At 45.3% G+C, this 70,400-nt stretch overlaps 3 protein-coding genes across 5 annotated transcripts; 1 reads left to right on the top strand and 2 right to left on the bottom strand.

Moving 5' to 3' along the window:
• Positions 1-3,346: 3,346 nt before the first annotated feature.
• Positions 3,347-22,814, bottom strand: KRCC1 (lysine rich coiled-coil 1). The gene is made up of 7 exons (XM_059817864.1): positions 22,751-22,814; positions 8,956-9,062; positions 7,179-7,286; positions 6,915-7,089; positions 5,930-6,133; positions 4,281-4,391; positions 3,347-4,164 (listed from the first exon to the last, which is right to left on the bottom strand). The coding sequence occupies exons 1-7, from the start codon at positions 22,812-22,814 to the stop codon at positions 3,347-3,349; spliced, it is 1,587 nt and encodes a 528-aa protein (XP_059673847.1).
• Positions 22,815-26,092: 3,278 nt separating this feature from the next.
• SMYD1 (SET and MYND domain containing 1) lies at positions 26,093-54,013 on the top strand. Of its 2 annotated transcripts, XM_059818026.1 has the most exons (10): positions 26,093-26,483; positions 37,653-37,829; positions 38,518-38,731; positions 40,448-40,578; positions 42,531-42,569; positions 45,498-45,690; positions 49,082-49,174; positions 50,206-50,369; positions 51,927-52,095; positions 53,601-54,013. In XM_059818026.1, the coding sequence occupies exons 1-10, from the start codon at positions 26,347-26,349 to the stop codon at positions 53,757-53,759; spliced, it is 1,476 nt and encodes a 491-aa protein (XP_059674009.1). In that variant the 5' UTR covers positions 26,093-26,346; the 3' UTR covers positions 53,760-54,013. The 2 variants fall into 2 exon arrangements, with proteins under 2 accessions (XP_059674009.1, XP_059674010.1); XM_059818027.1 differs by lacking the exon at positions 42,531-42,569.
• A 1,180-nt stretch (positions 54,014-55,193) lies between these two features.
• FABP1 (fatty acid binding protein 1) lies at positions 55,194-59,860 on the bottom strand. Of its 2 annotated transcripts, XM_009818623.2 has the most exons (4): positions 59,787-59,860; positions 58,557-58,729; positions 56,806-56,898; positions 55,194-56,283 (listed from the first exon to the last, which is right to left on the bottom strand). In XM_009818623.2, the coding sequence occupies exons 1-4, from the start codon at positions 59,851-59,853 to the stop codon at positions 56,233-56,235; spliced, it is 384 nt and encodes a 127-aa protein (XP_009816925.1). In that variant the 5' UTR covers positions 59,854-59,860; the 3' UTR covers positions 55,194-56,232. The 2 variants fall into 2 exon arrangements, with proteins under 2 accessions (XP_009816925.1, XP_059674011.1); XM_059818028.1 differs by having other exon boundaries at positions 56,256-56,898.
• Positions 59,861-70,400: the final 10,540 nt, after the last annotated feature.

Below are 70,400 nucleotides of genomic sequence, written 5' to 3'. Positions count from 1 at the left end.
CGGTGTCTTCACTGAAGCCCAGCTTTGAACAGCAGTTTTAACATTGTTTTTGTGCTCAGCTACATGTACACAGTTTTAACTTGCCTTTTTCACATACAGCAGCTCTTTCATAAAGCCAAGCAGCACACAGGTTTACTGAAAGGAGACAGATCAAACTCAGTGCTGTTGGGCCTTCACAGAGGAACCCTCATACCTGCATAAAACACCACTGACTCCAAGGGGTCTCCAGTCAGATCTGCAATGCTATCTCCTCAGATGTGACAGAAAGATCTGTGACTTAATTTGCTCTCAAATCAGAATTGTAATGCTTTGGTAGTTTTAATGGGAGGAACAGATGAGCAGAACTAGCTTTCATTACAGACAGTGTGGATTCCTTTGCTACTAAGCGAAAAAAGATGTATTTACAGTAAAGGGTAAATAAAGTCATCAAGTAGTATTTTAAAATGTCTAGCATGTAGATAACGATCGGCACAAATGTGATAGGCTAGGAACACGGGAATCACAATGCACAATAATAATTCTTTATGACCTTAGAAAATTGGGTATCACTTATCTAAATTAGAGCTATAAGTCACTTCTGCTAGATGAGACAATCTGCTATGTCTCATTCACAGCATTTACATCACAGATAAATCATTGTTTAATCAAAATGTGGCAAGAATACTTATTTTGGGATCTTATCCTTCATGTTCGATACCAAGAAACTTTGTTTAGAGCTATTCTACATAGTTTGCGCAACCACTTCCCAGTGGGTGGGTGAGGAAGGTGTGGAGTTCAAGTACAGATTTGTGAATGATCACTGAAAAAACCCAAAACTTCTCCTTGTTCCGCCAACTCATGCTTTTACTGTATTTTCAGAGCTGTTAATCTCCTCCTGACTTCCAAAAACACAACTCTTATTTCAAAAGCAAGTAGATTGGCACTTATTTCCCTTCAATTAGTCTGCTCCTTGTGTACTAGCAGAGTACTACATCGTGGCCTTTCCATCTGCTGGAGGTCTAATTGTTTTCTTAGACTGACTTCCTAGGGAAAGGAGGCATACGTGACCATAGGGAGCAAGGGTTCCCTACTAATAATTGTGAAAGACACTGGCCGTATTTGTACAGCCTTATTTGACAGTGGCAGAAATATCAAAGAGATCTTACAATGCCCCAAGGTTTGCTAAACTACGTGTCCTTGGAGAAGAGAAAGTAATTATTTGCCTTACACAGGAGACAAGCTGCAGTGTTGCCCATGTTATTCTCACAGCAAAGAGTATATATAGGAGAGAGCGCTTAAAAACCTCCCCAGTTACACTGTAGGACAATACAAGCAGCCTGCAGTTGGCAGTTTACAACAGCTCACAACTGTCATCAACAGTTAGCGTAAGAAAAGTATGATTGAACCCACTCTCTTCCCAAGTAAAGAATGAGAAAAGCAGTTATTAATGTGTGACTTTAGACTCCCTCATCAGACAAGCAAGGGCTAAGGAAAGCCAGGGAAAGAGTCTTTGGAAAGATACAGAAAGGCATGTAACTCCTAGGTGAGGAAAAAGAGCCACTAAAGAAAGCAGAGGCATTACCAGCCTGAAACAAAGACCAGGAGAGATTAGGAAAGGAGACCAGAACAAGGACCCTAAGTACACTTTGAACTTAAAGCTGAATTCCCATGAGTTCAGGTTCCTGAGACTCCTGACCAATGAATTGTTATTGGCACCTACATGTTCCTGCTCAGTTTTGTTTAGTTGTACGTCTAGTTAAGCTTGTCTGTTGGAGGACGGACTAAGTTACTTGATGGCCCAGATACTAACTACTCAGATTTATTAACTTTATCAGCAGCAGGAAAAATCTAAATCCAAGATTGCAATCAACCGCAAAACACAAATCCTTGAAAAATAAAGACGACTACGTTATTTTCAGGGGTTTCTAACCTACTTCATATATCCGCAAAACTAAAACTAAGACAAATCAGACAGAACTCAAGGCTTGAGGGCCCTGGTCTCTACTCCATCCCACACCACAACAACCCACAACAGAAAGTTTCAGTTGGGCAGATTTACCGAGAGCAGCAGCTCAGCACAGGTGCTTCTACAAACAGACCAACCCAGTGGAAAGCGCAGTCCAAGTGGTGCAACTCAACAGCGTGATGGCTTTCAGATCCCACATCAAGGCTCAGAAAAAGCTTTCTTGCAACATGAAGGCAAAAAGAGAGATACTAAATGGTGTCTTAAAAAGCTGCTTTTAAATGATCACTTTTCAGAACTTAACTGTATTATTTACTCAATCCAGCAGCTTTCATTAAGACATCACACAGGCTTCAAATCCTCTACACAACCCCAGCTCTGCACAGTGCGGGCAGACACTGCAATTCCTCTCTTCCTCTTGGTCAACCTGCCTGCCCCAGGCCCTGTAGAAACTGATGTGTTTCCAGTGTCCATGGCTCATTGAAGGTCTCATCTAAGTCATGGGAGCAACACAAGAGCTTGAACCCCATCATCTAAGTTTCTCAATTAATTGCATGTATGTAGGACATCAGTGCTCATGCCATAATAATGTAAATCCATATTGTGAATGAAGGTCTGGTGACACAACATTTAAAATGGAAATCCAAAGCTGTTACTGATTTTTCAGGGTATTGTTTGGATCACAAATCTAGCTTCATTCTAACATTCCTTCTGTATATTACTTTGAGTGAATGAAGCAGAAAGTAGCCTCATGTGAGCAATTAATTTTGCATATTGCACCTTATCTGTGTTTCCTAAATTAAAGTAAAAATCAGGATTACAATGACAGAAATCTACTAGACAATGTATACTTGACAACCAGTTGCATGTTTAATAGACTAATTTTCCACTCAGAACTGGGTGACAAAAAAACCAAACCAGAACAAAACCAAAAAACCCCAATAGCAAACAAGATCTGGAATAAAAAGCCTTTCACATTCTCCTTTTAAATCTGTCAGAGAAATGGTTACAGACATGGCCACAAACACTGTAGTGCCCTTATTTATTTTACGAGTTTATGTACCTTCCTAGAAGAATAATAAAAACCTCAATAGTAGGCACCATTAATATTAGAAAGAAGCTATACATTTTGGTGACATTCTAACAGTATTCTGTAAGCTACTGATCCTTATTTGTGGTATATTCCAGAAGAGATTACAGACTTTCAAACTCCTATCACTGCAATAGCTGCTATATGCGTAAGATGATTAAAAATTGATGCCTATGTACTGCCCAAAAATTTCAGAAGACAGATTCCAGATTGGAACAAAAACTTTGCTTAAAAAAAAAAGTCATAGTATAGTACAAAACAGCTAAGTGGATCTTTGAACAGAATCAACTTCTTAAAGCTAAGCAAAATCTTTATCAATATCCCAAGACAGATTCATCCCAAAGTAGCTCCTCTTCTCTTTTGCCATCTGTCTGCGGCTTTTTTTTATCATTTTTGTGCTTTTTGCTCACTTTCTTAGCAGGGTTTTCTTTAAGACTTTTGGCTTTATAAGGTCTTGTTTTCTTCTCATTTACCAAGTCTACTTCAAATTTGATTCTCTTTTGCTTCTCATTTTCTTTTCCAAAATCTGTACCTTCGTTATTTTTCTTTCTTTTCTGCTTTGTGGCTTCTTTCTCATACTTCAGCTCTTCACTGATATATTTTTCCTCCTCAAAATGTTTTATCTGAAATTTCTGTTCTTTTCTGTAGGAGCTGGTAGAAGTTTCAGCTAGCATAAGCTTGTAGCAGTCTTTAGATTCTGCAACTGATAGGCTGAAGCTCTTATCTCTGATGGTGGCCACCTCAGATGCTTGCTCTTCTTGCTCTTCTTTACAGTATCCCTTGTTATAGCGACAATTAGGTTTCTTTTCTAGTGCATGCTCACAAGCTGATGGCCAGCTTGGTGATCTATTTTCCCCAGTATTTGTAGGTGACTGGGTTTCTGAGAAAAGGCTGGAATGCTGGCCTCGTTCACACTTAAAGTTTGAAGATATAACCTCACCAAGGTGACTTCCTCCTTCAATGTTTTTATCTTGAAACTCTTCCTCTTCTGCTTTTCCTAAATACCTTCCTGGCTCTAGACCTCTAGCTTCCTGAACTTTAACGTAATCTGTTAATTCATCTTGAAAGGAGTCATATGTTTTCTTTGATTTCTTCATGAGATTGACAAGCACTGTTTCTCTGCATAAATTGGATAGAAAGTCTTAGTTATTAATACTGACCAATTTGCTTAGACAACAGGGCTAATGAAAAAGTTTGAAAGTACAAACTACAGAGGAATAGTAACAAAAGACTTATTGACTTACTTAATCCGGTGCTTATTTCCTTGCATGTGGGACTGGTACGTTTCTATAGAAGTAAGCGTGACATTACATATGGGGCACATGTAATAACCAACCCCAACTGCTGAAAAGAAGGAACCTGTAGGTTAGAGAGACTGCACATGAAAAGGCAAAAGTCAAAGCACATCACGATCTCATCCCACGCAAGAGTCCTAACATAATGTTCCCATAAACAGTGTTTATAGACAGATATACAGTCTCTGCTGCAATTTAACACTAGAAGAATATTTATGAAGGGAGCTGGTGAGGCGTAGAGTTGCAGTGCAACCATGGTTTAAACATTAACAAAGAGTATTTCTGATGGCTGAAGTGATCCAAGATAATTCCATTAAACTGTTGTCATGTGCCGATGAGAATGAAATACTACTGTAAATACCTGACCCAAAGCAAGCACCAACAGATACCAATCCAGTCAGTCCAGATTTAATTAAAATAAGATCAGTTTAAACATTACCTGCTCAAATGTTCATGCAGCATTGGTTCAACCCTGTGAAGATGCTGAGGGAATTTTTGTTACAGTACATTATGAACATGGTACACAGAGCCTCAGGCAAATATAAGGTAAGGTCAAATGAGGAAAAACCTTGTGTTTTATAGGTTCTCACTTTCTCCTCTCCTACAAGCTGTGTCATCCATAGACCTAAGTATTCTGAAACCAGCAAGTAACCTTTTTCCCCAAGCAAACCCAAGAACTTCATCCATTAGCAAAATGCAGCAATGGGCTGTTGCTTCACATCAAAACGTATTATTTTGTTTAAATTATAGCATGTTTTATACTAACAGTGACTTTTGATTATCAGGTAGGATTTTGAATTCCTTACTAAAGAAAGGATTGACAGTCCAGTTGCACAGGACCAGATGATGTCCCCTCAAAATTAATGAAAGCTGCACAGCCACAAGGCCTTGGCTTTAGACACAGTGCTTGAGCTGGAGACAGTCCTGATGGGAGGCTAGAGAACAATGACTGTTTAGGAAACAAATTTCCTTATGTGGGAAGATTGAAATAATTACGACAAACAGCTTCATGAATAAAAGATTAAGGGAAGACATGACACCAGTTTTCAATTATTTAAAGAATGTGACAAAAAGGAAACAAATGATTCAGTTCTTATGTCTGCTTCTTGTTCTGTGCACAGTGAAATACACTGTGGTCAGAAAGAGCTGAGTTCAATGTCAGTAGAAAGTTTTAAGATCGAGAAGGTAAAGATCAAGAAGTCCTGGGAGATGTTCCTTATGGAGGTTGTGGAGTTTCCAGCAGAGATGGTTTTTAAGAACAAGGTGGATAACATTTTAAGAATTAGTCAGACACAACTGATCATAGGCTTGGACTTAGGGTACTGGGCTATTTTCTGTAATCCTTTGAATTTGACTGCAGAACTCGGTGAGGACTGGATTTGGGCCTCCAAATCAGTTAAGAAATATTTTCCAACTTACAGCTGTCAGAGACAGAACTTTAGCAGTCCATAGACCAAACAAAAAGGAAGAAATGAACTTGTTCTGTAACACAGGAGAAGACTATCATTTCCTTGCATACATCTGAGCAGTTCCTTGAATAAATCAGAATTGAGCACTCGAGCTACCCTCAGAGATTGTAACACTTGCTCATGTTCTGCTTACCATTTGTGCTGGATTCTGCAGGGACAGCTTTGTCTCCTAGCTCCTCCAATATCTTTCTCCGTGCTTCATTTCTTCTGTGTTTCTTACCAACATAATGCTGCTGGGCCGTGAGTGGATTATTGAAGGGAGCACAGCAGAGCTTGCAGTACTTGTCTGGATCATTTAACTTCAGCCTTGTGTTGGAGGATGACGAAGACTCTTCAGCTTTTGAAGGCAGCAAGGGCTTCTCAGCCGATGGCTTCTGTAAAGCTGGAGACATGGAAGTAGAGGATAAATCTGCTGACAGCACAGCAAAGGAAAGGGTAAAACAATTCCATGGAGCAAAACAGGTGACTGCAGAACTACAAAGCCGGAAAGGAGAACAGTCTGCTGGGTGCTGAACTACTTGCAAGAGACTGTAAAATATCTTAGTACAGACTGATAAGGAACACAACCCTGGAATATTCAGAAACCCCACCATTAGATACCTAAAAATCAGCTGCATTTGATGGCTGGTCACTCTAATGTCCTTATACAGTCCAAGAAGAGAGATGTACCCTGCAGAGGGTGATTCAGAGCACATACACTATGCTCCATCTTTAAATACAGTTCAGCAACTTGTACAGGACTAACACCAGTTAAGTGTTGCTCATGGACTAATTGTTTTTTAATTCCTTATCATACTGGTTTATCAGAGGAACATCTTGTTGGGACTGCAGTGAATTCTCAGAACAACAATAAACACCTTTTATTAATAAAAAATCAGAAATACTGCCTTTAGTTTCAGTCAATGAAAGACAGGGAATTTGAAAGCAAGGTTCCATGCCTTCAGAGTTGCACAGGGTAGTAATCTTTGTTTATTCACCTAAGGAGTTACCACAAGACAGCTCCACAACTTCAGCAGAATAGAAAGGCATAGAGACATGGCAAGTGTAGGAAGATACTTCTCTACATTTGTTTCAGAGTGACAGGAAAACACATGCAAAGCAAACTATTTAGTTCTCACCAGAAACAGGCTGCATGCTCTGTGCTGGCATGTGGGCTTGTTCTCTTGATAATTGCTTCAGATTTTTGGCGTGGATCTTTCCCAAGTAGTGAGACAAAGCAACAACTGGGGAACTAAAAATCACGTTGCAGAGATTGCAGTATTTGTTTTTGTCCAGTACTCCGCTCCTGTCCATCTGAAACCAGGCAAGGGCAAGCTCAGTTCCAAGCAGTCAGTGAAGTATACAAGGTAACATTTTATTTAGCGATGAGGAGGATTAGTCACCTGAAAATTGATACAATCCGTTTTCTTCTGTTTGCCATGCTCCCGCCTCTCATCTTTCTCACCATGCATTTGGATGTAAAGATGAACTTTCTGAGCATGCTTTTTGCCCTGGGAAGAGACTAGAATTATTCCTGTTTCAGTAACAAGGATCCAAGCAGTGATATATCCAGTCACTGGGATTTCATTCATCAAAAACTGCTTTCAACACTTGCCAAATTGTATTTGCATAAAGCACAGCCACAAGCGGACAAATGCCAGCTCATGTAACAATACTACACTTCAATCAATAATATAGGACTTAGCATTACTCATAACATTTTGCCTTAAGCAGCCCTCAGAGTCACCTACTCTCAACTCTTTGGGGAACCAAAAATCCTGACATGTGCCCTTAGAAACAGAGACACTAAAATAGGTAAGGAAAGGAATGCAGCCATGCCACAGAGCAAGTCTGCTCTGCTCCTTTACTAGTAAGCCTGGGGGCTTGACATCAAGGCTGTCCTGTGTCGTGGCACAGAAGAGTAACAGGCAGCAGGACCTAACTTACCTTCCTAAATAAAAAGTCTAGTCTCCCTGTGCAGTCAGTAGAGAGAAACAGGTTTCCCTGGAAGCTGAGTTTAAGTATCTCCAGCATGGAGTCAGTCTATGGAGATTTCTACACCTTTCTACTGAAGACATGATAATCCAGGTAGCTAAAGTAGGGTGTTAGCGTATAATTCCCCCAGCTGCAATTATTTTTTAATTCTTAGATGCTCTCTGAACACATAACCTTCAAACTCTTGCACTTGTAACATACTTACCCACATGCCACACTATACAGTGGTACCACTGGTACAAAGCAAAACAAGTAACTTGTCTTCTCTGACCTGATGCTTTTCGGATGTCTTTTAAGGAGCAGTGCAGGATATTATAACAGTATCATCAAAGAGAAAGAGGACCTATCACACCTGGCTAGACAATACAAGTACAATTGAGAAGAGTCAGTTATTTCCATCAATTCATTTTGTAATGGTGAAGTCAGGTAAGTTTAGAACTGCATCTATTATCCTCAACTGGATTTTGATCCGAGAAACAGAAAATCAAACTGAGGGTCTGAACTCTGCGAAGTTCTGACAGTACCACTGCTGCTTAAGTTAAATCAAAGTAAGGAAATATAACACGTTGCAAGACCTGAGTCTTCGTAATGTGAATAGCAAGAAAGACTCGTGACAGGAACTGACATTTTAAACTTTAACTTTTGCAAGAAGAAAGAAAAAGACAGAAACGTCTGTGCCTGCAAACCTGCATACCCTCAAGATCAAGTTTCAAAATAAAGCACACTTTCCTATGCCTACAGCAATATTCCAAGGCACACAGTCTTTCCAAGACATGCCTTCAGCATGATTCACAGAACCTGCCTCAAGTAGGCACTGGTGCACAGAGCAACAGGTGTGTATCGCTGGGTGAAGTGTCAGGAGGCATGACCTCGATCCTCTATAGCTAGCATTGCCCCATGCCATACGTATGTTCTGGCTCACGTGGTGCAGATCTGCTTCAATCCCATATACAGCATGGCCTGAACCTGCTCAGTGCCTTCTAAAATCATGCTGCAATATGCAAGTGATTGCCCTTCACTACACTGAACCCACAACTTTCACATTCAAGTCTTGTTAATGTCTAAGCCTAGCATAAGCCTTGAGAAGCACACTATAAAAAGCCTTTTATAGCACTACATAGAAACACCAAACAAACAAACCAAAGCCCCAGTACTTGCTAGAAGAAATTCTCCTTTCCAGCCTACCTTATAGTGTGACATCCTTTGAGACTCAAACTGCAGCACTGCCCTGCAGACCTTACAGAAAGTGTCAGTGAAAAGGTCTTTCCTTGTTGCCTCATCTAAAATGTCATCTAAACGGAAAGAGCAAAAGACAAAAATCAGCCAGTAGTTAGGACAAGATATATTTTTGCATGTCTTTGCTTACACAAAATATCAACCACTTTAATATTCCCATGCAGCACAGTATGAAGGAACCAATGTTCATCCACTGAATCAGACTGTACCTCGCAGTGGCTTCAAAGCAATGCTGTAAAGCCACTAAACCTTCCTACTTACAGAAGTATTGCTCTCATGGACTTATAAAGTATTACTATAAGAGTACCTAGACTTTAAAACAAAGACAGAGCCTCTTGATTGGGTTTTCAGTCCATTTCAAATAGGGTGCATTGTCAGAAATACTTGACTAACATCTAAAAAGAAGGATTTTAACTGGACTAGATCACACAGTTAGTTAAATATGGGAATATTCCTTAAAGAAGAGATTTTAAGAAAGTCTGGGAATAGCTCAGTACATTAGAAAAGCTTCTGAGACCTCCTGGCCTAGCAAGGTTGCACCTGTGTCCCATATACCAATTTAAGCGATTTAGTTATATGGGGAAAAACTGCTCCAATGGCTTGTTTTGATTTTCTTTGCCCTGTTCCCAGTTAACTCATGACCTGTATACACTTTAATTCATGCTAAAATTGACCCAGACTTGAAGGTATTGCTGAGTAATTGTATGTGCAGACACACATCTCTGGGGGACGATGACACCCTAATAAGCACTTAAAAGTAGTGCCAACATCATATCAATTAAGAGAATTAAACACATCCTTCAGAAGAGCATAGCTGTGCTAGCAAAACCCTCACAAAGGTAAAGCTACATCACCAACCCTGTTCTTTCCCCTCTTAATACACTCTAATTCATTAGAGAAACCAGTTTAACTCATACTGCTTGAAACACTTCTCTGGTACAGGCTATGTTTTCAGGGAGCAAGCATACCCATGCTGCTATACCACCAAAACGTTTTCTGCGCTGACAAATTCTAAGACTACCTGTTTCTTTTTCATCTCCAGTGGGTCACACTTCAATTCCAATTAAGCTAGAATTTCACTTTTTGGCATGCCCTGCTCTTAAAAATAAGCCAAAGTTAATCCAGTTTGAAGCAAAAATAAAGGAAGCCACGTAACTAGACAGTTCAACTAAACTGTGCTCTTCAAATGAAGCTGAGGTTAAAGGGAAAATACTGGGGATAGTATCATGATGCCTTAACTGAGCTTAAACCCTCTAAGTTTACCCAACGGCCCATCCTGGAAGCCACAGGTGGAGCAGTTGGCTTTCCATGCTTTGCACGCAGCCTGGAGAGACTGTGGGCAAGGAAAAGCATCGCTCCCTGTGGTCTCAAGGCTTGGTGCCAAAAGGCATCTAGAAACCCATAAAGGCAATCAGCCTTTACTCTCAATTCTAAAGAGTGCTCTCTTGGCCCCTTGCCAAAGCAAAGTCAAGTCCAAAGGAACATGAAAAAACAGAATCAAATACTGTGTATTGTGTCCTGTTATTCTAAATAATGGTGATAAGCTGTGGGATGATCAGTTCACAGATAATTAAAGAAGGACTAGAGTCTACCCAGTCCCCCAAGTTTGCCCTGGACAACACATGATTGCCATCTTTGCACAAGTAAAAAGCCACTTAAAAACACAGCATGAATTTCAGTACAAGCTGCATGACATACACTTTAACTGAGCCAGTATCACCCCAGGAACGTGGCTCCAGTGGAAGCCTGAAACAGGAATGCCGAACTGCTTTGACAAGCCAACATTAACATGTGCAAACAGCTGAAAATTTACCAGCAGCTCTATGGGCACGGACAACACCTGAGGAACGGCAGATGCAGAGATCTTTCTCAGACTGTGTGCATGGCTAACCCCACTTTGCCTTCCCAAAGCAGCACTCCTGAATTGTTTAACATACAGATCTTCATAAAGCTGGCTCTGATCAGGCTTTCAGCTGAGATTGTAACAATGACTGGGTATCAAAATGCTGCTGTTTGGCATGGTTTACCATCAGTCCCTGATATAAGAATTAATTTTCTAATAAAGGCTTTATTTTCATGAGGTACAATGGCCAGATGACTAGTCCTTCAGAGCTTTTGTATTCTGCAGTATGAGTCATCCAGACACGTTCAATATTCTACAGTTATTGATTCATGTAGCTTAACCCCACAATAATGAACTTGAATCCACACAAGAAAATCCAATGACTTGGTTCTGGGCATTAGCTGAAAGCCCATCTTGCACCTGAAACGCATGAACTACCAATGTTTGTAGCAGAAAAAGCCACTTACAGAGGAAAATTACACCAGTTTGCTCAAGTGTATTGAACTGTAAAAACACAGCTACCTAGAGAAAGATAAATTGAACAATATTCTCTTTTAAAAAAAACAACAAAAAGCAAACTGCAATGCAACTAGGCACAAATCTATGAAATACTACCACCATGGGCCATACTCACTATATTTCAACTTGCATAACCTCTCAGTGGAAAACAGATATTACTTAAGGACAGTATTCTATGCATATTTTCCTTGACTTAGCAGTGAACTGCACAGCCTTCTTGGCAGACAAAAACCAACCAAGTGCATGCTACAAAAAAACCCTAAAGAACATTGTAACATGAAATTAAAATTGGGTTTTTAATTTACCTTCTTCTCAGCTGACCACTGCAATGAAAAGATTGGATTACAGGGACCAGAAGTCTGGTTGTCCAAGTGACTCCTATTGTGCTTCTTGGAGCCATCCTGAACCCTGTCGTGTCCTTGTCCTCAATGGAATTTTGCAGTAACTGATGAATTGCACTAATACATTTTCTAGGGACAGTTTTAAATATTGCTTTTCATTGTTACAAGAGTTGTTTTCATTCTTCAATATTGTAAAAAGGCTGACAGGACTTGACTTACTCAGATTCTTTCTTCTTCGTAAATTTATCACATCATCTTAGTTCTCTTTCCTCTTCATAGTGTTGTGTTTTCTATTTCTCATTAAGTCTTTCCATTTTTCACTTGCTAACACTGTTGTCCCTCTGTTTTGGCTCTCTTTTCTCAAGATAAGGTTATGCTACTACAGCTGAGTCAGCAGTGATGAATGCAGAGCTACAATAACCTCACTGAAGTCTCCTGCTTCAGTCTAACACCTGTAGCAATGCTAAGCCTGAGAATTGGTTTCCCCGAGAGAGAGATCTACAAAAATAAAGACACAAAGTTCACAATATTTGCCTTGATTTTGGAACCTTAAAGAGCTGCTCTACTCAGTTTTTCTGTGTGGTCACAAGATGACTATTAACACATGTCACATGAAACAGGCAAGTTCCCAAACAATAACTTGGCTGGGGAATGCAAACCATGAGCATGGTAATGTAACCTGCTTTAATGCAGTCTCAGCATTTACCTGCTATTACACAAGCAACAGCATGGGAGTTCAGCTCCAGCTTTGTCAGTATGATATAGCCAAGCACAGCATAACCCTCCCTGCTTTCCTTAAGCCAAACAAGGCCTGAACATCCCGATCCACAAATAGGATACAGCTGCTACCCAAGTCGGTCAGAAGCACTGCTACCTAGCACTTCTGAAAATGCTGGGTAACCACTTTTAAAAACCCCGGTTTGATAATTTCAGCCTCAAACCACATGAAAACCCGTACATACAAACATAGCCTTTTTATTTTCTGTATAGTTAGAGGATTTTTAGGCAAATACATATGCCTTGGATAATGTATTTCTACATGGTCTTCTGGTGAGCTACCTGGAGACAAATTCAGGAATAAACTGTCTCTCACTTAAATCCCAACTGGGCAGTAAGTTGTAAATGGTCTTCAGTCCCCTGTGGGCAACTGCAGGCTCCTTCCCAATGGCAACCACACACATCAACAGCTCTCTTTGCTAAATGACACGTCTCTGCTCACTTCCAGAGAAAGGTCACAAACCAGTCTGCCCTTTCTCCTTTTAACGATGCCTCAAGACCATTTGCCACGCACAAAAATGACAGAGCACGAGGAGATCTATGCTACTGCTGCCTGTGTGCAACCAGTTCTATAAATACGAAACTGAGCTTGAGGTCTTCAGCTTTCACATTCACAAGACATCTTTCCTGGCAACTAAAAAAAACTTTTTTAAAAAATAGCTTACCTTACAGTTTGCAACCATGCCATCAGAAACTTTTCAGATCATCAATCAAAAGCAGTAGCCCTGCAGAACTGCCATACTGACCTTGTCATTTTTATGTCTCCAAAATGTTTAAATAAAGGTACTGGTATCATGAATTTGGAGTAACTGTTCAGATCCACTTTCTGTCCTTAAGAAACGGTTCACTGCAGAACAGACCAACTACTGTTTGTCACAAAGGGACTGCTCCTTAATAAAAGGATATGGATAAAAATGTTTTAGAAATAGAAGACATGAGATTAATTTTTTTTTTTTTTAATAAAAGCTACAAACATTCATGCCACATGATGAAGTCAACCAGTAATTTTCAGTATAGCTTTTCCTTTATTTTTAGGCTATTCCCCAAAAAACTGTTTATGTTTGTCAAAAGCCCATACTTCGGAGGAAAAAACAGGTCTCTGGACTGGAGACATTAATCCAGGCCAGACCTCCCATTTACTAATGACCCAATGGCAATATTTTCTCATGTGATTCTTAGTAGGTCTTATGGTCTGTCCTTGCCACAGTTTTCTCAGCTATATTATGAAACCTATGGCACCTGGTACTGTCACAGACATGCTGTGAGATCTCATGTTTTATCAAGTCCACTGACATCCTAAGAAAAGATACACCATAGCAACAGCAAATATTAACAGCAGTTTACGTATCTAAAAGGATGCACAAAGTGAAGCAGCACACATAAGGAGTTTCTGGCAATCAAAGGATGAATATGATCCTACTGAAATGCTAAGAGCAGCTTTGCAAGTGACTTTAACATAGCCAATTAACCTCAGATACTCCTAAGGTCCCATTAAAGGAAGTGCAAAGATCCCTCAGAGATTTAACTCAATGTTCATGGGAAGTGTGGGGCACTGTAACAATTCCCTCTGGCTTCTGGACTCAGAAATGCCACCAACCAGACTGGTACCTCTCTTCAGTAATGGCCCTGTTTTCAGTGTCACCTCACAACAACGAGATTGCAAGGACTGGTCCTGGGCAGCATAGCTTCTGAAAGCACAGGTGATCCACACTTTGTTGGTGCTTACAGATGTTAATACCAGGTAAGGCTGTCACTAAAAGACACAGGGCCTCGTATGGTAGATTAAAATGATTAGCTTTGGGGCTTCAGTAGTCTTGAGGGTGCCCTGTTTACATGAAGATATGTGACCACACAGGGCTGAAAACAAGAGCGCAGTTCTTGACTTGCAAGTGTCTAGAGGCACCAGGAAGAATTAGAGCCCATTACTGGTGGGTATAGTACAAACATTAAAAAAAAGGAGCTTCTGCTCTGATCTAAGGTGGCACTGACCACAGCAAAAGGATGCACACAAACAGAAAGGAGCCAGGATGACAACGGACAATTACAGAAACACAAGGCTGCATGTATTAACCATGTATATTTATAGATTGCATATTTCAAGCAAACATAATCATCAGCTCACCAACACACCATCTGCCTCACCTGTACCATTTGCTTTGCCCCATTATCCTTCCTAAGCTCCTAAGAACTACTTCTTTTCAGAGGGAACTGGGCTGAGAAACGTACCTGTCAAAGCTGACTGATTAGATAGAATAGGAAATGAGCATTCAAGTACCACCCAGGCATAAAGGGAAAAATCCATCCGATAAGCCAGGTAACATCTTCCCATTTCATCACGCTTCACTTGTGTGCCCAGAAAGAAAATGTGACAATCTAGACTTCCATGAATGTACTACTTATAAGCTGTCCTTAAAAAAAAGCAGATACTCACACACAGAGAAAATATTGTTACTGGACTGTCAAGGCCAAGGAAAGCTGGAGACAACTGCTACCCTTAGTGATGGCCTGTTAGAATTAGCATAGTCCCAAAGGGAAAACTAGAAATGAAGTTTTCCATTTTCTTTTCAAAGAAAGGAATAAAATATTTTTTAGTCTTTTGACTATCGATTCCCTGCAGTCACTACAGTATTTCTTGTGATTACTTCAGCTCTCATTACGATTCAAGAGCTTAAAGTCTCAAACACAGAATTGGTGCCAAAAAGATTTTTTTTTAATCAATCAAAATACCTATAAAATACAAAAAAGCAAAATACACACACACGGAAGTCAATCTGTATTCCTTCTTGGTTTTGTAACACTATTAATTTATAGTAGTCATCCGAGATACTGGGGCAGTTTAATAAAGGGCTGCTTTACAATCACATTGAAATTCCAGATACACCGCAGAGGCTATGGAGCCCCAACAGAGAAGGAAGACAGGGTGGCAGGAGGCACGAGAGGACGAAGCTGGAAAGATAGCTTATGCCTTTGCACAGAGAAATGGGATAAGGTGGGTTCACTTGAGATGCTAAAGACTGGTTATACTTCCACACTATGAAAAAGTTTGAGAAACCTACCTAAAACCAGACAGCAGCATCGCTGCCTGTCTTCAAGCACCGTATGCTAATGAAAAACATGTGCAACTTCTCATTCAGCAAAAATACTAGCCACCTTCTTGTGTCTTTTATTACTCGAGCTTATCAGGAATCCCAGTCTGATTCAGTACTAGATCCTTTTCCAGGCACCCTGGTAATTACTTTATTTAGACAGTTCTTCCACAGAATAACAGAACAGCCACCCCCTTCCTGGGCTTCCAAGTGCGTGCTGTACCAAGCGCTCCCGATGCCAGAGACAGACTGGAAAGCTGCCTTCCTATACAGTCCGCAGAATTAGTAAGTGATCGCTGATTGCAATACCATGCAACCTTGTCCTAAACAATGCTTTGGTTCTCCCTGCCCATTTAGTCCTTGTCCTCTTTACTGATACAGCCAAAGAGAGACTCTCTCTAGTGCTAAATTCAGAATGATCTGGATGTTAAATACCTCATCTCATGCAGGCCTCAAGAGAAAGGGATGCACCAGCTCTGGTCATGTTTCAAATGAAGGCTAAGATTGCTTGCTCTCCCACTACTAATTCCCCAGCCACCTAAATTGCTCTTTTAGTAGTGTGGATTTATAAACATATGTAATTATTGATACTTCTGGATGCCTGTGTTAGAATCACATTGCAGAACTGCAGTAAAAACAGTTCACTCGAGACCTAAGGGTGAGATCAAGAAAGTGAACGTCAAATATGCAGATATCTGTGGAAAGGAGGTCTTAACTGTTAACGTCATTCAGTTGCATCCAAAAGTGACTTAAAGCAAAACGAACCCCAAACTGTTCAGTGCGACAGTCTGATTGGGAGACCCTGGGTCTGCTCTCAGCTCTGCTGCCTTCTTGTTAAACTTGGTCAACACCCTCAAACCTACATTCTCAAGTGTAGGTATGTTTGCTTTTAGGCATTTAAGCTTGAAAACTCTTGTTTTCATCTCGTGCATCTCCGATTCCTGCAACAGTACCATGGGAGAAATTAGTTACCTACTGCACAGGGATGAGTTAAAACTTATTCTTATGAACGTAACTGTTCCTCGCTTTGATGGGTCCTTTCAATATTATCCTAAACAACAGAATTGGCATAAACAGAATAACTTCAAATTGCTGTTTTCAGTTAGGGTATGAACAATCTTGATTCAAATTCCTCGGTTTTCTTAGAAAACAAGTGTTTCAAATCAAGTGCTTTTGTGTCTCCAGATGCCAACACCTTGCTATTTAAGTATGAAATAAGTAGAAAGTATCAGAGAAGGACACAATTCCTCCTTCCCACCTAAGCTGCATTTTACAAGTTACCTTTTGAAAAGCACTCATTGAGCTACTTGCTGATAAAACACACCTCCGCTATAACTTTTCACTGTGGTGGCTGCTCCATGCTTGCATGAGAGAGGGAATTGTTCCCCTTTCTAATGGTGCTGTGGCCTCAAGGGGCTGCAAGTCCCATCACGTTCTGGTCAAAGTCAATAACACAGCTCAACTTTGCAGGGATCAGAGTACACTGGAACTTTGAGCCTGCTGAGCTACAGCTGTAGACAGATACATATGGCCAGCCCTGAGCACACATAGCAAAGATGTGTCAACCCAGCCTGGGAGGAGTTACAATCTTCACATTCCAGAGGGCAATTGTATACCTGATACAGAAGGGGCAAAAAGCTGTGTAATCTTAATTCATAGTCAGTAGTTAAAGAAAATAATACGGTTCCACTGGAAAAAAATGAGTACGTTTTCACATGTTGGCAAAGACTGGAGAAGCAAGCCGCAGGGCAAAATGATCACATCTTCTCCTCTTCTTTGAAGAAATACAGTCAGTGTGTGTGCTGCGTTACTGTTCCCTCTAAGTCAATGTTCTGTTTAAGTCGCACTTGGAGTTCTGCTTCATAATTTTATTTTTTATGATGCCACCTTTGAAGCTTAAGATTGAGATGTAACCTAATAATTTGGTTCAAATCTAATGTTTTAATGAGTTGGTTTCACTGTTACAGGTCCTCCATCATTAAAACAGGCCACGAATCACTGAAGATTTATTAATTACCAAAAAACACTCAAGCTTTACAAAGACTGGTGCAAGAAAAGTTTCCTAAACACATCCACTTTTACTCTCATAAAAATGACTTCTCATTCTTATCTCCAATATGACTTATAAAAAATGTCTGAGTAAACAGAAAAATCTGTTATTAAAAGCAGAAGTAGATTGTAACAATAAATGTATGCTTAAAACCCAGCATGCTTTTTATTGGTATAATTTTCTGACTGGCATCTTCTGAGAGCATTCAGAAGACACAGAAGCTAAATACTTCACATGAAGTGAAATTAAAAGCAGTCTGACATAATAGTGAACAACATAGGTGAAGACAGAGAACACCAAGTATCACCTGAATATATACTGGTGATATCCAATATACTTACATTCTTGCCCATTCATTTAGCATTTATAAAAATACTTCTCCAGAGGTGTGTTTTATACAATTATTTTTTTAATGTAGAGAATAAACCCAGCCTAAATCAATAGACAATGAGGAGCAATCAACAGGCAATGAGGAACACATTCTTAAAAAAAGATCAACTCAATTATTTTAATGTTTAAACACTGAAATACGGGCATTGAGAAGGCAATGGGACCTGCAGGTGCTCAGCATCTCTCAACAAAAAACCTGAAGCAATTTAAACAAATTAAAAAAATAATCAAAATAACAGAGGTGCATTTCAGAAATCTGGAGCCAAACAGGTTGCCTAATAATAATAAATCAGATTCTTAGTGTCTGAATTGAAAGATAGTGATTTGCTTACTGTTTCTGCATTCTAGTTACGATCTTAGAAACACACACAGCATTTTTTAAACTTTTTTTTTTAAAAATCATCTTCAATGGAACAGCAATTCAGTGTAAGGCATTAAAACACTGATGTGAGAATGCTCAGGAACATTGTACTTGTGTATTTTACTACTTGAGAGAAGTTCAAGGATGTCTTTTCAACTTTAAACCTTTGCTATCTGTTTTTTTACTTCTACTAGGTTAATTGTAGAGGAATCTTCTGGCATGCCATGTAGGAAAGGCAGGGGGGAAAAAAAAGTCTTCCCTCAGGGCAGTATAAACACGGTAGGAAAAATACTAACATTAATTAAAATATCAGAGACCAGCTAATTTAAAAGAGCCTGTTCAGCCCAGGATTTTCTACCGCTTGATTAAAAAGGAAATGCTCCCAGCTTTAGTCTATTATTAATTTTTCTTTCCCAACTCTTGAGGGTAGAGAAGACAGAAAGCAGAATAATGTAGTAAAGAAAAAGTCTAGGCTAGACAAATCCCTTAAGGCAGAGGTATAAAGTTTCAAGGTCAAGGTACTAAACCCACAAGATGACATAGCCAAATTCTGCCCCCAAACGCCAACAGCAAACATAGCATTTTAATGAAAAATAGATGGATATACACGAATCAAGTTCAACAACTGCAAGGCCTCAAGAGCAAATACTGACCCGCACATTTTCTCATTTTACAAGCCCTTTCGCAAGGCTGTCTCCAAGGCACATCTGGACCAGCGCAAGCAATGGGGTTAGTGCATCTTAGCAGGCTACCACCTGTCAGCCTCACAGTAACTGAGTGTGCATGCTGAAGCCTGTCCCAGATGCAAAGTAAAACAGGTTAATTTACATCACGTGCACTACATTAAGTTGCTTTACTCTGCAAGCAAGAAAGGCAGGAGCCTGCACACAGTCAGTTATCTCATCTCAGCTGACTGGCTGTAACTTTATGTGATGCACAAACTCTATTGCTTGTAATCAGGCAATCACATTCCTAGTCTGTAACGGGATGAAAGATGAACAAAAGCTTGAATGCTTAGAGTATCAGCTGTCCGAAACTGCAGGCATGCAGCATCACTGAAATCCAGTCACTTCTTGTGGTACAGCAGGAAAGCACGGTCACTGTACAGTACAAGTCAGAAAGCAATCTTAGAAATAAACTCAGATATCCACAGATATCCAACTTAGAAAGGGCAGGCAAAGATAACAAATCTTAAAACCCTTATCAAATACACTGAACTACAGTATTACAGCACTGTATTCCTACACGAGGAAGGGAGGCTGAACCAGACAGATTCCAATTTCTGCAGCAGTTAGGTGAAAGATGTTTCTCCAAGGAAACAATATTGTAGCAGCACTAAATTTTAATTTTCTCAGCAAGCTCAGTCACTGAATATCCTTTTGAATGATTTTTTGTCTTGTTTCCAAAGCTCAGATGATCGTAAAAAAATGAAATGCCAAACTGGACTCTGTTGTTTCAAAACTAATGCTGTTAATGCTGGCAATGCATGTTTCCATAAACTAGTTTCATCACTCCAACTATAAGATTTTTCCCCACAGAATACGGTAACAAGTTAACTTACAAGCATTTCTATGCATCTTTGAATACTACATGTTATCACAGATGTGACCAAGACACATGGCTAAGCCTGTACACACGCACAAGGCCTTTGAAGCGTACGACTACACTACCAAAACAGGGGTTAAACCTAGAGTTGCCCAAACCTTCTTAAATGCACAAACTAAACTAAAGCAGTGCTAAAAGCCTTGATAGCCGGCTGGATCTGTGCTCTGCCCTGACACACAACAGAAGCAGCTTGCAGTTGATGTGAGACACAATGCTCCCCCTTTTGTCCAGGGTGAGCAAGTAACAAGATGCTTTGCCTGCTCTCTTAGTGCTCTGAACTAGTCCTGCTTAGCCAGGACACAGAAAATATTTTAAAGCATTAAGACTGAAGTACAATATATCAATCACTACTAATAAAATTAAGGTGTCCGCTTCTTGCCACACAATTCCTTGATTCTCTTAATTTTTCTCCCTGTTGGTCCAAGTCCTCTTGTTTCCACTTCTCTGTCTCTGCTGAACATCACACTGATCTCTGCTCCCTGCATCCTATCATATCCACGAGGGCTGGACCAGCTTGTCACAGCTGAAGCAGACTGAAATCAGCTATTCTGCTTTTACCAGCAAAAAAGTTGCTGGTTTTTTTTAAGCGTCAAATCATTTTTACTGCAGTAAGTTGCTCAGGATTTCAGAAAGCTATTCTGTTTTCAATTTCTGTCAGCATAGTTTGATCCAGCTGTACTTTACTTCTTGAAACACACTGTCAAAATGTGAATAGGGTGCAACAGAAGGCTGATTAAGCCTATGCTGGGTGGTTGGTCCCTTCTGAAGACGACTCTAATGCATTAGACTTCTTAAACACTGAAGGATAAGCTGTTAGTTTCCTTGCCAGGCATTAAGTTATTTCCTTAGGATAACAGACCCTTTTCCCTTTCCACTCTGTCGTGGTTTAACCCTCCTTGGGTCTTAAGCACACGTAGGAAATACACTTCCCAATCCTCACTTTGTAAACTCTCTGAGGCAGGTTAAAGACAAATTGCTTACCCTTTTGCCTGGCTCTCTTCTGACCTATAAATGCTCCCATACGATTGTATGATAGTAGTTTGTGCAATGTTATTTCTCAGCCTACTCTCAGTGCTATTTAAGACGGGCTTGTGGAACACTGGGTGAGAAACATATAATCAGTGAATTGGTACCTGACTCTTTTTTTCCCCTCCAGTAAGTGAAGAAGATGTGTAGAACAAAAAAGGAGGGAGAGGGGAAAATGAGTCATTTATAACATGTGAGCGCTACATACAGAGTCTTGAAAAAGGATACAAGGTTGTAACTACAGATTAACTACACTCTTACAAGCACCAAGGGTTTTTGTCTTGTTGCTACTGAGTCAAAAGAAACCCCTGTAGGCTAAAACAAACAAACAAAAAACCCCAAGGGGTGTGTGCGCGTGTGTGTGTGAAGAGATTAGCAAAAACTGTTGCCACAGAAAGTTTCCAAAGCCAAAAGTTACTGCTAATTTTGTATTTAAGAAAAGGATACTCTCCCTCCTCAACAGGGTATCAAAACAGAAATTACCGATAACATCCAGTTCCACAGCTCTGTTTGGCACAGGTATGAACTGACAAGCATCATGAACAATCCTTGCTGTGTCTGGCTCGTGACAAAACTTGTACCAGCTGTGCACGAAAAATAAGGGTGTGAGCTACCTCTAGAATTTCAGAAACACAACCTTCCGACCCTTAAAATCCCTTGCAATTCCTAGGAGGTCAAAGTACTTCTAAAGTTAAAGGCTTTGTTGCTCACGCACCAAAGCACATTTTGGAGTTCAGGAACATGACAATTCAGTTCAAGAAATATGTGTGAAAAACGGAATTTAAACCTAAAGATAGCCAAGACCACATTCCTAACTTTCCCCAAGTACATTCCTTTGAAGAGCATACGCATTTGTGTTGCTTTTTTCCTCCAGAAAGCTGACTGCTTAAAATAGCTGTCAGCTTTTTAAACAAAGTGATTAATTCCACCAGAGTTATTGCTGTTCAAGAACACTACTAAATTTAACTGACAATGGGGAAATCTGCTGTTAATGGATGTTTCACATATTTAAAAAAAGCCCATGTTTATGCATTGCTAAGTCTGTGGCTTTTTTTTTTTTTTTTTAAACTTGATTTTCATTACACAACTGAACAGTCAATGCTTATAAACCACTGACCAAAGCCTTTCAACATGCAAGTATTTTACATCCATTTTGAATGGCTTGGTTCCTGGAATCTCAACACTTTTTTTGGGGTGCTATTTGCTAGATTTCAGCAGGATGATATCTCTCAGGAGGGATTACCTGGGAAAGAGAGGACATGGAAAGTTCTCATCACTTCTCAGCCACAACCTTAAGATTCAATTCCAGGGCTCTACATCACAGGTCTGGTGTATAAAAGTAACCTGTTTGTCATCTTACTGTCCCATAAGCATGAGATTAGTTTATGAAGCTAGAGCAAGGCCTTTTGCACTGAAGAATTAAATATAAGATGACCTTTAACAAGCTGCCTATCAAAGAGTTTGGACCTACTGCCGATACCCCACCTGCTCCTTCCACGTGCAAAACACAGACAAGACTCCTGCTGCTTTTTGCTCCTCATTCATTTCTGCCTTTGGCATCGAACGCCCATTACTTTTCAATATCGGCACCAAGAGAACACACTTTATTTCACAGAGAGAGCCGCACTACCACGCTTCTGCCGTGTTCTGACAGGCTCCTCTCACCACCTCCCCCCTCACGTCCCCGCCGGCCTCGAGGGGCCCCCGCCATGCCTGAGCCACGGGGCCGGGCTGGGACCCACTCACCTTCGCGGCGGAGGGCAGCGAGAGGGGACCGGGGGGCCACTTTCCCGCCCTGCTCCGCCGCCATGGCCCTGGCGCCGCCCGCAGGGAGCCGCCGCCGCCCTTGAAGCCCCTATAAGGGCACGGCACGGCGCCGCGCCGCTGGCAGGGCCTGTCAGGGCCGGGCCGCCTTGGCGGGGCCCAGCCGCCGCCCCTCCCGTAACGAGCTCCTCCTGCGGGCCGGCTTCACCCCTCCACCCTCACTGACCCCTCGGGCCCACTTTAACCGCCCCGGGGGGCCCTGTAGCCCCCAGGCAGCCCAGCTGGTCCCGCCGGTCCCCAGTCCACCCTCACTGGCTGCCCTCCCCGGCCGGCCCGCGGCCTTCCCCTCAGGGGCCCACAGCCCTCCGAACTGACCAGGGGCTGCTAGCAACTGCCTCACAACTAATAATAACTACTAGTAACTGCCTAATTACTAGTAAGAGCCTAGTAACATTGTAGTAACTGCCTGGTAACTACTAGTAGCAGCTCAGGGTCTGCCTAGTCACTTCCTTGTCTGCCTAGAAACTACTAGTAACCGCAGGCCTCTCCCCTCACCTTGGGTGGCTCCTCTCTGCCCCCAGCACCCAAAATACCCTGAAAAGCCCCCAAATAACTGCCAATCCACCAGCCAGCCCGTCCCTCCATCACCCCATTGATGCACCCCTCTTCAGGGCCCAATTCCCCTCAGCCCCTCTTACACCGACCCCCCGGAGAACAGGCAGCCTAATTTCCCCCCAAGCTTCCCTGCTGCTGCCCCAAAAAGGGGTTCCATCTGGATGCAGGGCCCACCCTCGCCCTGCAGGTGATGACATGTGAAGTTTAAAGCTGAATTATAATGACAGGACAAGCCCGAGGAGCACCCACTTAGGACAGTTGGGGTTTTTTCCCCTCTTCTTTTTTTTTCCTTTTATGTCTCTAATTCACGACTTGTCTGAGTACTGCTCACCACAGTCCAAAGCTGCAGCGATTAAATTTGATAAAATTGTGCTTTGGATAATTTTTTAGAGGGCAATAGAGGGTGCTGTTTGTTCTCCTGTCAGGAGGACGAGGCCACGCACCCCTCCAGCCCAGTATCAGACAGATAAGCGCAGAAAAACCTGCTATTGAAGGGTCAGCCTTGCTCGGCGCCCCAAAATCACTGTGCCTCTCCAGCTGGCTTTGAAATTCAGTTTGTTTCCAAGGGGTTGAAAGTAGAGTCACTGCTCCAAATAGGTATTTAAAAAGCAGGAATCCCCATTATCAGCCTCTTTTGGCCCTCTCCAACTTCTCTGGTGGTGTTTTTTTTTCCAGATTGACAGTTTTACCACCCTATTTTTGCACAGAGCTGGGTCTGAAACCACGGCCCGGTGGAACCAAGGGTGTGATGTGCAGCCGGATGGCTGATCTCCTGCCGTATGACCTGGCTGAGCACGCTGCTGTGGCATTCACTAGGCTGGAAGGGGAGAAATGAGACTTTTCTTACGCTCTGTCTCAGCCAAAATGTTGGGGATTTTTGTGATCTGAAGGGGTGAGGGGTGCATTGTACTGGGTACACTATGGATGTCTGACTGTGCAGAGACCTGCTCTGTTGTAACTGTGTCCTAGAAGGACTTTGACCTGTTGGTTTTAGTCACTACTTTGAAAAGATATAATTATAATATTTGTTATAGTTATATTCTTTGTTATTCTATTCTATTCTATTCTATTCTATTCTATTCTATTCTATATCCTTTGTTATCTGGGAATCAGAAACTGTATTTAGTGTGATTCATGGCTGGGTTCAATATAGCCACACTCCAAATCGTTTTTTTCTGAGAAAAAAAAATCAGCACCTAATTTTGAGGTGCTAAAGTACTGCTGGCAAATATATGTATTTAAAAGACGCTTACACTCAGGGGAATTAAACATGGGTAACAGATGAGATCAGAGCACCCTAACATCATGTATCACACAAGTAGAACGTTGTAGTTAAAATTGTGATTGCTTGTAAGGGCTAGTTGCCTGTAGTAACTTTTCTAAGCTGCGCAGCGTAAGTGCTGGGAGGTTTGTGCTGACGGCTCTGCGATGGCTCTGGCCCTCCTCCGTATGAGTGGAGGAGTCTGGTTGTTTGGGGAAGATTGCTCATAATCACATGAACTCCTGGATCACCCTAAATTTATGGAGTTGTGGATATCTTTTGTGCCTGGCACACACAGGCAAACTATAACACAGGATATTTGTGCTGAAGAGTGATACCATACTTCATTTGCAAGCAAGGAAAATTGCCAGAAGCTTTTAGCAGAGCATGCTGAGCAGTTCTGTGACTGTCTTGAAGAGCACAATGATACTTCCCACTGCCTTGGCAAAGTAAAGCATTTCTTTTACAGTCTAGGGATGCACAGGAATTACCCTCTTTATTTCTCTGCACCTCACTTTCCCTGTTAAAACAGACAGGTTTTTCTTTGCAGCATGGATGTGTGGGACAAGGCTTGCAAACGTTAATATCTGTGCAGTGCTTAGAGATCCAGGAGGAAATAGCATCAGGTTTCCTAGGGGTGGGAGGGTCAGATTAGCAGGAACCAGCCCCATGAAGTACTATTAAATGATAAAAAAATGCTGAATGACAATCTGGGCTGGGTTCAATTTCCACAGCGAGGTTCACTCTTATGCATGGAGGCCTTCCCTTCTGTCACTGTGAACTTGTACTGGCTGCTGGAGGCAGAGAGCAAAGCCATGGCGTGGCTTCTCACGGGTTTGGTCTCACTGGTGCACGCTCCTTTTCCACTCAGGTGGCTCAGATTCCCCCATCTCTTCCATGGCTGAGCATTGGAGGTGGGGAAAGCCCTCAAATGTGGTGCTGTTTCAAAGAGGTTTAGTGCATCCGAAATTGTGCGAATATCTAAGATGTCCAGCTTTGCTTCCATAGCCCATGCCAAACCGCTGCTGTCCTTCCAGCTCCTTCCATGCTGCTCCGTGCACCCACCGCCACGGGCATTTGGGAAGTGATGCCCCTTTTCCAGGCTCCGGTAGCAGTGGAGGATGCCGAGAATTTCAGGGCATGTGTTTTGCTGTTATCCCTGCCTCTAAACACGCCATCCATCTCCTAGAGGGTAAAAATAAAGCAGCATTGTTTAATTTCTGGAAAAAGCCAGATGACAGTGGAAAGGGTCAGGAATATGCATACCAGCCCTCCCCGTCCCACTGTCTCAGCTGTTGCTTCCTGAGAGACAGAAGCATGTGGTTGCTAAAAATACCCTGCAAAGAGAATACATTCTCTCTCCAATGGGAGAGTATAAATTAATCTGAGTCGTAACATATACAACTGCTTGTGGCTGGGAGAAACAATTCCAAACGTGGTTTTCGGAGGGGGGTTTCCTAATGAAGCCGAAGTCCCAGCCCTGTGCCTTCCCTGCATAGGTTGGGAATATTGCACGGATCTTTACCTCCTGCCTCTCCTGTTCCCACCCCCTCGCCCTCCTATGGGAAACGGTGCGGCCGGGGGTGGGGGGAGGCCAGCCCTTTTATAAGCGTGGTCTTGCGGCAAGTCGAAGTTGACAGGAGTGGTGGGAGATTTGGCTCGCTCCGAGATACCCACTTCCCAAGCCTTGGAGTCCCTTGGGATGACCAAAGGGGGAATGGAGTCAGTCGAAGTGTTCACGTCTGAAGGCAAAGGCAGGGGCTTGAAAGCGCAGAAGGAATTCTTGCCTGGGGATGTCATCTTTGCGGAGCCAGCCTACGCTGCCGTGGTTTTTGATAGGTAAGAGAAAAGCACTTCTAAAACACAGACTGAAAGTCATTTCGATGCAAAATTTCATCTGGCCGGACGGGTAAAACTTTGAAAGCGTCTGCACAGCATCAGAGAAGGGTGCGAGGGGAAGTCAGAAGCACTTCTGTAAAGATGCATTCACAGCTTACAGTCAGTGTCTTTCCCAGGGCTCAGATCAGCCTTTTTACTTTTAATATGGTGCAATCTGTTTCCAGGATGTGATCTTGCAAGGCACTCAGTGCTGTCAGCTTTTACCAAATGTGGTGGAAGTTGCATGTATTCAGTGCCTCACAAAACCAGACCCATGTTACGCTCTGGTGAACTGCCAGGAGTTAGTGTAATTCAGGTACAGCAATCTCAGACTGACTTTGCTGAAGCCTCTGATGTATAATGCCTGATAAAAGTGAGTTACATTGTACTCTGCTCACATGTACCACCTCCCAGCTGTACACGCCGCTTCATTGCCTGCTGCCTTCCAACTTGAAGCTAGCGGGGATCTGCGAATGGTATTGTTTCTGTTGAAGTGATTCTATATTTATAGCTAGCCGAGTTAACTGGAGACAAGTTTCTGCTTTCAGTCTTGCACGAGACTGGTTTTAAATTTTTGTTCACACTGATGTAGCCAGAAACTGAACTCTGCTGCAAATGCATTTTTCTTTTCTGCTGCTTGTTTCAAGGGTGAACAACATTCGATCAACCTGCGCTGCTGGTGTGGCTGGTAGGTGCCCACTTCTGCTCTTCAAATCAGTGGAAGATTCACTTAAATACCATGAAAGCTAAAAGACTCAAAGAACCAACTTCTATGTTAATCTCCCATGGGATAAATCTAGAATAAAGCCTCAGACATGAATGGAATTTGTTCAGCCTTACGATATGCTGAGAACAGAATTTGGCCCAAACTATTTAAACAAGGAGGTAGATGTCAGCTGAAGGTTTCGTTGTGGGCTTAGGAAATTTGTGAGCATTCTTCAAGGGTGTCATGGTGAGTCCCAAGACTGGTTTTTTTGTCCCAAACTGCCAGTGACTTCAGTGAATGTTCTGAACGCTAAATAGGGCAGTGAGGGATTCTGCCTAGCTGAGATTTCCCTGATTGAATCAGCTCCGCTAATGAAGTCTGGGATGCAAGCAGAGCTCATGCTGCTGTTTTAATCCTGGTCATCTTGTGGCTGAAGCTGATTCTTGCTACTGTGTGATCTGGCAATAGCAGAGAATTGGGGATTAAATGGACAGAGCAGGAAATAAGGGTTTTTTGTGTCTTTCATTCACTTTTTCCTTGGCCTTAAAGACCGCCAGTGGGTGAACATGTTTATGAATCTTTACAATAACAGCTATGACACTTTTTAGTTTGTATTTTAATGTCATTGCAAGAGCTCACATTAAAAATGTCACTTTTTATTTTAAAACATTAAGTTCTTGAATTCTTAACCCTGAGTTCAATTACAGTCGTTAGTGACAAAACCATCTCTCCTTGACGTGTCCTAGCTCTTGTACTTCAGTTTCACTGGTGTCACTAGCTGGAATCTTACTATGATACTGTTTGCTTCGGAAGTGCCTATTATGGACAATGATTTCTCCCATATGCTGTATTAAAAATACTAACTGTCCTTTAAATAATTGAAAACATTTTGCCTTTTGATTGCTGGTTGAGAATTTTTTTTCTTCTATGTGAAATGTTGCAAGCATCATGCATAGAGTAGAGCTGCTCATGCTGAAGAGTTACAACTCACTGCATTTTCAAATGTCACTTGTGTAATGTGAGATAAGGGGAGAAACTATCACCACATCAGCTCTTAGACTGCAGACTGTGTCTTAGGCTTAGGTTTCCAACAGAAAATCTCGGATGGGGAGAGGTGTGCTTCCCTCCCTCCCCAGGCTGTGTTTGTTTAGCTCCCAGAGGGCAGATCCAGACATGGAGAAGCAAGGGGGTAAGGTAAACACATCCCTTCTCTGCAACTGCAGAGGATGGGGACAACTTCAGTCATTCTTATCTCTCTGCTTCTTCTTCATGCTGCTGTGCAACAATAATGGACTCTTGCCCTCCAGTGGCACATTTGATCCCAAAGCACTTTATATATGTCAGTGGTGAAATGCATTCCCAAAATCTCTGAAGCAGGCGGTGCCAACTAAATGCTTGTTGGTTAGTGCTAGGCAGGGAATATCCTGCGCCTGAGATATAATGAAAACATGCATTTTTCTTGTGAAAACTGCTTTAATGTTTTTCACACACACACACAGGGCTTTGGTTTTGAGATATCTTCTATTGCTGTCCCAGGGTATTCAATGGCATAAACCCCCAGTGAATCGATTGCTGTAGAAGGATAGCCTGGATCCTTGTAGGACCTGCAAGAATAAATCCACACTGGGCCATGGTGGCTGGTTTTGCCCTGAAAGAACTGCTGTTGCCTCTGCATGGATGAAGAGCCCAATGAAGAGGCATGTGTTTTTCCAAGCCCAGAAACAAGCATTTATAGGTCCTAAAACTGGTGTTAAGTCTACGCTATTAAAAAGGGTCTCACCCACCCTGCATTGGGAAACCCAAAGTCCTGAGTCCCCCATTCTAATTCCATTCAGCATCTTTGTCTCTTGCTGAAAGCAGTGTGTATGTGTACTATGGAAAGGGGATTCAAATATGAGTGATTGGTGGGTTTAATTTTTCAGCTCAGGTCCTACCAAATATGTGACCAGATTTTCCACAGAGCTCAGCTTTTTTTCCCTATAAAAGCCACCATAGAAGCACTAGAGTGCAGAGTTGGTCTGTACTTTGCAGCCCTTTGAGAAGTCTGGTCCTAGTATGGATGCTGAGCCCCTGAAATCTTGCCCCCAATTTTGCTGTTCTGAATGTGATGTGTATGCGTGGCAATCACACTGCAGTAGCCACACTGCAATCTTCTGCATGTCTGCATGTGATGTGGCAACACAGCAGGCAAGTGAAGGTCTCTTTTTCAGATTAGTAGAAGCTGCTCTTCAGAGATACAACAGTGTTTTCTTGGTGTGGCCATACTACAGGATGGAAAGCAGCTTGTGTTTGTGCCTGGACACAAAGCTGTCAAGAGATGCGAGGTTACTGTTCAGAAATGGGGGGGGCCCCATAAAAGCCGATCGTCCTTTGACCTGGTGAAGAACATAATTATGAAATGAAAAATTTGCATTCATAGAATCACAGAATCACAGAATCACTAAGGTTGGAAAAGACCTGCAAGATCATCAAGTCCAACTATCAACTAACACCACCATGCCCATTAAACCATGTCCCACAATGCCTTGTCCGCACGTTCCTTGAACACTTCCAGTGATGGTGACTCCACCACTTCCCTGGGCAGCTTTTTCCAGTGTTTCAGCATTCTCTCAGTAAAGAAATTTTTCCTAATATCCAGCCTGAACCTCCCCTGGCACAACTTGAGGCCATTTCCTCTTGTCCTATCACTTGTCACTTGGGAGAAGAGACCAACACCCACCCCTCTGCAACCCCCTTTCAGGTAGTTGTAGAGAGCGATAAGGTCTCCCCTCAGCCTCCTCTTCTGCAGACTGAACAGCCCCATTACCTGCTGTAGGTGTTTAACTTCAGGTGTCTAAGTGAGAAACCCCTCCATAGGGCTGTAGCATAGCAGAAACCTACCTTTAATACTCTGAGAAACTATCGGCAGAACAAACCTCTTTGCCCTGACTGTACAGGGATCTTTGGAGCCTGAACAGCTAATTTTGGCACCCGGTGTTAGGTGCTCACAGCAGAAAGTGTGGGGACCCTTTGGGCTTAAATGATGCAAAGGCCCTACTCCATATATTGATGTGAGGAATTGCAGAAGCAATGTTGACCTTAGGCTGTCACCCACCTGCACTGTATGAATGCCTGTCTTTCAGTAGGAGACTGCGTTTGAGGAGGTGCTGAGAATTTTATTTTGCTAGGAAAAGGAGATGTTTTGTTTGACAAAACCCTATAACCAGCCATCATATGCTGAGCAAATAAGACCCATCAGTTTAACTGGACCAACCTACAGAGTGATGTGATGGCTTGTCCAGCAATATGCTTTTGGATTCAGCTTGCAAATTAAGACACCCAAAACTAAGGTCTGTTATAAGTGTGTGCATAGAGCTAGGCGCAGGATTCGGTTGCCATAGGTGTTTAGTGTCATTTGAGATGCCCCAGGGTGTCTGAGACATCCTCTTAGGGCTGACAGGTACAAAACAGGATTTATGAGAATCAGGCCGCCTCTCAGGTCAAATGGGTGTCCCTGAAGAGCCTAAAATAACACTAGGCTCCTATGTCCAGGCAAGTGAATCCAGCCCTAAGTGCCCATTACAGTCAATGGAGCACTATAATGTGCACCGAACACAGACACCTACCTTTGAGCTGAATGGCTTTCCAGACCCCGCTGAATATTTTGATGGGATTTCTACTTAGACACTTAGACACTACAGGTAAGCACATCTAGGTGTCTAAATCTGCAGACTGCATCCCACCCTGGAAGCCCCTGAAGGTCACAGGGACCCTGAAGGTCCCTGAAGGTCCCTGAATTCATTAAGGCTGGTGAGGGCTTGTACTCTTCAACCCAATGATGGTCGTCTGAGCAGCAGTTTCTTACCCGGTGCCAGAGACTTTTAGTCCAGAAGTACATAAAACTCAAAGTGAAGCTAAAGAAGGTTCCTACAGACATCAGCCAGCTCATGGTTTCTTAGATTTTAAGGCCAGGGTATGACTCACAAGGCTAACCCTGTTCATTGCAGGGGGGTTGGACTAGATGACCTTTAAATGTCCCTTCCAACACAAACCATTCTATGATTCTATAACATTTTGCATAACACAGTGGTTACGTGGCATTGACTCCTGCATCAAGCCCATTAATTCTATCTGAACTAGAGCAGGCTGTTTAGAGAGACAGTGAATACTGATTGAAAGGGGGTGCAGATCTCAGTGTGATCTCCGGTATTTTGCTGTTTGGATAAAGTGCATACACACTCTCTGGTCTGTGTTTGAATCAGCCTTGCTGTTATCAGCTGAAATAGCACTCAGAAAACACCAGTGACAGGCTCGCTTTTCCCTAAAATAGATGCAGAAAGTAGGAAATATATCTTCTCAAGGGATTCTTTGCCTTTGTTGGGGCCGTTTTTCAATTTGCAAAGCCCCTGTGCATTCCCCATTGACATTACCTCTCACTGAAGCTTTCTCTAGTGCTGTACTTATGTGCTGGGGTTTAATCCTTCCCTCCTCCCTCTTCACTTTCTCTTTGAAGATCCCAGGTCTCCTTTCCTGACTGCCACCTTCAGGATGATGGCATTCCCATTGCCTGGGATCAATGTACAGTATGTGACCTTCTCCTCTGGCATGTCATTTGGCTCTTGAGCCTGTAAGAGTTTACATTTCCTACAGGCATGGGGATGCCTTATATATCTCTGTCAACCTTCATCAGGAGAAAGTTTGCTCTTTAACCAGTGGAGTTTGAGAGACAGTAGTCAAGGCAAACAGTGTCATGTGGTAGAAAGCCAAGATCACCTGATGATCTGCTTGATGAGTGATCTGCAAATTGCTAAAAACCTGAGATCATGCAATTTTTTCACTCCTTTTTGATGTACGAAGCAGGCCCAAAACATTTTCCAAGGCAAATGTGGGGAGCTCCATTACTGTAGCTGGGATGACCTAGGGATATAAGAAATGCAAATTTTTCCATAACAGTATGACTCTGAAAAGATTATGGAAGCAAATTCTTTGAGTTGATACCAATAAAAACTGAGGGCTAATGTGATCATATTCACATTGTTTAAAATTTTCTGGGGGTTGATTTTTTATTATTATCTCATTTGTTCAAAAGCTTAAATAAAACCTGGGAGAAAACCTAGCTTTTTTAAAGGAAACCACACTCACACCTCTTTAAAAAGAGGCTGAGAAAGCTTGTAATGAAAGACTAAAAATAAAGAAGTCTAAAATTAGTCTCTTTTAGACTAATCCTCCACTCAAATCAGACAAACTAGGATGTGTCATCCCTGACATTTTAGAGATAAAAGTACTAAGTTCAAATCCCCCTTTTTAAAGAGGCAAAATTATTCTTGTGCTAATAATTCAGCATTACAGGTATCCTCAGTAGAAGCCAGTTATTGAATACCTCCCTTTTCCTTTCACTGCTGAAAGGGCAGGTGCATTTCCTTACGTTGTGTTGTTTAATGAAGTGTTTACAGCTTCTGCTTTGAAAGCCGAGTGGACTTTGCCTACATCTCAGACTATTCTTATGCCATCCTCTGTAGGATGTTGAGGAGAGAGATGCATAGCCAGCCAATAATAAATATGAAGCAGGCGGACTTAGGTGTAAGTTAGGTCATCTGTGTGTGTCATCTATGATGTACAGAATAGAATAAACTCACGTTAAATAGCTTGTGAGCTTCTCACCATGCCCATTAGCTGTTCAGTGAAATCCTCCTTTTATTCCTTTGCACTACAGCCATCTCACCTTGCTTTTCCAGATCAGTGAATGAGATGCTCTGGGTGCTGGATGGGAAATGATTGGCAGATGTTTGGGTTGTGCACAGCTCAGAGATGAGGTTAATATATTTCCTGTGGCAGTGCTCAGCCCTCTGTCCTGGCAGGTCCAACAGATCTTAATCCATCTGAATCCAATCCAAGCAGTCACAAGAGCTATTTGTTTCTTCTGCTTTCACTGAGAGCCGTGCTTGCGGGAGCCATGGTTTAGTTGACAGTGCTCTGTCACCTCTTGCATTTGTTGGCTGGCACTTATAATCATTGCTTTTGTGCCTGTAGCTACATCCAGGATTAGCAGTAGTTGTGTGTCTCATCTACATAATATCAGACCTCATGAGCCCCTGAGAGTTCAGCTCAGCTGATCCTTGGATGAGGGGCCAAGGAAACCTGAGGCTCCTCAGAAAGTCATTTAATGAGTCAGTCAGTGGCACCCGTCCTCCAAGTCAGTCCTAAATCCCTGACCTGGAAAGGCTTGGACAGGCTGGAGAAATCACTGTGCTAATGAAGATCCTGCTTTTGGGCAGGGTGAAAAAGAGAAGTTCTCACTATGTATGTGTGGAAGATGGCAGTGAATGAATGGCCACAGATCACCTCAGAGGTCATGGTGTACATAGACACAGCAGAAAGCAGATGTATTGTCCCTGTGTTAAAGCAAGGGAAGCTGAGCACTGAGTCTCTAAGTGTTCAAACCTCCAGGCTCCTGGGTAGGTCCCATACATCTCCCCAGAAACCAGCTGCCTGGCCATGCAGCATCCTGACCGTGTGGGCATGGGCTGCTCTCTATAGGGAGAGGAAGCTCCATCCAGGCCACCTAGAGCCATTTCAGGTTGTGATAAACACTTTCTAGGCCAGACAGAGAAGGCTTTATAGATCAGTGATTTCCACAGGCTGAGAGACTTGGATTTAACCTCAGGCTGCTCCCTCTGTCCTTGGGGGACCTTAACCATTGCAGAGGGCCTGACAGTGGAGACTGTGGATCACTGCAACCCTTTGGTGTCCTTGGTGTTGTCCTTGTCTTCCTCCAGGACAGATGGTATCAGAGCCTGCTGTAAGGTCCAGCCCTGGGGCCAAGGGAGAGCCCCACTTTGCCATCCCCATTTGGGGTTTCTGGCTCTGAGCACCTCCGGGATGGCAGGAGTGTGCACGACTGCCTGGGGGCACCTGGGGGATTTAGGTGCTTGCAGGGTCGGGCAGTGCTCGAGCAATGTTTGTTGAAGATTTAGGCAATAGATCTCAAATACCTGTGTCTCCTGATTTTTTTACCACACCAAGAGCTGAGCCCAAGCCTCTGGAGACCTGGTAATGCGCATTATCAATAAATCCAGTCTTCTTTTAAACCATTTCTGAGCATGGAGGATCCTGTGAGGGTTTTGTGAGAGATGTGGTATTTCTTATACCTGCCAGTCAGATTATCTATGAGTAATTGTGTCTGCAGTTTCAATACCACATGAACTGTTCCTTCACCTCCTTGGGAAGTCTTGTATAACTTTTTTTTGTGCATTTCTGCATCTCCTTAGAAACAAGGGCTTTCCAGGGCTGGCAGTAAGTTCCACCAGCTGGGTTTGCTTTGGAAACTCTGGACACCCTGTGTGATAAACAGCAAAATGCAAAGACAACATTTCAGTATTTTTCTGTTCTCAGAGAGCGAGCTGGTGGGAGACAAGCCTCTGTTTGAGGACTCGGGTTTTGCTGCACTGTATTCCCCTCCAACCTGTCATACCTCTCTACAAGGAAACTTCTTTAACTGCCTTTTAGGTTTCTAACTGCCCTCAAAACCCACAGAAGGCAGGAGGGAGCCCCATTCCCTGCACGAGATATCTCCCCGTGCTTCCCAGCACGACGTAACCACACGGGTTTTATCAGCTCTCTGGTTCTCCTTTGCCTTACAAGGAGTGTAATCTCCCTTGCACCTCTCTGCCCCTCTGACTTGACAGCTGACAGAGCACAGCCTCGCATTTCTCACCAGCTCCCAGCTCTTTCATTTGACTTAATGGAGTTGGCTGCATCCCCCTTCCCGGACATGTGCTCCCCCCTGCCCCATCCCGGGTGCTTACCTTGCGTCAGACTCCCTCCCGTGTGCCGGCACTCCTCACTGTCGTGTTCCAAACCTCATTTTTGTACGTGGTTTTGTCTGCTGCAGGCCGTCCTGCTTTAAATCAATGGCCCTCTGTTTTAAATCAATGACCCTCTTCATCCTGCAAGAGCCAGAGCGCAGGGTGGATTGTGTCAGCAGCTCATGCAATAGTGCCAGAGGAATTAAAGTGCATTTTAAGTGTACTCTGATAGATACAAATATGCATACCTGTGTTTATATATGTATGTATAGTGGAGAGGGAGGACAGTCTTGGGACTGGGGACGCCGGGGCTGTGGGTCTGATTCCTGCCTGTGACACAGCCTCCTCATGTGATCATGAATATATTTTTTTATTTCCTTGTGCCTCAGTTTCCCCACTATGGGCTGTGGGCAATGATAATGTTCCCTTAGTAATGAAGCCTCTGAGGTCAGTGAGCTTTTTGCAATGATGAGAACCTCCCTCCTGGGGCTGACTGAGTGTGTGGGAATGTGTCTAAGTGATGGGAATTTAAATTCTCCCTTAGTGTCGAGCCTGTCTGGAGGCAGAGATAAAGTGGGCAGTTGCCTGGAGAAGCAGACAGCTGGGGACAACAAGTCAGGCAGGGAAAAGCCTTCTCTAGCAGCAAGGGGAAAGTTTTTTGGGCAGGAGACCAAAGTGTCTCCCCCTCCTTCCCGATGAAAGAACAAGCAGCTGGACGTGTGAAAAGGGCACATGGGGGAGGTTTCCTCTGGGTCCGGTACCCTGGATACTCTCAGGGGGAGAATATCAGGTTAGACTTCTTCATCAGTATCCTGTGATACATTCCTCCCCTGGCCTTGGTTATAGTTACCTACATACAACTGTAGGATGTTTCTTGCAAATCCTATTTTGAACCCCCCAAAGAAGCAACCTGCTCCTTTTGAAAGGTGTTTCCCAGTTATCCCATGACTGTCTAACTCACAGTAACCTCTCAGCTACTTAAACCGCGGAGCCAGGAGCAGGAATAGCCAGTGAGCAGCACTTACTGCTGCTGGCATCAGAGAAAGACATGTCAGGCTTTTGGATTTGGAGGAGAAATCTGTATTGCTAGCTCATCTGCAGGAAAGTGTTAAATGGCCTAAAGAGCACAGCACTAAAGCTGACACCAGACTGAACAGGGAGGACTTCATGCCCTGGGAGCGGAGCACATCCTTACACCAGGCACTGCGCTCATTATCTTTAATGTTTAACGAGACCCCCATGGGTGGCATATTCTGGGCCATTGACCAGCACTAAATTGTTGATGTTCTTAGCTCAGCAACATACCAGCCTTGTGAAGATGAAAGATCCTCTGGGTTTATTAATAAAATCTTATGGCGGTCATAAATGCAAGTACTAATGCCTAAGTTTGGCGTTACAGCCAGCCCACCACATGTCCTACCCCAGCCAGTGCTCCTGCGAGCTCTTGAGAGTTCATCTTTCCTCTGTCTTCAGCTGTTTGGTGTTTCTTGTCCATCCCTGGGCAGCTGAAAATCCACTTGCCCCTCGGCAGTCATGCCTGGGGATCTGCTGAGTGGCTGGGAGCCTGCCCTGGTCCCTCAGACCTTCACTAATCCATGCTAAGCATCTGTCTGGAGTCAGTGGAACCAGGAGAGCCCCAAACCCAGCTGGACTGGGGCTCTGTGCTGCTCTCTCCTGATGGTGGACAGCCAGGAGACATGTGCTGCAACCGAAGGAAGGAGGAGAAGACATAAAACAGCCTGTGATGAGAAGATCTACCTTGAAGGAGGCTGTTCTCTTGGCTTCCTCATGTCATTTCCAACACAACGCCACAACTGCCAAGTGCAATGCCTCCAGTACAGCTACACCTTTGGCCCAGTGACAAAAAGAAGTGACAAGCAAAGTTGCTTTTTAATGCGTGGAAACGTATCTTGGTTTCAAGCAGCACAAACACGGGGTTTCCCTATGCAACCACTTCAATCTATCACTCTTCTTCATTGTGATACACCTCTGGTCTGCTCACTAGCAGAGCATTTCTGATGTATATTTTTATCCCCACAGCATGCCTGCGCCTAAGGAAAGCTTAGGAGAGCAGTTAGAACAGCTCAGAGCCATGCTCCTGTTTGGTCCCTCTCGCTCAATGTTTTCCTAAGTCTCAGGTACGGTGGTGGCCACTGCCCCATTTTGTGACCTGGTCCGTGTGAGGCCCAGGAAAGCCTTAGAGCTCAGCAGGGGTTCACTTTAGCCAAATTCAAAGGCTTTGTAGGCAGGTGAAGCTCTCAGGCTGGCTCTTTGCCTTCATGTTCTTCTTCGTGCTCGCCACCCACAGACTCATTAGGCATCTGCTTTCTGCTCAGCAGATGGATGGCTGGTGCTTCAGTACGGGCCAGACAGAAAACGAAAACAGACTGAAAATCCTATTAACAGTGTTGGGGCTGTGAGGAGGAGCAGATGAGCTGCAGACAAGAGGGCTGAGAGCTGGGGAATGCTTTATTGCTGTCCTCCTTTAAACAAAATATTTGTCTCTCCTCCCAAAAAATCTCGGGGGGTCCATCCTTAGTGGGTGTGGGGAAACCAGGGATGCGAAGCTGGCAGGACCCTCACTGCGTGGAGCTGGCCCTTCACTGAGGTACGAGCTAACAGGTCCTTCTGTCCCTCCAGCCTGACGCACGTCATCTGTCACACCTGCTTCAAACGACAGGAAAGGCTCCACCGCTGCGGCCAGTGCAAGTTTGCCTACTACTGCGACCGGACCTGCCAGAGAGCGGCTTGGCTGAACCACAAAAATGAGTGCTCTGCCATCAAGAAGCACGGCAAGGCACCCACCGAAAACATCAGGTGAGAGCTGGCCCCCAGGGGCTGAGCTGGCAGCCTGGGAATGGTGGGAGAGGACAGAGCATCCCTCCGGACGGTAGCAAGGAAGAGCTGGGTGACCTGATTTGGACAGGGTGGAGGTGGGAGACAGTTTGGGAAAGGCCAGGAGCATCGGGGAGCTGACGGGATCAGAACCTGGAGGAGCATCCGGGGTGCAAGGGGGTCATGTTCCTGCTTTTTTTTTTGGTGGTGGGCCCCAAAAACTCTACTGCAGCTGAACGTGGTGAGGCAAACCCACCCAGGGTGGTTTAGGAGGTGTGGGAAAGTGGGGAGTAGGTGGAAAAGTGGAAGAGGACATGGCTCTTCCCAATTTGTCTACAGGATACATTGATTTGGATTCACATCCCGGCTCCGTTATTAGAAAATGAGAGGAAGCCCCAGGGAAATGAGAGCCATTGTGGAAGGCTGGGGATCTGGGGGTCTGTAGCACTTCTTCAGATGAGAACATAGATGCTGGGGCAAAACCCTGTATCTGTCTCCCTTTCCTTCAAAAGCCCGTGGATGGTGACCAGCCATCAGCCATCCAGTGCTGAGCCTGTCTCAAGTCTGTCTGCACACAATTTCTCACCCAAAAAATGAATTTTCATGGCCCTTTAGTCCTTATCCTTGCACTGGGTGGTGGTGCTGAAGCCTGGGGCTCTCTCCTGGCCAGGCTGGCTGCCCGCATCATGTGGAAGATAGAGAGGGAAGGCAGTGGACTGGCAGAGGGCTGCCTGGTCTCCATCGATGACCTGCAGAACCACGTGGACAGCTTTGACGAGGAGGAGAAGAAGGAGCTCCGCGCTGATGTGGAGAGCTTCCTCGAGTTTTGGCCACCTCAGAGCCAGCAGTTCGGCATGCAATACATCTCCCACATATTCGGAGTGGTACGTCAGAGGGGTGGGAGAGCAAACGGGGGGCTGCTTTTAATGCCAGTTCCCCAGAGAAACTCTCCAACTGGCCTGAGTTGAGGATGCCAAAGTTCATCCCTCTCTTGCCCTTAAGAGGCCATAGCGGTTGGAATAGCCGAGACTGGCATTTGCTGCAGGCGGTTTGAATACTGCTGCATTCCCCATCTGCATTGCTTCTGCACTGGCACTGGGAAACTGAGTCACGCCAAGGTGAAGGTCTGAAACCTTTTATCTATCTAACCATGCAGGCAAGTGGCTTGCTCAACTGTAGGTGCTGCATTGTCATCACAAGTCCCACTGGGCATCTCTGCACCTGGGAGAGATGAGAAAATCTATTTAAATATATTTTTAATAAATATACTTAGAATATATTTGAATAGAGCAGATCTGTTTTAGTGTGTGCATTAATGTCTATTATATACTGTGTGCATCAGATTTTTACATGCATATTATAAAAATACATATTTTATATATATATATAAAATAAAATAGGTAATATATGCTAAAGATATTTAATAATATCCATTACTAACTTGTTAACTACAAATTTTTGTTCTCAGTGTAGCAGAGAGGGAAATTCCCAGAAGCCAGTTCAGGCTGAGCTGCTCTGCCCCCAGCCCTGGTACCAGTCAGTGTATCCCGGACTGCACTAACCCCTCAGCTAGCAACACTGCCTGAGGGGCCAGGGTGAGCTGAGCTGAGATGCACACTCTGCTTGCACCTCTGCTGATGGTTGCTGTGGCGGAGAAGTTGGCTTTGCCAGCGCTAGCACAGGGAGCACACACAGCATCCTTTGGTACCCACCCCACGAAGAAAATCCAGTCCACTGGGCGCGGGGAGACCTATGTACTAGTGACCGACATAACTTGCCCATGTGGAAGTAAGGAAGTACAAATAAAGTACAGAATCAGTTAAGAAAGGAAATAAAACAATTAACAGAGTAAAATAATTAGCAGCTGAGTTAATTATTTCCTTTGGCATATCCTATCACATTTTCTCTTTGCAAATATTTCCTTTGTTTATGTTTGCAACTAAAAACTGTCCCATTCATATGTGATAATAATGTACCATATAGAAAAGTATAATAATTTATTCCTGGCATGTGTGTCACCCAAAAGTAGTCATTCTGAAAATTGTCTGCGACTCATAACGAACAGTAGTAATTGGTTTTTATAAGCTCTGTAGGCCACCCAGCAAATGTGACCAACTTGAGTGCACCTCTCAAGGTTAATTTCTAACTGACACCTGCTTTAATAAGTGTGAACTTTGCTTTCTGTCTAGGCTCTGCTTAAATTGCCTCAAATTCATTTTCCTGTGACCTTTTTCTGAATTATTTGCAGGAAGCGAATATAAGGCAACCAATGCATGGTCAAACCAAATTTATCTTAGACATCCCAAGTGAATATTAACAGCAAATATTCTGCAGCATTTACTCAGCTTTGCTCTGAGTTGGTCCATCGGCATGAGTCCTGCACTGCTTCTCTTCTGATGTTTTATCCCAACTAAAGATGTTGTTTCTAGAACTACCTTCTGCAATGATCTCGTAGGCACTCCTTTCTCCTTAAAGTTTGGAGATGGGATGCTGGAGATATACCTCTTCTAAAGCATCAGCAGGAATTGAGAAATCCTGAGAGCAGCTGAGTTCAGCTTTTTCTCTCTTAATGCTTCTTCCTGCCTATGTTTTGGGACTAGATCAGCTGCAACGGCTTTACGCTCAGTGACCAAAGAGGACTGCAGGCTGTTGGTGTGGGAATCTTCCCCAACCTCTGCCAGGCCAACCATGACTGCTGGCCCAACTGTACTGTCATCTTCAACAATGGCAAGTGAGTGGATATTTCTTTCCTCGGGTGCAGTGGGGATGCTTCCTAACGGGCAACTCATCAGACTGCTAACCCCACAGTGTCAGATCCCTGCCCCAGAAAATCTGTTCATTCTCATTTCCTTCTCTAGCTCAGAAACAAAAAAAAATCAGGATTTTCTTTCTAAAGAGGAGCTGTTTTCTCTCTCACTATTGTTATTTTTAAAAATATTGTCTGATGCACTAAACAAATACACAAGGTTTGACCCCAGATCCAGTGAAGCAGCAAAGAATTTTTCCCTGATTTCTGTGAGTTTTGAAATCAGACTCAAAATAAGCAGATGAAGCACTAAGTAGCTGCCTAGATCACCCCTTATATTGAGGCTTTATTTATAAATAGTTAAGGAACAATTATGGTTAATAAATTATTAAAGATTACACCGAGTCCACAGTCCAAGAGTTTCTCATAACTGAAGCTTGCAATCAGCTGTGTATCACTATCCGCTGATGTGTTTATAACCATTCCTAACACAATCCTCATCTTTGTGAGAGTGTACCATCTCTAATAATTACTGATTAACTCTTTAGCAATGGGATCTTAATGACAATTGTGACTGTTATCTGCAAACCGGGTCACGTGTGAGTGCAGGATGCCCTAAGCTGCTAGGCATTCCCTATTCCCACCCAAGCGCTATAAGAAAACTTCTGCGCGACATGTGAGATGGAAAGAGATTAAGTTGGACATGTTTGGGATGGGATGGGGTGGAATGGGATATTTCAGCAGAGCTGGGAGTGGAGGCTGCTGCTCTCAGTGCTCGGGGCAGCCCGCAGGAGGGATGCTCTGCCCTTCCCAGTCTCCTCCCAGGCCAGAACAGGCAAAACTGCTGTTGATCCAGTAAGTTGCATCGTGTGCAAGACCTTAACTGTGGGAAACTGCTTGCCAAAAAGTGCACAGCCACAGTATTTCATCCAACTTTTCCGCTAGGTCTTAAGATTTTACAAATTCCCATGTTCACCAAACTTTAGTGCTATAAGTTGACCCCCCAGCCTCCCCTTCTTTAACTAACACGTCACTTGTGCACTCCAGTTCTCGCTGCTGGTTTTACCTGATAAAACTATGCCAGCGTTTATCATGCAGCTGGTAAACAAGCAAAGAGAAATCAAAACTGCATTGGGATGATTACCTTGGTGGGAAATAGGGTCTGATCCAAAGTCAGATTGGAGTCTGTGCTCTGATATCCAATTGCCCTGGATCAGATCCATAGTGGGATGATGGAGAACCTCTCCAACCAGCCTGGGAAGTGGAGGAGGTAACTAGCAGTGATAGCAACCCTGAAGTCTGAATTTCTGGGCGGTAAGTAGAGGAATGGCATTTTATTCGCCTGGCAGTTTGTTGAAGCTCCCACATGTATCCTGTAACTGACTTTAAGCTTGACCATCTGGTTATTGGCCAGGTAGATTGTGAAGGTTTCTTATCTTTCTGTGGAAACCTGATGACAAGCCCCTGTTGTGGGAACTGAGCTCTCTATCAGCGCTCAAGGCACAATACCAGACTTGAGGACCCACTAAACTTATCACACAGAGCACAGTCATTGTTGCTGGTATCCCAGTCTGATTTCCATTCCAAGCTGTGTTTTAGAGAGCACGACTACTGATGTCGGTGGAGACATTTCTGTGCAGAGAACTTGCCCCATCGTGCCTGCCAAATGTCAGAGGCAGGTTTTGCTCACTTCCTGGCCGAGACCACTCCTACTATCACAGTGCCAGAACAGCTCTCCCCCAAATCCTCCATGGCTCAGTGATGGGCAATTTGGTTGCATAGCAAAAGCAGAGCTCTACATGCAGCGAGACATGAGCCAGATGCTGGGAATCCCCTTACCCCTGTCAGGATGGTGTCCCGATGCCCTACGCTGTGTACCCATTTTTTTGTTGTACTTGTAACCTGTGTAAACTGCAGATGTTTGTTTTGTCTTTCAGTCATGAGGCTGTAAGATCAATGTTCCACACACAGATGAGGTGGGTTGGTCTTGAAAGCATCATCCTTCCCCTTGCCCTGTACCCCTCATGCCCCATGTTTAATGGAAAAGCTGCAAACAGCCCTGAGGGGCTCCCTCTGCAGAAAATTTCACTTTCCCTGTTTTCTGAACTCCTCCCCCATGTAAAGCCCCACTAAACCCAAACCTCACTTAACTCTGCATTCAGTAGTAAATTAAAACGATAGTGGTAATACTGTGACTGTCTCCCCCATGGTGAATTCCTTCTCTGCCCTCCCACCCTCTCCCTTGGCTTCCTCCCTGTCAGTATTTCCCTTCTCCACTTCTCATTTCTCCTCCCCTGACTACGGCAAGAGTATGAAAGTCAGAACAAGGTCTTGCTAATCTTGTACAGCCCAAAATAAAACCTTGCGTATAAGGAGATGAGAAATGATTGCATTACTGACATACTAAATAGTCCACGTTTCTTCTGCAACAAACGGTGCCCATTGAATATGTTGACCCTCGGTAGCAATACTGTGCCATGTAGGTTTCATCCTTTTTAATCATCATACCCAATTAATGTTTTACCTTTTAATGATGCCACTGTTGGCTGATCCAAACTAAAGAAATCACTAAAATGCATGCAAAAAAAGATACATTCTCTGCTTAGCTCACTGCACTTCGTGTGTTATAGTCAGTCCTGTTAAAGGGACACTGTTGTCTTTAAACTTTAATTTCAAGCAAACACGCAATTTCCTCAAATAAGATGTGAAATACTTTTGAAGTGCTCTTCTTCACCATTGATGCTTACTCAGTGCATTATAGATAGGACCATAAAATCAGGCAAATAAGTTTCACTTCTGATTAGAGTTGCTGTTTTGGGGCAATTTGAGTTTTGAGCTATCAGGCACTCACTGTGCCTGTGTGTGCATCTTTCAAGGTCCTTGGTGCTTGGGGCAGACACCGGGGAAAGAGCACGGGACAAGCTCAGTGGGGTGCTCTCAGATGACAGTGTCTCTTTAACTGTAGTGTTTAAAATATGCCATGTGTTTTCCAGGCTTATCCCAAACGCTATCAATCCCCTCCACACAAGGGATGGCTGCTTAAAATATACCTACGGTGCTTAGGCTATCAGGGGCACCATAAAAGTCAGAGGCTTGATTTTGCTTCTCTGGTTGCATGAGACTCACTTTAACGAAGATCCCGTTAAGTGTGAACAGGAATGTTTATATGTGTAAACCTTTTTGATGGGAAGTGTTCTTTTTCATGCACTTTCTCCTGGAGTAGTGGGTTGCACTTTCTCTGGCTGACATTTTCCCGTGGTTCTGACATAAGTAATAGCTGCCCTTCGTGACGATGGCATGTTTAGTCGTAAATTTTGTATGAAATATGCTGTTGATATGATCTAACACCCAGAGAAGGTCAAGGCCAGCCTCAGGGAGTAGTTTTCACAGCAGCTTTAGCACATCTGAAAGGCTTGGAGCTATGCCCTTGGTGCTGAGAGCTTGTAACAGGAATTACGAGGGAATTACAATCCCTGTGCAGAAATATGATCACACAGAAAAAGTCATGTCCTCCCCAAAAGACTTACTTTTAATGCACCTGGTGAGACTTTTGGGTTCTATGCTACCTATGCCTTTGGTGAGACCATCATTGGCTCCCATCTAAAGCCCCTTGTGTTCAGGTGGGAGCCTGCAGGTCCCCCCCCAGGTCCATCTTGTAGCAGGCACGTGCATGAAACACACTGCTGAGCTCAGCAGGAGGACAAGCAAAGCACATGCTGTCCACGGTGAGGGAGTCCCAGGACTGATGTACCACACAGCAGTGCGATGGTAAGGTGGGAGCTCAGACCGTGGGACTGGCTTCATTTTGATAACCCGTAAGTATGCCTACCTGCAAAAATATGTTTAACCAACTAACTGGACTGAGCAGAGAGCCCAAGGTCATGGGTTTCAAGTGAATTATTTCTAACCGTGAGTAGAGTCACTAGTAGCTAGGGAAGTAGATGGATACAGAAGCACCGCCTCACAATTGGTATTTGATGGGGCTTTTTCCCACTCTGGCCAAATTCTTCAGCCAGTTGTGCCTGTCCAGCTTCCATGACTGAGAGGTGGCCCAGAGTAACTGGGAGATTTAGCTTGTAGAGTGAAACAGCAAGGGCATAGTTTTGAGTGGCCATGTTCTTTAAGACCTTTAGCAGTGAAAGACATGAGAGAAAGGCAGGTGCAAAGATCTGGCTTTGAAAAAACGTGGCATCAATGTGAGGGTTTGCCGTGGATTTTGGTTTAGCAACAGAGACTGGTGATTATCTTGGTTAATATTATCAATATCAGATCAAATAGACTATATAAAAAGTAGAGTATTTCCAGAGAATTGTTTCTAAGCCTTTATGTAGAGGTGCATGAACAGGGTGAGGGCATCTCTTACTGAGCACCCAGAGGGAACATGTCTTAACTTTTTGGAGTGAAAACGATACTGAAAGCAGTACAGCTCGGGATCTGGGAGTCTAGCCAGGGATGTGTGGGTAGCATGCAAAGCAGTACTTAAAAAAAGACCCAAAGTCCAAAGTTGGCATTTTGCAAGGCTCGTTGTGTATTTCTGACCTCAGGGTTTTCTTCTGGTGAGACCTCCTGCAACATAATAAAAAATTATGTCTAGGTTCAGCTCCCATCTGGATAAAGTAATGGAGCCGTTACCTGTTTATAGGTCAGATCCTTACGCAGCCCTGCCAGGGACTTGCAGAGGAGCAGCAGAAACTGGTGTGACTATTTTTTTAATCTGTATTCAGTTAAGCAGACTGCTGCCCATCTCTGCATTGCCTCCCTGAAGAGCTAAAGCAGTACCTTAGGGCAAGGGCTCACCTCTGCAAGGCAGGGGCAGGTCACAGGATTTGTCCCTGATGGCTCTATGGCTGCACCTTTGCTTCTGCGGCTTCTCCAAGTCCACATCTCGTCTCCTTTGCACCCAGGATCGAGCTGCGGGCACTGAGCAAGATTTCTCCAGGGGATGAGCTGACTGTTTCCTATGTGGATTTCCTCAATGTGAGTGAGGAGCGGCGGAAGCAGCTGAAGAAGCAGTATTATTTTGACTGTGCCTGCGAGCACTGCAAGAAACAGATCAAGGACGACCTGATGCTGGCGGTGAAGGAGGGGGAAAGCAAGGTATGGTTTGTCCTGCTGTATCCAAACCCAGAGGTGGCTGCATCTCCTCCACCAAGGCACCTGTGTGTCTCTCTGACTGCAGTTCCTCAGCCTGGGGATGCTCAATAGTGACACAGATTTTGGCAGAAGCCTGACTGACCAATGTAAAAAATCAGAACAGAACTGAACCTTGATTGAGCACAACACCAGTTTGAGCCCACCATGCAAGGCCAGTTTAATCCCTGTAATGCAAGATACATGCAGTTTTTCATTCAAAAAAGCCCACAAAAGTTGCCTTTAACTCTAACCTAACAGTCCATCAACAGGCAGAATGCTAAAATATTGAAAAATTAGGTCTAGAGCTGAGAAAAATGCTGTCATTTAGATTGTGGTTTTTTTGGTGGAACTGAAAGGGAATCAAAGTTTTGAACAGCAGAAAGGAAAACGCGCTGCAGGTGATTCATGTTGACAGGACTCAGCAGCGCTGCTGAAGCTGTACGGTTTGTAAAAAGTGTATCATCACATTGGTTCCAGGAAGGTGGGAAGCCTGAACTTCCAGCCCCTCCTTGCAAAGGTTTGTCACATGGAATTTGTACCATCGCTTGACATTTGTGCATGGTTGTTGTGGACAGACTGACTGTGAAGAATTAACATGTTTGACCATTCATTTTTAAGTAATCTGTGTTTTCCTTGGAGGTTTCACAAGTCATAGAGTGGGAGGGTGTAAGGCTGTGTCTTGCTGTCGGCAGTGGGATGTGTTGCTTGTCCAGCAGCTCCAGTTTATGAGCATGCTGGTAGCTCTAAGAGTTTATTTTTGGTTCCTCTGCCCAAGGATATAATTGCTCATATTTTTTTTCCCTCTGTGGCAGTGTTAACTTAGGGGGTTTCTACTCCTGCAACCTTTACAAAGCGTATAAGGGAAGGCAAGGCAAGGCAGGGCAAGAGCATTTTAATGTATTATCAAGTCGTTGATCTACATTATCGAACAGTCATGTATTGAACCAGACAGTACGGCTCAGGGACTGATGTGGGGCAGGACCAAACAGCGAAGGTGGGATGAGGAACCATGACCTCTTAGACCAGTACTGCCTCCAGGAGAGGTCCATGGAGCTGCACCTTCCTGGGAACGAGTACAAAACCCTCAGCCTCCAGCTCAGCACAGTTACCAGAAAGCCAAGCTCCGTCCCGTGACTCTTCTTTCATATAGGTGGCGGTCAGGAAAGGCTGGATATTGCAGAGCAAGGTTTGGAGAAATGGGATCGAACTGATATCAGGGAACTCCCATGGGAAGTAGGACACGGGACTAGAAGAAACCTTTTGCTTGTTGGGTTCCCCATGGGTGCAAAAGACCCTGCTATAAAATCCCATTACTAAATTATTAAGCTTCATCTTAAGGCTAATCCTGACTACTGAAACTCCCCGCTTCAAATGTAAAGCTGTCCTAGAGCTCAGTCCTCTGATGCAGAAGCATTTTCATCTGACTTTCTGCAGAAGTGTTTTCGAGCACCTCCTCCAGTGGATGGCAAAGAAAAATCTCAGCTCTCATTCAATACCTGCTATCAAGCCTTGACTGAGCAGCGAGATGCACCATCCCCTTTTCATGAGCATTAGAGGTGCTCTGCAGCACGCAGTGGGAAGACACACACTTTTGGGTGAATGTCCTCCACAATCTGAAATGCTCATATACAAAAGCCTGTAACTATGCAAGGTGCATGATTTCAGCTACCAAAAATACACTCTATCCACAGACAATAAGTATCCAGACTGACCTCACCCACAGAGCATGTCTGCTTGCCACCAGCTGTATCGCATTTTCTGAATTCAGGCTCACTTGCCTGAGAGCAGAAACGCTCACAGCTGCGTGGAAAAAGCACTATGAATATATGCAAGATTGACAGCTTCCATCCTCAACAGCTGCTCTGACCTCCAGACCTTCTCCCCTTCCAAATAGTAGCAAAGTTCCCATTGTTTATAATGGCAACAAGCTTAGGGGTCTAGTAAATGCAAGAGAGGATTTTTGTTAGACAAAGCTGCTGTGGAAGTGCTGGTTAAAGTACCTATTCTGGGAGTCTTTACTCAGACAGCATAGCGACGTGATTGGCACTGATGTTAACATTGCCTTTGAATGTGCTCTGTGCACTGGGACACCCTGCATGCTGCTCAAACAGCTGCCAAAACCTGATTAGCTACGATAGCTTCAGTCTAATAATATAGAATAATAAATCATAACACATATATAGGTATCCATAAATAGACCGGTCTACATAGCTCTGAAAAGGTTCTGCTTTTCATTCCATACTAAACTTTCAAGAGCTTTTCATAACTAGCTGAATTTCAGAAGTTCCTCAAAAATCTGATTGACCAGGTGTGGGAAAAAGACAATGGGACAGTCCCACAGTCCTGACTCCAAATCTTTGCATCCTTTGTTGCAACATTGGCTCTCTGCTTTTGGTCTGCACCCAGAGGTCCTGCCTGGCTGCTGGGCACATGCCTGTGCTCTGGCTCTATTGTGTGTCTCCAGACCAGGCGCTTCCTGCAAGCTCCTGGAGTCAGGAGATTGTGGGCTGATTTCAGGTTTCCCGTTTACAAAAAGGAAGGTCGTGATAGCTAGAATAGTTTAAAAATGCAAATTTGAAAGGCTTAGAAAAGTGGAAGATAAAAGATGGTGCTGGATATAATGATGTTATATTTCAGCATTAAATGAAGGGGGAGGAGGCCGCTAGTTAGGAGCTGGTTAGTGTTTTGCCAGGCATGCCAAGATGTGCATCATGCCTTCAAATACATGGTGAAATCCAAACTTCTTTGAGGTGTGTGGGAAACCACATTTCAGTCTCTGGATGCAGCTGAAATCTGAGGTCAACAATCTTGCGGTGTTTGGACCTAATGACAGCATTTCTCAGAGTGGGCAAAGTTTAGTGATCTTTTCTATTCTTATTCCACCCGCCTCTCACTCAAGAGCCTCATTTCTCTCAAGCAGCTGTACTAGGAGCACCTGATACATGCCAACCGGTGGCTTTCACGGCCTCTTTGGCATCTTATGAGACTTCCCAGTTCCAGTGTCAATTCTGTCCCTTTTCCAGAGGAGAGAAGTGGAGGGAAGAGTCGAGGAACCCAGTTATGCATGCCAGACGTACATGGCCACTACCCTGATGAACAACACTCTTGCTGAAGTCAGCAGGAGCTTCATCTCTCAACTTGGTAGAGGGACCATTTCAGCCCAGTCTTGAGAAGGTCTGAGGAGGCACACTGGGATATACAGCCAGCGGTAGGAAGGCAGCAAGTGATGTGGGAAGCATCTCACTGAGCTGGTTTGGGTTCCCAGACTGCAGAACAAGCATCCCTTCAACCAGGGTATTTTGGCATGCATCAGGCATTGCATTTTCCTCACCAGTTTTCCTAACATTGTCCTCAGCCCTCTGCAGAGATGGTGAAAGACGTCATCCAGTTTTCCAAGGACACGCTGGAGAAGATCAACAAGGCCCGCATGGAGGGACTTTACCATGAAGTGAGTCCCAGTGCTTTTTCTCTCTTGCTATATACGCACTGCCAGGGAAAGCAGGTCTTGTCCCTCTCTATGTCAATGATTTAAGGATGAAACAAAGCCCCATTGCTGTAGCCTGAATATCCCCATGTGCTTCCTGCCCTCTTGGCAGCTCAAATTGCAAAAGCTGACACTGGTTTCTGCCCTCTGTAAAGCACGACTGTGTCTGAGACAACATCCCAGACTGATTTCTTTCGTAGTGATGATACAAGAAGGTTCAAGTGACTTCCAGCACCTCCGATTGACACAGGTGTTGAACCAAGGGCCTCCTGGGCAAAAAATGTGAGTTACAGGGCAAGTGTAATGAATCAGCTCTGCCAGGCAATCTCATAAAAAGGAGGGCAGTGGGTTTGGGAGAGGGACAGGACAGTCAGGAGACTTGCCACATTGACATGTGGGCTATGTTTGCCTGTGTTGATCTCTTCACATCCTGGCTCCTGCATGTTGCTCATTTGTTGGGTGCTGAGGATGGGTGTGTGGTGTGGGAGACCCACATCCCACCTGGAGCACAGGCCACAAGGGCAAAGGGTGAGAGAGCTCAAGTCACTTCATCCTTTCTCCCTCTTTTGCTGACCCAGGAAATACTTAATTATTCTCTTCAGAGTGTAACCGCTTCAGGAAAACACTCCAGGCTGAGCAACAGCATTCATTGCATCAAGTGCTTGTGGATGGCACTGGGGTATAGGAGGCCTGTAGGCACTTGTTATCACAAAACCCAGCCTCCTGGGATCTTTCTCCTGAAGAGTAGACATCACTTTTTTCTCACCAGTGTTTTGAATGTAACCCTGGGAGAGAAAGTTTGAGCACCCATCATTTTGCTAGGCTGATGTTTCTTGACAAATCAAAGCATATTCTATCTTCCCCAACCTGCATGGAGGCTGACTTGGCCTCTAGGACTGGTATGGACCATGCAGCCCACAGGGTTTTGGTGTGGCAGCTTTGACGCCAAAGATGCTCTGACTTGCCCTTCCTCTCCCTGCTTCCTCTGGGTGCAGGTCGTGAAGCTGTGCCGCGAGTGCCTGAAGAAACAGGAGCCTGTGCTGGGGGACACGAACATCTACCTCCTGAGGATCCTCAGCATTGCCTCCGAGGTGCTCTCCTACCTCCAGATGTTTGAGGAAGCAGCTGACTACGCTAAGAGGATGGTGGATGGCTACCTGTATGTCTGTGCCCTATTTTTTGGCAGCTCTCTGTGGTTATGCAATGTTAAGCCGTGTGTTATAGGAATAATTTTCTTAGTGTGCTCCCATCAGGGCAGCGGTGCTGGCATTCACATTGGGACCTGATTATATCACCAGACAGAGAGGTACCCCTTCTTAAATGCACAAGAGCTCCCAAACGCCTTGGTTTACTAAACTGTAACTGGCAAATGGTTTGGGTACATCTTTCATTAGCCTTTTCCTTTTGTCTCAGAAGCATCTCAGGGCTGCTCTGGTAGCAAGACTCAGAGCCTGGGTGCAGGACAGAGAGGCTGTCACTGCAGGCGATTCTGTTCCCCTGCACCCTGCAGGAAGGAGAAGTTGCAGAGAAAAGAGAAACCGTGTCAAATAGCTTTCACTCACAATATCCCTTCACTCTTGAATAATACATGGACTTTTGCCTTGGCTAATTGGTATACACAAGTCCTGTGGTAAAAGCTCAGTGAGAATAAAGAAATTCAGGCTTAGTTAAGATCCAGGGCAAACCTCACAGTAAAAATGATGTAATTTATTATTACTGAGGTTTTACTACAGGACTGATGAGTATTAAATAGCAAAAAAAAATATTAAAAAGTAATGGAAACAATGGAGAAGAGAGAAAAGCCCATTTGATCATCTCATCCACGCTCCTGCTGGAGCATCTCATACCCATTACGTGTCTTTTTAGTCAGCTCTACCCCAAAAGGCCTGTGATAGTTTGTTCTTTTTCAGAGGGATGACAGAGTCACCTCCCTGGCTTGCAGGCTTGACAAGCTACTTCATGTCCCAGCCCTGGCACTGAGCTAATTAAATGACATGGAGGAAATTGCTTCCCCTCCCTGTTCCTCAGTTTTTCAGTCCAGAGTGAGGACTGCAGTAATTTCCTTCCTTGCTTTAAGATCTGCCAATTCAATATGCCAAATGAGCCCTTGAAGGCAGCTTTTCAGTTAAGTCCAAGCAACTTCTAACTCTGCCTCAGCTTCTAAAGTTGGATGTAGAGGCCAGGTTTCATTTTCCCCATCTTGGGTACTGACTGTAGGGCAGTGATCTGACAGTCCCCAGAGGCAGAGATGCATCTCCAGGGGGTGAGATGAACATTTCTGGAGTTTCTGGAACCACCTGTTTCCCTCCCCACTTTGAGTGAGAAGCTGGTAATTTTTACATTCTCAATTTAGGCACTTCATTAAGCGTTTGAAGTTAAGTTGGTGCCATCTGGGCAGTAGGGTCAGATCTGGGTTTTGTTTGTACCAAAATAATGTGGAATGACAGAGCTTGGCATTCTCCAACCCAGGTGCCCAACTTTCCCCGTCTGCAGGTTGTTATCCTCTTTCACAACAACTCATGTCCTCGTCTAACTCGTGTCCTCATGTAACTCATGCTTGCCCCTTTCTAAGCAGGGCTGCACATTTCAGTGCACCGAATGCAATATGCTCTTCACTTGAGTAAACAGTCTGCTCTTTGGCAAACATATCACGTCACTGACAAACATTTGGGAAGCCAGATCTTTCCTGAACTAAAGTTACTCAATGTTTTTCCAGGAAAATATACCATCCTAATAATGCACAGCTGGGAATGGCCGTGATGCGGGCAGGAGTGACTCACTGGCATGCTGGTCTCATTGAAGCCGGGCATGGCTTGATATGTAAAGCCTATGCCATTCTCCTGATAACCCATGGACCTTCCCACCCAATTACCAAAGACCTGGAGGTAGGTGTCATCTCCCGTGTTGCCTCTGCTGTTTGTCTGGGCAAAATTACATTCAAGCTGTGGAAACAACCCATCCGTAAGAGCTGAGAGATGTATCAAGTACCAACTGCTTCTTACTAGTGCTGTGGTTGTCTCTAGATTATGTTACAGTCTGCTGGGAAATGCATGTCCCTTCCTATGGGAAATTTTCATCCCTGAAAAATAGCTTTTATTCTGCACCAGGACATACATTAAAAATGGCCACTGAGCCCCTAAATTTTCTTTGAAACTGCTGTGCCCAGGGACAGAGACTCTCATTCTTCAAACAGCCAGATTTTGCTGCTCTCAGATGGATGGCATTAAAATTTGACTGTATCAAATTACGTATAGTGGATGTTCCCAGTTTACCAACTGATTTTCTTTATCAGTGTCCATTCTTCTTTATTTACCACTCCCCAGTCCCTCTAAGCTGCAATGTATTTTTTCCTCAAATAACTGATAGGTGTATTTCCTAGCTTAGGGTCAAGAGCTGCAGATCCTAGAGAATTATAGCTGCAGATCCTAGAGAATTATAGCTGCTCAGATTGGATGAACTTTTTACAATTGCAGCTGGGGATCTGTCATTTCTTTAGCCTTTAACTCAGCTGATATGACCTATTGGCTTTACAGGATTCTCCTTTATTAGCCAAAAAAATTACACGATAACAAATGAAATCCTTTATTGATGTCTTAGTCCCTGTTATAGCCGAGCTATAACCTTTGTTAGTGCAATTTTATATCATCAGAAAAATGAGTATCTAGTACCTAAAGCCAACCTGTCTGATGACTGTTTCCCTGTATAAAGCAGAGGGCGAGACCCCAGCACCTCCATTTCTGTATTTCCCTTCCCACTTACTTTAGGAGGAAAACAGTGGATATATGGCATATGCTTAGCTCTGAGCTCCTAAACCAAGGGTTGAATAAACTCACAGACAGGTGTAAAAAGATTTCCTAAAATCCCTTCTGAGCCTCTGCTGTATGGAATGACTCTGCTCACGGTGAATCCTGGGATGCAGGGGGTGCAGCTGTGACATGGTCAAAGAGGGGCTGAGCATCCCCCTCCTCCCCTCCTGCCTCCTCCCACATGAGGTGCCCCCCACCCCAGTGATGGGTCACACCAAGGGTCAGGCCCTGTGGTGTGGATGGGAAGCACACTCGCTCCCTGGGTCTGCACAGCATCACCTCTGGGTCCTGCATCATGTCTGGGAGCGTGAGGCTTCCCAGCAGCCTGCAGAAGAGCTGGGTGCAGGAAAGGCTGGCGCCTTCTTCACCTTCATAGTACACAGGCAACCAGGTTTGAGAAAGTAACTGGATATCAGTGTCCAGTCAGCTTTGGTCCTGCTGGTGGGACACCTAGATTAAGTTGCATCAGTCATTACACGGCCTAGGACATCCCTGAAGCACGGTCCCCATTTTGGGGCAGTGCATTATTCACTTGCTTTGAGAACCCCTGCGTCACAGGTTTTGTAACCTGTTGTGTCCCTCAGGTCATGCGTGTCCAGACGGAGATGGAGCTGCGCATGTTCCAGCAGAATGAGTTCATGTATTACAAGATGAGGGAAGCTGCCCTCAAAAACCAAAAGATTCAAGTCATGCCTGAACCCAGCAATGAGACCTCACCAAGCCTCTTCCACAAGAAGGAATAAACCCTGAGCTTGATACAAATTTAAGCCTGTGGGATAACATTGCCTGTGGCACCTCCAGACATGGGGAATGTGATACAGGAATGCCGTCTATCCATAGGGATTTTTTCCAGTGGCACCAGAGAGCATGGACCTGCTGTGGGAGAGTCCTGAAAAATCTTCTGAGGGCTCAAAGCAGAAAAGATCTTGGCAGAAGCAACATCCTTTTTCTACCACTAGCATTAAAAATTGAAGCAAAAAAACCTGTTATAAAATTATTTACCTTCTTATTGGAAGCCTGTTTCTCTCTACACAAGTCCTGATCCTGAAGTCCTTGGTTAAATTTTAATTGATTCTTTCCTAAGGGTTCTTTCTCCCATCACTTCCTTGTGATGGCATCTCTTTCCAGTGATGTGCATGGGTGGTCGACCAAGGGATGGCAGAAGTGGGAAGCTGGTTCCACAAAGTGTCATGTATGCCTGTGGGCATTGAGTGCAAATTGGGTAAGACCCACAGATGGTATTTTGTGTAAAGAGGTGTTTTTCTGATGAAAAACTGCTGAAAAAATGATTCTGCAGCTGACATGAGTGCCACATCAAACTGTGGGCAATTTGCAAGTGAGACTAAGTGGAGTTCCTACCTCAGGATAAATTAATTAGGGTAAATTAGTCTCCTTAGTTAAAAATCAGAAAACATCTGCAGTGATAGCAGCAGGTGGACATGAGAAGAGTCCATGCCAGAAGCCAGTTGCACTGGTGTGGGGCACTGGCTGTGTGGATTGCTCTAACTGAACAAGTGGTTTCCAGGGAGGAGGATCCACCTTTGCTCATCTTCAGGGTGAGTTGAGGGCTCTGATGCCTTTCAGCACCTGCCTTTCAGCTTAGACAGGTGCTTAATCCATTTTTCACTGAGCAAAAAGTCCATGGATCAGCTGCCAGTGGGCAGCCAATGGAGCTAAGGAAGAGTCTAAAGGCAATGGTTGGATTTCTAGATAAAAAAATGTCTTTGCTGTCTGCCCATCTGGCTCAAAATCCAGCTGGTTTGCTCCGGACCTTCAGTGGCAGCCAAGAGATGAAAAGGGATGGTTTGTTCAAGAATCCCCTACTTGCTCCTCAGCAGAATAGTAAGAAAACAAAACCAGAGCTTTTCCTCTTTGACATTTCTTAGTGATTTTGCTGATGTTTTTCCAGATATAAGATGAGTTCACTGGAGGCCAGCATCTGCTTTTTAGGTGCTGTTGACATAAGCCCTTCCATTTGTCCATGAGGTGCCCTTCTGATGCCTAGTGTGACAATCCATATTGGTTCAGTTCTCAGCATGAGGATCAATGTAACATGTAACATGACCTGTAACATGAAAATCTTCCTTAAGGAGAGAGGAGTCATGGGAGAGATGCACATGAGGACAAACTGGTCCTTTAGTGGCACATGTTGGGGTTGCAGGAGGAGGTGGGGAAGCACTTGTGTTTTCCTAACGTCCTGATCAGCTTTGAGTGGTTGTAAGAACATCAACCCAGCTAGGTATATCACCCCAGCCATATACCCATTTCCCAGTGATGATTCCCAATCATCATCCAAGCACAGGGCTTGGAAAAGGCAGCTAAGAAGGAAGAGTTTCCTCTCCTGTGTGTGTCAGAAAACCACATCTCCGTCCAGCCTGCAGCACCAAGCGAGAGCGTGAGAGATGACTTTGGTGTTCCTTCTGTGTCTACGCTGTGAACAACCAGTGCCCATCTCCCACCAGGAGAGAAAACCTGTCTTTCACCATGGAAGGAGAGTTCAATTCCAGTTCAATCCAATTTATCAGGTGTGATTTGGGGCAAAACACACACTGGACGCTTGCAGGCTGCCCGGGACCCTCCTGCTGGTGGGAAGGGATGGGGAGGAGATGGCGATGGGGTGGCCAGAGCATGTAGGGCTGGATCCTGCTGCAGCGGTGTGAGGATGGGGATGGCGGTTGGGACACTCAAACTGCCCAAAGGCTAGTTGCTTCCCCAAGGCAGCTTCCTAAGCAGGATCACTGACATTTCCTTGAGCCCACCTAAACCTCCCCATCCTTTGGCCCTGCCAGTCACCTTGTGGTCCCTTTGGCCATGTTTTTAAGGAAGGGGAACAGAGCCTTTCCCTGCCCATTGCTCCTCTATCCACCCAGCCAGGGCAGCCATGGGTGCACGACCCACCAGGACATCCCCAGCAGGATGCTGGCACCTGTCCCCAGGAAGGGGCTGGAAGAGTGCTCACCAGCATGGAGCACATCTCAGAGGGTCACTCAATGGCTCTCAGCCTGCGCCCTAGCCCGGCTGCATTCACCAACATCAGCACAGCCTTGGCTCAGCCTGTTGCCCAATTTCTACCCGGGCTTGTGTGAGTTTTGGAGGCTTGCATCTCACTATAGCAACAGTGTAGAGGTTGATGATAATAACAAAGAGGCCTTTAATACAAATTTTACTTTAATGGGCACATTTTACACAGTAAAATGATTGACATGTACAGGGTCTCTAGATTCTCTTGCTGATTCTCTTGTAGGTGAGGTCTCCCATGGTCAGCGTCTGAAGAACAAATGGAAAGCGTTAGCTTTTCAGGGCGCTTGGCTCTAAACTCTACTTGGAAAGGATCTGGTCTTGCAAATCAAAACAGGACTGGTACCCAGTCTATCTCCTATAAACTGCATTATTAAAGCTTTGTATTTCTTCATGAATACCCAAAAGCAGGTAGGGATAATATATCAGCTGGGATCAGTCTGCTACACCTCTCTTCTTGAAAAGTGCCAGGCCCAGCCACAAACATACGCATCTGGGTGCATGAGAACATGCCCTCATTGCATGAAACTTTGATCAGAAATGCCTGCTGGGGTCTCAGAGGATACTTTTTGGATCAGACTATAATGAAAAACTGCCTTCAGTGCCTGGCCAACTGACCAGCTTTGGCTACAGAGCCTGAGTGCGAGCATGTGCTCGTCTCCAGTACCTCTCTAAGGTCCCCAGCATCTCGAGAGGTTTTGTAGGGCCAGAACCCTGAAGGCAGCTGTAGGCACTGTTACTCCAGCCATTACCCCTCTCTTCTACACTTACATTGGTGATGGTGTCTCCGTTGAGTTCGGTGACGGATTTCAGCCCTTTCAGGGTTGCAACCAGTCTGTTGTTACCCTCCAGCTGAACAACAGCCTGGTAGAGAGGGGAGGAGACAGAAGCATTCATGTTATTGCTGGAGACCATATCAACCCCTGCATTTTGTCCTTCCCCTTATGTACTGAGTTGCCACTGTCCCCTCTGCAAGCTGTTTGGAGCAAGCCACTCCCTTGGAGCTTTCCTGGGAGGAGGAGGAAGAGGAGGAGAGAGGGTTGTGCTGGTGGTGACTACAACACAGTAAGGGTATGAATGTTTACTTTGGGCTCTACAGGGGTAGAGTTGGGCCAGGGCATGCCACATTGTCTCCTCTCCACCACTCATCTATTGCACACTGCAACAGCAACCTCCCTTGGGTTGGGGTGATGGGGAGCTAGGCAACAGCCTGGGGCTGGGGGGAGTCTCGGTCAAGGTGGGAAAAGATTTAAGAAGCTTTCAGAAGCACAGTCATGGCTGGAAAGCTTTCAGAGGAACGGGCACATCTGCTGAGTCTCTGACCCCCCAGGGAGCTGCATGTCTAAAAAGGCTATAGACAGCACCATCACCCCCAGGGCAGCTATCACTGATCATTGAAATTACTCAAATAAATAACCCAGCAAAAACCAGTTGTGTTCATCTGTCTGTCCAGCTGTAAGACATGTTCGTCTGACCTTGAGTTGCTGATTTATGGAGGGTGAAACTCTTCCAATAGCTGTTTCCCCCTAGTTTATGCGCAAGGGACTTCGGTGGTGCTGGAAATCATGATACAGCCGGTATGGCTATCAGAGCCCGATTCAGAGGGGCATTTCTTTGGTGATCATTCCTCCTGCTTTCAAAAGTCCCTGCAATATCATCTTCTCCTGAGGTAGAGGTGAGAGGCAGTATTTGCCAGTGATGTTGTCTTGACATTTTATGAACCATTGGAAACTAATGTCCAGGAACTGGAACTGACCCCATTTCAAGGGTGATAAATCCTCACCTTGCCAAATCATCTCACCCAATGTAAACAGAAGCAGTGGAAAAGGGTAGCAGAGAAATTAACAGCCACTGGGACTTAAAAGGAGAGATTTGTTGGTTTATGATTCATTGTCTGACTTTCCTGCACTACCTTTAAGTCAACAAAATGAAGGTGGGGCTATGTTTTGTGTTGCAACATGACAGAAAGTCAACCCTTTTCCACCTCAAATCTTTCAGACCTTTTGTCGTCAGAAAAATTTACCATAGCATCTCTATCCCCCTTTTCTAAACAGGCTATTAAAACACCGGCTTCCAGTGTTTTCCAAACTGGCTGTTAAAATAGCTTTAGAAATGCAAGGCATCATCTGCAGAGGTGCTGGCTGGGGAGCTTGTATGGTGTTTTGCAAAAGCAAGGAGGGGAGGCGGGAACTTTGGAGTCTTGTGCTCTGAGTTTCTCACAAAGGTGGCTCAGAAATGGACTGTCATTTTCAGAAATGTGACCTGCAGGGAGCAGGACAGCGGGTGCCACATCTGCAGACTTGGTTTCAGCAATTAGCCCCTTCCTGTTACATTAAATCATGCACGCAAACTGTGAGAGACAGAACGAGGCTGGGGAATTACCCAGGTCTTTGGCCTGTGTCAGCTTTAACATCTGCGGTCTGGTCATTCCCTTTGGCCCAAGTGCAGGGGGGGCGGCTAGAAAGGAAGTTTAATGTCCCTGAGCCCCTGCAGCCCTGACAGAAGAGGAGCTGATCACTCACCTTGACTTTCTCTCCTGTCAGCATCTCCATCTCGCACTCCTCCCCAATGGTGAACTCGTTGTGCAGCACTTTAGAGCCAGTGGTCACGGTAACCTTGAACTTTTTCCCATCCTGCACAATTTCTGAGATGCTCTTGATGTCCTTGCCCTTCTGGATCTGGTCATCGGGAAGCCCTGCCCAGGAACAAGAGACGTTAGGTGGACCTTGGAGCCATTGGTGGGCAGATTGCTGCTGCCGCCGAATAAATGTGGTGGGATTTGGGGACCCACAGCTGGGAGGATTGCTATTCTAGTGTGGAAAAGCCTCGCAAGGATGATGGTTTCCCAAGGGCCACACGGCCCTGAGTCTGCTGGGGATGAAGAACAACAAATACTATCATAGTGGGTTTGTGTGGGAACTAGACTTCTCCCTTGTCCCACCGACTTGGCTGGGAGCAGAACCGCTACCTCCCTGGCCAAGCATCAGAGGGAAAGAAGAAATCCCGTTTTCCTTCCTTCACTGAGAGGCAAGTGGAGAAAATGGAATAAATCGTGGCAGAAGGAGGGAACCAAGTGGTTTTTTTATGAGATTCAGGGTCCCTCAGAACTAGCTCAGTAAAGTCTTCTCCCAAAGCCTGAAGCCGATCTGACAGGTAGAGTCCCTCTGGCACATAATTGTGCAGAAGTAGTGCAAAGCCTCCTGAATCCTTGCAGGAGCACGCTCACTGGCACTGTCACTGGTGGAAATCTAGCTAGCCACATTCATCATTAAGCATTTAAACAACCTGACTATTTTTTCTGATGAATGGTGGAATTCGGCGCTTTGCAGCATCGCTGAGCCGCAGCACAGTGGGCTGAGCGATGTCCTGCTTGCTGTCACATTCCACAGCCTGATGGGACCTGCAGTTGCCCTAAGCAGGTCCCGCTGGCTTACCACATGTGTGCAGCACTGCCACGCTGGCCCGTGGCTGCAGAGACTGCTGGGACTGTTTTTCTGCAAGCCATAAAATTTCACCCAGCATGTCTTGACCTCCAGCCACCAGCCAGAGAGATGCTTTCTATTCTATTTTGAGATCACATCTCCATGTACATGCATTTAAAAAAATACCGACAATTGCAATATGACAGACAGAAATAGGAAATTTCAGAGATGTTTTCAATCTACATCATCAGCACATCAGCACAGCTGGACTCCCAAATACCAGTGGGATCTGTGGAGGAAAAGCAGCACACAGCATATGCAGGCACTTACCAAGGGCTTTCATAAAAGGTTCAAAATTTTCCTGGGACTGGAGTTCGTACTTTCCAGTGAAGCTCATGATGGAAGGGCTCTCTGTGCTCCCAACACAAGAGAAGGTGCTTTGCTGGTAAGCAGAGCTTGGTTTTATAAGGTCCTTTTGCCCCAAAAGTTGGTCAGAGGTAAGATGATGTAATTCTTTTATGGCCATGTTCAAACATTAACATAAAACTGGGCAATGGTCAGTGATAAATTGCTCTACATTTTACAGACCTCGATTTACAACGTGGGGGCAGGGAAAATCCCATAAACACATTTTATGGAGGTAGCAACGTGGCATCCATAAACAAATGATGAAAATATAATTGTGCAAAGATATTAATTACCAGAGGAAGAAGGCAAATTATCTAATCATCTTGCAGTCTGGAAGCACACATCTGGAAGAGGAGAAAGCAGTGAAAGATTATGGTGTCCCCTGGAGCTGACACCAGTGGGATTTCTCCTCGCTGATATGTGCATGCTGGGTCTTTAGCACTGGCACGAAGAGTAGCGGCTGCATGTTGGCAGGGACTAACTTACTCACTCCTTCAGATGCCTCACGGTCCTCTGTAACGCTGGGTTTTGGTGTAACCCAGATGTAGCAGTAGTCACAAAATCATCATTGTCCCCTAAGGAAAAAACACGACTCAAAATCAAATTCTGGGCTTGAACTGGCCCATCCTGAAGACTGCAGTTTAATTCAGACTCCATCACTATGGCCTTGCCTCCAAGAAAAGGGTTTCGTGTGGATAGGTAGACCAGTGCCATTAGTGATCTACCAAGGCCATTGCCAGGAGCCACTGCTAAAACCCCCTTTCCTCTCCTTTCTCCAGAGGAGCCACAGTCACTTGTGTACTGAAGGAGCATCCCGGCCCTCGGAGCAGCATTTCTCCCAAATGCCACATCAGAAGTAGGGCCAGCAGCAGCCTCCAAGCTGAGCCCGATACCTCCCTCCAAAGAGGACTCGGGGCTGACTCCTCTCCCAGTGTGGTCCCCTTGGCTGAGGGTCCCGGGTTGCTGCATGGCATCTGAGCATTTATGCTCTGGGTCCAGGCTCAGCTTCTTGCTCCCATCTCATCCTCTGCCCCAAGGAATTCCTTCTCCCTCCCAAAGCCACCAGCTCAGGGATTTCCCCCCTTTTCACTCATATGTCTTCGCCTTTTTGCAGTCCTTCCATTCTGCCTTCTTATAGCATCTTTGGCCTTTTTTAAAATTAAATCATGGGTAAGCGTGAAAAAAACCTGTCTCCTTCCAATTTGGAGATGCTGCCAGAGCTCTCTGCAGTCGTCCGTCCTGTTCCTGCAGGCTCAGCTCGGGGCTGCCGCCCGCCTCCGCTCTCGGTGCTGCAGTGGTGCACAGTGACGCTGCCGGGCTAGATTCAACCTCAGTTTCTGGTTAATTAGTACAGGCAGTGTCTGCCTGACAAGGCAGGAGAGGGAAAACCTCTGCACTTCGGTGGACAAAGTTGGCTGGGGGGTGTCTGCGGGGGAATCACTCCTCTGCATCATGGCAGGGGCTGGGTGGGTTCAGAGAGAGCTCGTGGGGGGGTTGATCTAGCATTTTCTCCAAACAGCTTTTCAGTTTTGTTCACTTCTATCCCGGGCTTCCCAACAGCAATGACATCACCTTAGGAATTGCATCTCAATTTTTCGTCCACCCCGGGTGAATACCCCAGGGTCACACGGGGCTCTGCTGCCACATGTCCCCTTTTCAGTGTTTTCTTCATGGAGACAGTGGTGACCGACCTCTCCGGCCGGGTCCTGGCAGCAGCCGGAGCTGGCAGCTCCCTGCGTCCCGCCAGGTGATGTCCTCCAGCCGTGGGCCACCTGGAAGCACACGTGTGCCTCCCATGCATTCCCGCCCAGGACCTCTGGCTGCTCCTCCAGAAAATTCGGGTCCGCTCTGCTTGCATGATGGGGAGAGAGATTCAGACTTGAAAAAACGCCTGAATATTTTTCTATCATCTGACTCATTTTGGAGCCCAGTGCTCCCAATGCACCGTGGGGTGACCACCATGGGAAAGCCCCAGCTTTGCATGGCTCATTTTTCCCCTACTGTCATTGACCGGAGCAGCCTGGAGTTGTGGTTTTCATTCATTTTTCAGTGAGATGCACTCCTGGACCAGACACATCTGACCACATCCCACTGCTGGGGCAGGTGCCCAGTTCTCACCCATTTCCACGTGCAGGCTAGGGAGAAGGGGTGGCTCCTAAGTCAGTAGGGAGAGACCTTTCTCAGGTAACCCCAGCCATTCGCAGTGCAGTGAGTACCTCCGAGCTGACATCTAGATGAGCCGAAGGAGAGAAATAGGAGAAACATGTCATGAGTAGTGTCCCAGGGCTGCCTATCCCCCTCCAGCCTCTCCAGAAAAAGCCTGCAAGACTAGGGCGTTTGTAAACGCTTCATATTAGCCAAGATGAATCCAGTCTTAGGAGCTTGAAGGAGCACCTGGTATTTTCCCTAACCCCCCATCTCAGCCACTGTGACTTCCCAGGACCACAATCTCCATACCAGCTTGAAAGGAGATAAACCCACCAAGCTAATGAGACATGAGCCTAAGATAGGATTTGGAAAAGGGTTTTGTCCCACAGACGTTTAAATGGTTATCATGCCTAATCTGGACAGCTGAACCACTTAGAAAACTACCAGAAACTGGATGAGAACTCCCCCTGGGCAGGCCAGGCTCCTAAGGTCTGGATCTCACCCACCTAAAGTTAAAAGAAGAATATAATTGTTCAGGACTCTCTTGGTAGTTGGCAGAAATGGGCAGCTCATGAGAGAATTCATGCCACTTGGGAACCAAGTTGTTTTCTGTAGGTATCCTCTCCTCTTCTCACTTACTGTGGCTAGATATATCTATGCTCTCAGCTTCAGTGCGTTGGATAGATGTGAACTATGGATCACTGCTGGCAGGTTTGGAAATGCAACCAACTGATTTTTGATCAATGATCAAAAATAAAACCTCTTTGTTTTGTCTGCAAATATTCTGCTGGACTTGTGTTCTTTTGTTTCCCCTAGTAAAGAAATGCAGAAGTTCTTATAAAAAAAGAAGAAACCCTTACTGAACGAAATTTGACCGGGGTAATTATTATCTAGCCAGGCCTGCTGAGCAAACGGCGGGTGAGATAAACTTAATCTCAATAGCAAAGTTCAGAATACTTGTACATCTCCCCACCAGAATACAGGATCTTTTAAAATGTGACATCATTTGAACTTCCCAGGGCCAAGAAAATGCACCTGATTTGCATTAATGCACGGCCAAGCCAGCTGACCATTTGATTAAAACTAAATCCATACCCTAAAACCTGGACCTGGTTTGTAGAAAGAGAAAAGGCATGGATGATTTTCAAAAATTATTGAGGAGGCTACTTCTTGTTGGAAGCCAGCAGGTACTTCCGTGTTTAAGTTGCTTTGAAAATAAAGCGTAGGATCTTAGACGCTTGTCAGGAAAAAGGACACAAGTGTCTCATTTCTGCTTTTTGTACCTGAATCAAAGATACGGACATGAAAAACTTCTCAGCTAAGAAAAGCCAGTTGGGAGGGACCTCTGATGGTGTCTGATTCAACCTCCTGCTCAAATCAAGAACATCACCAACACCGGTTCAGCTCAGCCATGGCTTTGGCCAAATCTCAAAAACCGCACCCTCTACCTTTGTGGGTACCCATCCTGGGTCTGCACCACCCACCTCTAGAAGAAGAGGTGCTCAACCCAAGCCTCCCAAAGGGCAACTTGTGGCTGATGCCTCATGTTATAACATCTCCCATAACCGAGAAGAGTTTGGCTCCGTCATCTCTGTAGCTGCCCATGGAACAGCTGCAGCGTGTTATCACCTTCCCTCAACCCTTCCCTGTGATTCCCGGTCCCAACTCCCATGAATTAAGCACTTTCATTCAGTGTCTGCCAGGGCACTGGGAAACCACCCTCCTACATGCATTCTTGACGATTTGGACGTTATGGTGGGGAACAGGACTCTGAGTCTCAGGGCTCCTGCAGCAAAAATCCTTCTCTGCTTCCTCCAGTTTGAACCAAAACTTTAAGCTCTGAACTCTCAAAAGGACTTTACAGCTGGAGTGCTGTGTGGGGAGAGGCACTTTGCTGTAGCCCAGGATGGAGTAACTGGCAGCCTTGTGGAGGTCTGGGAATGTCTTCGTTCACCTCTGCCTCTTCTCTCTTCTTATCTATCCCACCAGTGACTCCCCAGACTTTGTGAAGCCTTTGGTTTCACCTCGGTGCTTTGGGAAGCTGGGACTGGGCTCTACACTAGGATTTTCTTAGCCAAAATATGAAAGGCTACAAGCCAGGGCTTTTTCTGGTTCAGTCATGGATTTCTCCAATGTAGGTCCAGTTGGACATCCCAAAACCCCTAGCCATTTTTTGAAGAGCTTGGTCACAAGCTTGCCAATCACAGATCCCCACGTGGGCTTCCCTCTGTCTCAACCCATATTGTTGCTTGGGTCATCCCTGTTTCTGCTGTGCGTGTACCTGGGAACTTGGTCTGCTGCCCGGTTTTCACATCTTTGGTCTGATTATTTTTAATCTTGAGGAACAAAGGTTTCTTCAGCAGGCCACATGGCTGCATTGCTTCGAAAGGTTGAATGGGATGGGAAAAGATGCTGCTGCTGCTGCAAATTCTCTGTCCCTCTTGGTTTCTACCAAGTTTTCTTTGTGCTGTATTACCAGGACAGCACTGAGATGAAATAGGTCACCTTTCCCAGCATTTTCTCTTTTTGAAACAGCCATGGTGGTCTCCTGGAGGCTGGCTGCCTCCAAGCTGTAGCTTCCAAGCCGTAGACATGCAAGCGCCAGTTCATATTGGTTTAGATTAGATATGCCATTATCAGAGCCTTGATAAGACTGCTGAAAGTGGCAGCCTGTACAGAGCGCTGCTGCTTGATAAAGCTTTCTATTAATGCTGAAATTCAGTGAAGGACAGCCCTCAGCCCTTGTCATCTTATTGGTCCCAAAGGGAGCAAAGGCTCAGTATTGCTTCTCCAAGGGCAAGGCAGCAGTTTCCCTGATAGCATGAGACCTATCACTGCCTTAGTTTGCTTGCTGGGGAGTAGAGCTTACAGAAGAGCTGACCTTTGATGTTGGGGTCTTGCCTTAGAGCAGGGATACAGCTGTTGGCTGTGCCACTCACCTCCCACACTCTTGCCTCAAACATCTGCAGCATAGTGCTGTTGCCTTTCTCTGGGCATCTGGACCCCTGCTCATGCCCTCAGAGGGCACGTATTGCCCTTGCAGCTTGGCCTTTGGTGGGATGAGGCTGTCCTCCATCCCACCACGCAGCTTATGGAGTCAGGGGACAAGGACTGAAAACGGTACTCATAGCTTAGGGAGCTAGTTTGTGCCAGAGCAGGGAAAGAAAATGTTGGGAAAGAAATGGAGTCAGTGGCAGTTAATGTTCTTGAGTGAGGAAGGTCTGGAAGAGTCCCCCAGCGCAGAGCCACTAAACATTTAAACAATGCAAATGTGTTTCATTTCACCTGGCCACAAGTCTGCAGTGCAGATGTCTCCATCTGATCCAGGCACATGAAAAGCCCCTGAGACACAGTGGGGATAAGCAAACCTTCATCTGACCAAGTGGAGACTTGCATGTTGGGATGGAAAGAGCACAGAATCACAGATTCATTAAGGTTGGAAAAGACCTGTAAGATCACCAGTTCCAACCATCAACCCAACACCACCATGCCCACTAAACCATGTCCCACAATGCCACATCTACACGTTCCTTGAACACCTCCAGTGATGGTGACTCCACCACCTCCCTGGGCAGCCTCTTCCAGTGCTTCACCACTCTCTCAGGAAAGAAATTTTTCCTAATACCCAGCCTGAATCTCCCCTGGTGCAACCTGAGGCCATTTCCTCTCATCCTGTCGCTAGTCATTTGGGAGAAGAGACCAACACTCACCTCTCTACCACCCCCTTTCAGGTAGCTGTAGAGAGCCATGAGGTCTCCCCTCAGCCTCCTCTTCTCCAGACTGAACAACCCCAGCTCCCTCAGCCGCTCCTCATCAGACTTGTGCTCCAGACCCCTCACCAGCTTCGTCGCCCTTCTCTGGACACGCTCCAGCACCTCAATGTCCTTCTTGTAGTGAGGGGCCCAAAACTGAACACAGTATTCGAGGTGCGGCCTCACCAGAGCCGAGTACAGGGGCACGATCACCTCCCTGCTCCTGATGGCCACACCATTTCTGATACAGGCCAGGATGCCGTTGGCCTTCTTGGCCACCTGGGCACACTGCTGGCTCATATTCAGCCGGCTGTCGATCAACACCCCCAGGTCCTTTTCCGCTGGGAAGCTTTCCAGCCACTCCTCCCCAAGCCTGTAGTGAGCAGTAGCTTCCAAGTGCCTACAGGTGGTCAGATGAACTCCAATCCTGGAGGGACACCTGGCTGTCGCTCTGGGCCTGTGCTCACCTCTCCAGCTGGCCCATGCTCTCCTCAATCCTGACTTATCAAGCACAGCGGCTCAGATGATGACTGCTCACAGTAGGTTGCAGCTAATTAGTCAAGGAGAGCTACTCAGGCCTGTACAGGCATGAGAAGGAACCTGTGCATCTCCACGCTCTACTCTTTGCACCTGAGTCCTGATGTGCAACCCATCTTCCCACACACATGCACTAGATGAGTGTCCCGTTCCCTGAAATGGCTTTTCATAATGTAATATCACTGTCAAAACAATTGACTTGGTGTCCCACACCCATGATGTCTAGCAGAGCCTCACTCTCTGGGGTGATCATCACCCCGGTATCTTCACCGCTCCAGAGTGAATGTTCAGATGCGCTGTGCCAAAGACCAGCATTCCTGTCTATCTCTGAGCCAAATATATAACAACATTTCATATTTAAAACAAATGAAAGGTCCAAAGAAAAGCCCCCAAGACCTTCCCTGGCAGATGGTGCTCCTTGGTCAGGGAAAGCAATGACACAGGAGCAATGCACCAACCAGAAGCTTAGTGCTGAAGCATGACAGTGAAGCGAGAGGGGCAGAGTGAGAGGTTGCATGGGGTCTCAGAGCATCTGAGTTTTCACCAGGTTCAGGGCCAGGGAGACACTCCACGGAAAATGACCACGGTGCCAGCAAGGCCAGAGCTGTGGACAAAGTCCAGGATTGCCTCCGTGCACGTCCCACTTGGTGCTGCTGGCATGTTTGCTACAGTCAAAGCACCTCCCTGAGCACAGGTATCCCTGTTTTGTACATGATGGAGTGCACAGAGACCGATGGACTTTCCCAAAGGATTACACAACCTTCTCCAGGTAATAGCACCTTCAATGTCCCACTGTGGGAGCCAGCATTGCACAATCCCATCCTCCTGCTCCCTTTCTGCTCTGCCTTTACGAGTGGGTCCTACACGTTGGTTTATGAGACCCAAACCACAACACGGATGTCCTTGAACTTGTTGTGAAACACCTCGCGGTGAGGAAAGAGCGTCGCACCCAGCGTGGGGAAAGGGCCGACGTGCTGGCAGCTCCTTGCCCTGCAAAGTCACCAGAGGTGGAGGTGGAAAAGTGCGTGTGTGCACATTTGTTGGTGAGAAGAGGTATGGTCCCACCTGGAAGTCCTACCTCATGTCAGCTGAGATACTGACAATTTATATCAGATTTAGAAAGAGGGGAAAAGAGCCACATTCGCTGCAACAAAGAGGCAGCTTCGTGGACTTTAATTAATTTACAATTGTACAATTTCTGCCTTATATCTCCTTGACATGAGGCCCAAACAAATGACTCTGCGTGCATGTTTGCCTGTGCAGCTGCAGATGCTGTCTGCAAACTTCCCTAGCCCCTTTCCAGCTATGGATCTCTGAGCCTCACCAACGTGTGGGTCTGCCTCTGAGAAAGGCAGAACAGAAATTGTTTGATTTCTGGCCAAAACCTTATAATTTTTACCTGGAATCTCCCTGTTTTCTCTGTGAAAGTTCATACTTTTTTTATCATGAGAGGGCAGGGGACACATAACCTCTTCAAAAACACCCAGCAACAAGCTTATATATATTTTTTCTCAGACAACGTAACATGCTTCCCACTGGGATGTACTCTGCACAGGGTAGTAAATGGCATTGCAAAACCCCAAACATCCTTATCACCCGCTTACTGGACCTGCCTGACGTTGCTTCGGTCGCTTACAGGTCTGAAAGCTTTTGTTGGTGTGTGGTTTTCAAACACCAGACAGCTCATGGGCAGAGAAAGGACTGGGAGAAAGGGGGCGATTTTTGTGCTGTTCAGGCTTATGTGATGCTTTTTTATTAAGTTTGTCGCGTTCTGGTCCTGGCTGTGAGTTGGGGTCTTTCCCTGTGCCCCTTTCTGAGTCCCTCCTGGGGGTAGGCTGAGAGACCCTGCGGGAAGGAGGGTGATAAAACCCCAGGTCGGATCTTGGGGAGAAGATGGGGTGAACGAACGTGAAGATCCTCCTTCCCACCTCAATGAGCCCTTGGGGTGGCTCGGGTCACCCACCTTTGTAGCCTGGCCTCCTGCGGCAGGACATCGCCCCTGCCTCCTCTACCTCAGCTCCAAAACGGGGCTCTTTGGAGAGGTGTTTCCTGGCTGTTGCCTCAAATCCCTGCGGGATGACTGGGTGTCCGTGGCCGGAAAGGCGGCGGGAGCTGTGCGAGGGTGGGAAAGACTGGGTGCCAGCAGGTCAAGGCTGCCCTGAAGCTGTGTTCGTGCATCTCCTGGGTGGACACAAGGCATTGCCGCCATCTAGTGACACCGGTGGCCCTGGCAGAGCCCGGGGTCCCCAGCGCTCCTGGGATGCTCTGCTGGGGGTATGGAAAGGGGGCCCAAGCCCAAGACCTTGCTCGTGCTTGGGACATACAGAGGGGCCCATTGTTGGAGAGGATAGAAAGCTGCTCAGCGAACACGAAGCTTGTTGCAAACACTCTCGTGTTGCAGTGCTTTCCTTCGAGCGCTGCAACGCTCTGGGGGTGAGAGGTGAAATTTTGGGGGGACTTGTGCAGGAAAAAATTGGCTTCTCACAGCTGTATGTGCCCTTCTGCTTCCTTGTTCCTTGCCATGCTTTGGGATGCCTTTGGTGGGTGGAGAGGCTGAGGAAATTCTGTCAGGGATGAAAACTGATGCAGTACAAAAAAGAATTGGAGAAATCTGGCAGCAGCCTTAGCTGGGATTGGCAAAACCAGCTGATCTCTGACAGATGAGTCCAAAGAGCACAAACTGCTTAGAACAGACAAGGTCCAAAGTGGAAGTGCAAACCCCAGCAGCAATACGGAGGCAGAGGGTAAGACCAGGTTAATTAAAAGCTGTCACATTTTCCAGTTCTTGGTCTGTTGCTGCAGTGGATAAGCCCAGGTGGGCTGGTGTGCAGCAGCACAAGCATGCTCTTTCGCTCCTTTCTTTTAAAATTCAAAATAACATTTAAGTAATGGCACTCTAAACATGAATGCATGGAGCTTGCAGGGCCGAGCATGGGAAAAGCCCTTCCAATAAATGGCACTGTCGCCCCTGTGCATATCCCAGGTGCTTCCCCCATGCTCTGCGCTCTCCTGTGTCTGCCACATAAGCAGTCCCTGCCATCACGGCATTAACCGATGACCTCATTAACGAGGGCTATCACCGCTGATAGGCCCAGGGCATAGATAAAGCTGTGGCAACAGCCTTGTTGCTATTTCTGTCTGCGAGCGCCGAGCGGCAGGTATCCTGGTATAACCCATTTTTTTGCAGGGTTCCTGCATGCACCCTGGAGGGATGCAATGCTGAAGGCATCATCGAACTCGTCGTAAGCTCTTCACTTGGAAAAAAATAAATAAATATATCAGATGAATCAGTGAAGTTATCTCATACAGCTAATGCACACATTGAAAGAATTAGACATATGACAAGTAAACACCCAGAGGCATAAAGTCCCACAGTGGTGGGAATAGGTGAGGTCCCATCCGGGTGTGCTGGCTGAACAGGAGGTGCTCAGATGCACATTGGTGATATCAATTTATTACATTGGTAATAAAAGCTATCAGCTTGTGCAGCTTTTCCTAGGGATTTCATCCTTTCCTCATTCTAGCCTAAATTTGAGCTAGGCTCGAAGTGTGCTCTGCCTCTGCATGGGCAGAGACTGCTGCAAGGAAGGAAAATCCTGGATTCATCTCGGCACATTGTCATGGGGGACATTAGGGTAGAGGAGGTGAATCATGTATCCCGCAGCTTTTAGTATTTTCTTTATTTCCATTATTTAACTGTTTTGCCCAGAGATGCTACTTGAAGTTTTTTGTGTCAGCTACCACTGGAGCATGATGAGGAAAAAACCCTTTCAGAGCTGGTAAGAGGAAGGGACTAATAACTAACCCGACTGGGTATTAAAGGATCATTTACCCTCCAAAAATATATGGGACTGAGAACATCATCTCTTTATACCACCTTGCCATGGCGGGATTTGCCCTGCATGGCGGGGCCAGCTAAGGCGAGTGGCTGATGTCCCCGAAACGGAGCCTTAGCTCCGTTTCGGGGACATCGGCCACTTGCCTCAGCTGACCAGGCGACCCTGGAGGCTTTCGGTGACTCCAGGGAAAGTCCTGGGGAGGTTTCACCATTGATTTAAACCCGAGCCATCCCTGAAGAACAAGGTCCTGCCCTGCTGCC

This window comes from Gavia stellata, chromosome 5 (genome assembly GCF_030936135.1).
Source record: "Gavia stellata isolate bGavSte3 chromosome 5, bGavSte3.hap2, whole genome shotgun sequence".
In the NCBI taxonomy this organism is placed as follows: Eukaryota; Metazoa; Chordata; class Aves; order Gaviiformes; family Gaviidae; genus Gavia; species Gavia stellata.
The sequence above is the reverse complement of the archived record's forward strand: the minus strand, read 5'-3'. Positions and strand labels throughout refer to the sequence as shown.

What these genes read in the sequence shown, in the direction of transcription:
- KRCC1 (XM_059817864.1), bottom strand. Translation starts at nt 22,814, where the DNA reads ATGGCGGCGGAGCAGGGCGGGAAAGTGGCCCCCCGGTCCCCTCTCGCT. An exon ending in CGCTGCCCTCCGCCGCGAAG is followed by an intron (nt 9,063 to 22,750) that starts GTGAGTGGGTCC and finishes CTTTCCGTTTAG; the next exon opens with ATGACATTTTAGATGAGGCA. An exon ending in TGCAGAATCCAGCACAAATG is followed by an intron (nt 4,392 to 5,929) that starts GTAAGCAGAACA and finishes TCTAACCTACAG; the next exon opens with GTTCCTTCTTTTCAGCAGTT.
- SMYD1 (XM_059818026.1), top strand. Translation starts at nt 26,347, where the DNA reads ATGACCAAAGGGGGAATGGAGTCAGTCGAAGTGTTCACGTCTGAAGGC. An exon ending in GCTGCCGTGGTTTTTGATAG is followed by an intron (nt 26,484 to 37,652) that starts GTAAGAGAAAAG and finishes CTGTCCCTCCAG; the next exon opens with CCTGACGCACGTCATCTGTC. An exon ending in CAATTACCAAAGACCTGGAG is followed by an intron (nt 52,096 to 53,600) that starts GTAGGTGTCATC and finishes TGTGTCCCTCAG; the next exon opens with GTCATGCGTGTCCAGACGGA.
- FABP1 (XM_059818028.1), bottom strand. Translation starts at nt 59,853, where the DNA reads ATGAGCTTCACTGGAAAGTACGAACTCCAGTCCCAGGAAAATTTTGAA. An exon ending in ACCTTTTATGAAAGCCCTTG is followed by an intron (nt 58,730 to 59,786) that starts GTAAGTGCCTGC and finishes GTTCCTGGGCAG; the next exon opens with GGCTTCCCGATGACCAGATC. An exon ending in TGACAGGAGAGAAAGTCAAG is followed by an intron (nt 56,899 to 58,556) that starts GTGAGTGATCAG and finishes CCTCTCTACCAG; the next exon opens with GCTGTTGTTCAGCTGGAGGG.